General features: G+C 36.3%; 1 protein-coding gene, 1 long non-coding RNA gene and 2 pseudogenes across 2 annotated transcripts; 1 reads left to right on the top strand and 3 right to left on the bottom strand.

The window, feature by feature from the left end:
• Window positions 1-615: 615 nt before the first annotated feature.
• LOC120780229 lies at window positions 616-1,367 on the bottom strand. Its single transcript, XM_040112480.1, has 2 exons — window positions 1,212-1,367; window positions 616-1,019 (listed from the first exon to the last, which is right to left on the bottom strand). Exons 1-2 carry the CDS (start codon window positions 1,230-1,232, stop codon window positions 687-689), a joined length of 354 nt encoding a protein of 117 aa, XP_039968414.1. The 5' UTR covers window positions 1,233-1,367; the 3' UTR covers window positions 616-686.
• Window positions 1,368-39,752: 38,385 nt separating this feature from the next.
• LOC120780226 lies at window positions 39,753-41,660 on the bottom strand (annotated as a pseudogene).
• Window positions 41,661-46,701: 5,041 nt separating this feature from the next.
• Window positions 46,702-47,872, top strand: LOC120780227. Its single transcript, XR_005705841.1, has 3 exons — window positions 46,702-47,126; window positions 47,186-47,594; window positions 47,655-47,872. It is a non-coding gene; the product is annotated as an uncharacterized LOC120780227 (long non-coding RNA).
• Window positions 47,873-70,622: 22,750 nt separating this feature from the next.
• LOC120780230 lies at window positions 70,623-70,825 on the bottom strand (annotated as a pseudogene).
• Between the last annotated feature and the right edge of the window lie 1,264 nt (window positions 70,826-72,089).

Here is a 72,089-nt window from a genome sequence, read left to right as displayed (position 1 = left end):
CCACAAAAAACAGTATCCATTTCGGGTCCCACTTTCATACACACTTAAGTTGTAGTAAGCGTATTTGCGTGAATAAAAAAGGGTAGCATTTTTGGAAAAAGGAGTATGCAAAACCTTTTGCATATCATCGAAACTAGCAAAGAAATTTTGTCCCATTTTACTTTCCGCTTGTTCTTTGAGAAAAGTAGCTGTACTTTGTTTTTAATATTTATTTGAATTTGAAATTCTTTTGAATTCTGAACTTTTCTATCATCTTTGTTAATATACTTTATATTTTCGCAAATCGTGCATTTGTCCTTTTTGGCAAATGGAAACCAATTGAAAACTCTGTATTAAAAACATTTCGAAATATTCGGCAAGATACTGTGAACTCATTTAAGCCTTGATCTTCCAAATAAATAAGATACAATTTATATAAATTGGATACATTTCTGAATTCCCTTGGTAAATAGACTTTTTGATTATTTTTACGGCAATAGTGTGATGGTACTGCTGGTAACTTTTTTATGTAAGCTTTGATAAAATCTATTGTACGATGGTCTGTTTTATTATGTGGTGCTTTTTTCGGCTTTCAAACTAATAGTTTTCTTTAATGCATGTCTCAAAACCATTTGAGAAATATTTAAAGTTTTCAAAAAAAATTCTGGCAAACTTTAAATATTTTTCCATCCCACAATAGGGAATATTCAAACGTCCAGTTTCGCCTTTGCACACGCTTTGCTTCCTGCCCAGCTCGCCTTTTTTTTAATTTGCTTTTGTTTGATATTTGCATGAAGCCATGTTAGCCGTCTTGTGTTTGACATACCCCAGTAATGTTCGTTAATATTTTGCCGGGAAATGTCTGGCACACTTCGACAATCCTTCTTACATTTGGTATTTATACACGGGTTAGGAAGTACTCTATTGTCATTTTTCTTCTTTTCCTTTCTCACTGGTTGGCGCTTAAGTCCACGTTTTCCAACGCAGCACTCTTCATCATCGTTATCGCTATCACTATATGGGACTGGTGATTTCACAAGCTATGGTGTTTAAAATTTTGTTAGTTTAACTAAATTTTATAGACTGCAATTGATACATTTATACTGTTACATTTACTTACACTTCACATCTATCTAAAAACACTTCATGAGCTAGCTAAACGAAACAATTATAGGCATCACTTTTGAATAACTCGACAATAATTAAGTGAAACATAGTAAGTAACTACTTACTTTTCCATGGGTAAATTCCATAACAAATAAATCATTTGTTGATCACAATTGTTTATATTTTGTTCACTATTGATGTGTTTGAAACTAAATGAAGACTAATTTGGGCTTTCACAGCTTCACTTATCACCAGATAGATCAATGAATATCGAAACGTACACCAAGAATTAACGGCGTAAAGAGGAATTAACGGCAAAATGGAAAAGAGCACATAATGAAGATATGAAAATGTTGTTATCTCTATATATTTTTGAAATGCGTTTGCAGTAATTCGTTCCACATGCAAAAAAATGTGTATGGACTTACGATAATTTTGCGCGAACAGAAAAATTCACAGTTACATACGATAAAATTGAAACTTAGTTTTTATTGGAACTATAGCGTTTTCAGTTATATTATTTTGCAGGATAGCGAGACATAAGTTTTCTAACAATTTGGCATTAAAATCTCAATTTCGATAAAAAGTAACATACGATACTTTCGCGGAAATGCGACGATATAACCGTATATATGTATATCTCGCTTAATAGTGATACGTACAACCGTTAGGTGAGCAAAAGTAAAATACTCTATAGCAACTGGTTGCAAGGGTATAAAAACTGAACTCATCATCACATTAACATCACGCCATGTTGTTGATAGACCTTTTATTTTCAGTAATAATTCATATCATCACTATCCGACTTAAATGGAAAATCACTGATAGGTCTACTTTTGTGGTAACTGTGTGATTTGTACGCTTGTGCATTATTAAATCGTAAATTTTCTGCTGTGTTCTTCGAAGTAATGTCTCTTTATCTAAAATAAATTAGTATAATTTCATCGTGATTATATCAATTTTATTCGATGCCGTAAATCAAAAATATATTTTAATTTCTCTGTTAAACTAAAAATTAATAATATTTTAGTAATACTTCTTTAAAGAAGATATACTACATTATGGACGCCATTTTGACTGTAAAATTTCAATAAATTTTAAATGAACTGTTTTTTGCATCTGACTTTTGGAATTGTGACTCTTTTGTAATTAGTGTGCGTATGTATGTATCTATGTTTGTATGTAAGAAAAAACAACGATTATATGCCCTTTAATAATGAGTGCAAATTTGATTTTTTGTATTGTTTACCTAACGGTTGTTTTGAACATTTAAAACTAACCGGGAAAGATATAGAGTTATATATATAATATATATAATAACCAGGATGATGAGTAGAGTTTAGTTTTGAATAATTGTATGTCCGTTTGCCCGTGCCAATAAGATACACATTTCCTACCCCTAAGGCGGTTTTGGCTAATAATAATCAGCCACACTTGCACAGAAAATATGATTTGTTATCGTCTCCGACAATATGGGTAAAATTGGTTTATAATCCCGCCCACTCCAAATATCACAATTACATAAAAAAACTACTAAAAGACCAATAAATCAATAAGTGAGTGACCCACTCGGCCAATTTCTACCAAATTCGGAACATAAAATAATAAATCCAACACCTAGTGAAAACATAGGCAAAGTCGAATTACAATTCGGCCTACTTCCTATATAATACAATTTTAATTACCATCTGTGGTTATTTCACTTTCCAGTTAAAAAATTGGACACCAATATAATATTCGGTATAAAAATTTGCACAAGTAGTGTCTTTAGTGAGTGTCTTTAATGAGATGGTCAAACGACCATGGAAAACGAATCGACTCTTTCGTACATGGTGAGTTCTGAGGGTGGTTCGTCAATCGACGACTCCGTCCTCAGCCTCCTGATTGAGGAGATGCGGGTAGAGCACGAGGTAGGCGCTGAGCTAGCGCTTCTGGAAGAGAATCTGAAGGATGCGACGAATATGCGGTCTCCGCCGATTTACTGCTTAATCTAAAGCAAGACGAAGCCGATATCGTTCTAATCCAGGAACTGTGTATGGCCAATAATGATATCTCTGGATTGAGGCTGTTTAATCGGGATAAAGAAAAAAATGTTTTTTTTTTTATTTTTTATGTAAAAGGCAAAGCTAAGTGTACTCGCTACGTGCGAATGTGCGAATTGAAATTCCACGGCGAGGAGACGAGATGCGAAAAAAGACGTGTAGGATCTCGGTTGAATCAAATGCTGAACGCAGCGCGCAAGATTCATCCGATCGAGGTAAAATATTCGGAAGGTGTTGACGCGGCGTAGTGTCGAAGCGAATGTGTCTTAAATAATAGTGATGATCCGATCCTTTTGACATTTGCTGTGGTGAAATCCAATATGACTCCAGGTGTGGTGTATTGGTGTTGCGTCTAGCTAGGGTGTGCCAGTTTTTCCCGGGTAGAGTGGGTAGAGGCTTAACTCATTTAAACATCCTGGGCCCCCTAGGCGAATATTTTGCCTAGTATTACGTATATGATGTTGCCTGTATTTCGGCGTACTGCTGGTAGAGTCGCCGAGGGCGCAGGACACATTTTATAAATGTTGAAAACGGCTTTGGTTTTAAACATACTTATGCTTTTACGTGCGTACAAATAAGAAACTACATTTTACGGATTTTCATAGTTATTATATTTGCGGTTGTTTCTTTGATCGGTTTTTTATTTGTGCTTTTATTTAAAATTTCTTTACCATCGGCTTGGTAAACTAGCTATTTATTAGTAGCCTTTTCTGTGTTATAATGTGCTTATAAAGGATAGTAACTCCACGCCTGGCTCAGATATGGCCAGAATGGGTACTCCTTACCCCGGGAGTTGGGACTATGAAATTAGAGGGATCTTGCGAGAGAGTGGCCGTGAATGGAGAACGGCTTCGATTTGTATTATAATTTTTTAAGTGGGATGTTCATGCTTTACATCAGATTCTCACCAACTACCCTTATGAGGAGCGCTTATGTAGGGACGATAAGAGCGATCTCGGCTTTTGTTAGTTTTTTTTTTATTTATCTATTTTAGAATTTAGGGAACTACTTATTAAGCAATATTTTATGAGAATGTCGATTCTCTATCCCTTTGGGATAATTTTGTTACATATTGTGTTTGAGTACGTATACATTAATTTGGCAAGTAGTAGCCCGCCAACGCTTTAGGATTTGTTCAGATTTTTTTTTTTTTTTTTTCATTTCTGGCGAAAGCCATCCTGCGGGGCCGAAAAGTTGTATGTTCTTTTGATATAGGGACTGTCAGAAGTAACTTTAACTTTGTTTTTAATACCAATTTGTGGATTAGAAAATTTTGGCTCTAGTGGTGGTCGTACAACGTACCGGCCATTTTTTGATCGAGTAGTTGTGGCTTTAGAGAAGTGCTCACAATACTGATCTTTTATAGTTTTGTTAGTTATTGGAAGTTTTCTTAACGTTTGCATTTCACTTAATTGTGAATTAAGGTATTTGTTTTTATTATACTCAACTTGAGTTGGTATGGTGGTGACCAGTTCTGTAACTAGTCCATTTTGTGTTTCGCTGTGCAGCGTTTGAGATTTTTGTGCCTTTGAACAGCATGGTGTCTCTTGGCAATTTTTAATATTTTGGCTTTCGGGATTTGCTTTTGTAATTAAACCCGTGGTTCTTTTTGTATATGCGCTCCTTTGAGGTGCGATGGGATATGTGCTGTAATGAAGCATGGTATGATGTCTTTTATGACAATATAAGCAGTTAAATTTGCTTTTGCAATTTTTAAGATTATGTGTATGGGACAAGCAGTTTGTATAGAGTCTTTTTGATCTGACAAAGTTGTTCCTTTCGTTAATGTTTAATTTTTTAAACTTCTTGCAAGTTTTTAGTTTATGCCCTCTTTTACATAGTTCGCATGAAGTATGTTTTCTTTGTTCTGATGTGAACGTTTGCGTGTTGTTAAAGCTTTTGTTTAAATTTTTATTGCTTCTAGCTTGGGGTCTATTTAAGCTTCTATTTTGGTCGTATTTAGTGTTCTTACTTTTGATTATTTTTTCTTCTAACCTTTCCGCAATTTCATATTGGGTGGTGAGAAAATCTTTCATTTGTTGCCACGTTGGGCACTTTTTTCGTGATGAGAGCGATTGCTCCCATAGAAGTAACAAGTTTTCTGGTAATGCTGCGGTGCATATGTTTACCAGAATAGGGTCCCAGCTGTCTGTGGGGATATTCAGTATCGATAGAACCGACAAACAATTAGAAACAGTGGATTCTAGTTTGATGAATTCTACACTTGTTTCTTTCTTAATTTTTGGCAAGTTCGTTAGTGTCGTTACTTGCTTATCGACCAGTATTCTGTCGTTTTCGTATCTAGCTTTTAGAGCTTCCCAAGCCAAATTGAAATTATCGTCATTAAGAGCCATTAAGAGCGAACTGTTTTACTATGACGCCTGCTTAACCTTTTGTTTTGTATCTGAGGTGATACAATTTTTGCGCTTGTGATAATTGAGGATGGTTTATGTACACGGCCGTGAACATGTCCCGGAAGGACGGCCATTCTTCATAACCTCCGTAAAATGTTTCTGTGTCACATGCGGGCACCTCGAGTTGGATGCCTGAACTTGCATCTTGATATTGTTGCATTTGTGGCAGCTCTACTCTACTGTGGGGAGTAGGTGCAATTGCTTTTATTAGCTTTAATTGATCGGAGATCATAGCTTTCGTTTCTTCATATTGGTCTAAGCAGTTTTCGTATATTGCGGTAGCAGATAATTTAAAATTTTGTGGTAGATCTGAATCGTGCGAATCTACAATGGCGTCATGAGCCGTTTGGAAGCGAGTCCAAAAATTTTTCAGATTTTGGCCTTTTACTTCTAATAACGATTCCGAGTTTTCGTGAATCGGTGAAGAGGCAAATCTTGTGCAGTATCTTGTTAAACTGTCACTTTCTGATATAAATCTAGCAACCTGTTTTGAACGTGTAGCTCCAGGTGTATTTTGATTTGTGTCATTAACCATTTTTGTATATTTTTTTTTAATTAATATATGTCAGTATATAGGCACACCCTAATACTTGGCTTGTATGTACTTGTTTTTGTGCAATTGAGAGCTCGTTAGAGAGATCAGATCGCATTTTGTGCACAATTCTGCTTGTTTTAAAGTGTAAACACAATGGCTACGACATACTGCAGCGGCACGACAGTGAACTGAAAACGTCGTTGTTCATCTTACTACATGTACATTTTGAGAAGCAACAACAACACAATGGCCGGCATGTACACAAAAGAACGCAGTTGTCCATTTTGTGTGTACACAATTTCGTTGTGGCCATACTAATACCTTTCACTTCAATGAAATTTTAATATTTTGTTCAAAGTGAAATTTTTTATGCAAAAAATAAGTAAATAGGTAAATATTTTTGCTTTAAATTATCACTTGTTATTACAAATGATATAATAGAGCTATAATATAGCTATTTTATGCTTTTATTTGTAAAATAGCATCAAGTTTGTTAGAGCTGTGAATAGTTTTACATTTTACAATTAGTGGCATCACCACTCTACCTCCTCTTTCTATCTTCCATTCTACTGTCAACTCTACTGTCGTCGTACTGTCGTTGGCAAAAATAGGAGGATATTGAAGTTAGCGAGAACGACAACTATCGGCCTGCAGTCGTGTAGTCGTGCAGCTGTCAAAATAACACTGCCCATAAGAACGTGTGTATTTTAATATTTGACAGATGTAGTTTGCAGTCTGTCGTAGCCATTGTGTTTACACTTTTATCTTCGCTCTGGGGAGAGAGCGCGAAAAAGGAATTGAAAAAAGGTGCACTCGTTTATATGTAAATATGCACTTTGTAAATATATTTCGCAATATGTAGGTATAATAATATATGGTATATGTATTAAATTTATGTGTGATTAATTTATTTGCTCTCTTTTCGTGTTATATTTTCTATTTGCCTTAGATTACTTTTTAAGACTCACTCCTGCCGCTTGCTTAATTAAGCATAAGGGGTATTGTCAAAAGGTATTACAAATAAATACTTGAATTTGTACTAATCTTTATGTATTTTAAATAAATGTGTTTTAAAACACATAGGTAAATATAGAAGGCAAAAATCGCAAAATAAAGCCGTAACTTAAAACAGTTTGGTATGTAAAATTTTTAAAGCCGTTTTGTTTTTTCTTTTTTAATTATTATTACAGTTTTTGTGCTAAAAAACTGCAATCTTTAACCTACATAAATGCATTATGAAATAAATGAAAAGCAAACGATACAACTCACTTTATCCTTCATCAAGAGTTTTTGAGGGGATAATATATCTACTTATGTGCGAGTGTGTCTGGGGGTATTTGGGCTTTTGACGCTAATCCCTTATCCTCCGCTGCCAGTTGACTGTCCCTGGTTTTAGTGTGTTTGTTTTTTGTTTATTTTAGCTTGTTTTAATTTCGCGCCCGTTTAATTTGTATTTATTTCTATTTTGTGTTTGGTTTTCGCGCCCGGTTGATGGTTTAGATTTTTAAACCGTTTGTATTTTCTGTTTTTGGCACGAAATTTAAATATCTTCCTTGGAAAATATGTTTTTATTTTTCTGCACTCTTTAGAATTATATGTGTTTTATATGTACATATGTACTATGTATGTTCTTTGTGTATGCACATATTTTGAGAGCCGCTACACTTTAGTTAATTTCAGCTCACTAGGCTCTTTTGGTTTGATTGTTTTTTTTTTTTGTTTGTGTCACTGCACTTTGTCTATTCCTTTTTTTTTTATATTGTCACTTGTTTTTTTTTTTTGTTTGTTTGGGTCGCTGCTTTTTTTGTTCGTTATATATGTATGTATGTAAGTACATATGTTTATATTTTTCTTTTTTTTCTTTTTCCACTGCACTTTGTTGTCTTTTAGTTTTTGTCACCACAATTGTTTTAACACACAATTCAATATTGTTATTCTTAATAATTTTAATTTGTTCTTATTTGTAATCCGAAGGTGCCTATCGGTAAGGCTCGAAGGACCATGTTTAATCGGGATAAAGAAAAAAATGCTTTTTTTTTATTTTTTTTAAATGCGTTTAATTTACAAAGGTGATTTTGTCACTTTACATTTAATCACAAAGTATGTAAAAGGCAAAGCTAAGTGTACTCGCTACGTGCGATTGATGCAGGTAGAACTAGCACCTGTATGATGTTCCGAAATGAATTAACGGCATTTATTTTACCCAATTTCAGCAACGCCGATGTAGTGACGGCAAAACTGTTGTTCCACGTAGGATATTTAATTTCTGCATACAAGATGCGTTCCAAAGGACAAAACAGGACTTTTTGAATCTGAATTTCATGACCTTTCACAGATTGGAAGTGAAGTTATTGCGTCTTGAGTGTCAGTTTATTTGTGATATCCTTGCGAAAATGAGCTTCAAACAAAGAGCCAACGTTAAATTTTGTGTTAAAATTGGTAAAACTTTTACCAAAACGTTTCAATTGATTAAAGAAGTTTATGGCGATGATTGCTTACCCCGTAGTAGAGTGCACGAGTGGTTTCAACCAGGATTCTCATTTACTACTCCGTAGCAGCAAAATTTATAAAATTATTGCTATGCTATCGCTACCGCTCTCACTTTGTCGGGAGCCGCAGCATAGCCTTAGCATAACAATGTAAAGTATGTGCTCTACTCTGCTCCGAGTTTTGTTAGGTAAAAAACTATAGCTGGAGCGGGAGCAAAAAATTAAATTCTGCGTTATGCTCTGGCGTAGCGGTAGCAAAAAATTCTACAGCTCCCGAATGTGTTTGTTGTTTTTTTTTTTCTTTTTTGCTATTTTCTGGCATAATATTTGAATTAATTGAATAATTCAAACAAAACAATGTTATGCAAATCATTTTGGCACTTGTTGCGTCAAGTGCCTTGTATAAATCTAAAATCAAATATTTTAAGAAATATATTAATAAAGTGAATTAGATAATAATTGAATAAATTATAATTTTTTTTTATTATGTAAAATATTTACCAATTTTATATTACCAAAAACATCATCTATTCCAAATGTATTACAATATTCAATTACTATGAATTTTCGAAATTAATTTTAACTATGTACATTAGGGTGATTCAAAAAAAAATTTTTTTTTTTTCAATTGGTACTCGCAAAAATAGGTTCCTAGACACCTCTAAGAAAGCCTCTCCAAATATGAGTTTTTAATTGTAACGGGAAGGTCCTCCGCCTAACGGTTTTCTATTTTTTCTTATTATCAGATAGAAAAATTTATATCTCGCTTCCAACTAATTGAAAAAATATCTTGTTAATTAGGTTTTGTATGAAATTGAATGCTCTAAAATATGGTCTCTTACGATTTTTTCGTAAACCCAACCATTTAAAAGATATTAACGGTTGAAATTTGACTATTTTTGGAAAAATTCTTTATTTCTTATTAATTTTATAACTCAATGAAAAAAAATTATTATGAATGATAAAACACATAGTTTTGTAGGAAATTTACTGCTCTATAAAAATGGTCCACTATGATTTTTCGATTAAGTTAAGCGTTTACGAGATATTCATCGTCAAACATCAATGCATATTAAGGTGGATCAAAAAAAAAAAAATTTTTTTTCGTTTGATACTCTGAAAAATAGGTTCCTAGACACCTCTAAGAATACCTCTCCAAAAATCTATTCATAATAATTTTTTTTTATTGAGTTTTAAAATTAATAAGAAATAAAAAATTTTCTCAAAAATAATCAAACTTTAACTGTTAATATCTTTTAAACGATTGGGTTTACGAAAAAATCATAAGAGACCATATTTTAGAGCATTCAATTTCCTACAAAACCTAATTAACAAGATATTTTTTCAAGTAGTTGGAAGCGAGATATAAATTTTTCTATCTGATAATAAGAAAAAATAGAAAACCGTTAGGCGGAGGACCTTCCCGTTACAATTAAAAACTCATATTTGGAGAGGCTTTCTTAGAGGTGTCTAGGAACCTATTTTTGCGAGTACCAATTGAAAAAAAAAAAAAATTTTTTTTTGAATCACCCTAATGTACATATACTTTCCCCCTTTTTATATACATTAGAGTGTTTTTTTTTTGAACTATTAATTTTTTCAGTCCCGTCACGAAATTTCCTTGGAAATACCCCAAAAAAAAATTCCCTGAAAATTTTAGCCCTAAATATTTACATTAAGAACTGGCCCGAGGCATGTAAAAATTTTCCATAGAAAATACACTACAATCCTGATTTTTATCTTTAAATTCCTACAGATCAGAGGTATTTTATGGCATTTTTATATGTGCGGAAGAAATTGCGGGAATATAGCGCGGGAATTCCCGCAATTGTTTTGTTGAAGGAAACATGAAACATGAATTCGCGCAATTTACCCGAATGTGTTAATCCATTGCACTGTGTATTTGCAGTTCTATTCTACCATTCCCAATATTTAGTAATTTTATAATTTTTTAGGAAGAATCAGTTTGAAATTGTACGCATATACATACTTCAATGTATATTGCAAAGAATCGAAAAGATTTCTGTATATCTAAAATTATAATAAACCTTTTTATCAACACTCCAATTATTCCGCTTTATCTTAACGTTAGATATCGCGTTTGGTTTGTTATGAATGCATTTGCGTCCTTGACCAATAGTCTAGCAAAGTATCCGCAGTACCTTGACGATGAAAATTCCAATGTCATTTTTTGTTGTGATATTAAATATATCGGACGGGCTCGTCTTAAAAAAAAAAACTACCTGGTTAAGAAGCAAAATCAGTATAACCCATATACTAAGCATGCTTGGAAATGAAAATTTTTACTTATTTCCTTCTACTTTTGAATTACTAAAATTTTCAAATGATTCTTACATAAATTTTGAACAAATGCTTATGATTTGAAATATAATTTTTGTATTTATGAGCTGTATTGAATTTTAACATAAAGAGATAAAATGTATCCTATGTCCTTACCCTGCTTCTAAACTACCTCCCCACCAATTTTAAGCCAAATCGGTTCAGCCGTTCTTGAGTTATAAACGACTTTCTTTTATATACCAACCTGTACCATACTTGTAAATGACAGAAAATAGCAAAAAAGAAAAAAAAAAACAACAAACACATTCGGGAGCTGTAGTACATGAAAATTTTCATTTGCTCTGCTGTGCTACCGCTCCCAATTTTTTGCTACCGCTACGCCAGAGCATAGCGCAGAATTTAATTTTTTGCTCCCGCTCCACCTATAGTTTTTTACCTAACAAAACTCGGAGCAGAGTAGAGCACAATCTTTACATTGTTATGCTAAGGCTATGCTGCGGCTTCCGACAAAGTGAGAGCGGTAGCAAGAGTAAAATGAAATGCTACGAGAGTAGCGTAGTTTTTCAAACGCTGGTTTCAACGTTTTCAAAGTGGTCGTGAGGACATAAATGAGGATCAACATGTGGACCAACCAAAATGCGTGAACACCGGAAATTCCATCGAAACTGTACGTGAATTCATCAAAGATCAGACGAAATCATCATTGAAATTCATGGAAATGGAATTGAACATCATCATCACCAAAACATCGATTTATCGCATTTTGACTTAACTGGGCTATCGAAAGGTGTGTGCATAGTTTGTTCCGCACAAACTGACTGACGGTCAAAAATTGCTCTGAATTCAACATTCGAAGGACATCATTAAAGAGGTCAAAAAGGTCAAAAAGGACAAAACCTTCTTTCACAATATTGTGACTGGTGACGAAACGTGGTGTTTCCAATATGATCTAGGAATGAAACGCCAGAGCGCTGAATGGAAGGCACCGGACGAGTCGAAACCAAAAAAATTGGGCATGGAGAAGTCAAAAGTGAAGACAATGCTGGTTTGTTTTTATGATTCCAAGGGTATTGTCCACAAAAAATTTGTTCCCCCGGCCAAAACGTTAATGCGGTATTATACCTTGGAGTTTTGAAGCGTTTGGTGCGCTGTATTCGACGAGTTTGGCCCGAATATCGCGAAGATGAAAGTTGGCGTTTGTTGCACGATAATGCGCCGTCTCATCTGTCTACGGCTGTGACCGATTATTTGACTAAAAATCACATTTTAATCATTAACCACTCCCCGTATTCACCTGATATGGCACCGTGCAGCTTCTTTCTTTTCAGAAAAATGCATATGCCCATGAAAGGAAAGCGTTATGCAGAAGTAAAGACTATTCAAAAGGCTTGCACTGGCATACTGGCGGCCATACCGGCCAACAAGCTAAAACATTCGTTCGACATGCTTTTGGAACGTGCAAGAAACTGTATTGAAGCAGAAGGAGACTACTTTGAATCAAATAAAGTGATTTTGCCGAAAAACCCAGTTGTTCTGTTTTTTTTCTTAAAGTCTGTTTACGCACCTTGTACATGGCGCAAGGCGATGAGGTGTAACCACCTCCCTTATTGTTTAGAAAGACCTTGGCTGAAATATCGCGTCATCATTGGTTCCAACGGAAATTCCTGGCATTTAATTTGGGGCAGCTCGGACACTAATAAGAGAGGTGAGTCACTCTTTTATTTCATTGTTAGCGAAAACATGTTTATTTGTAATACTGGAAAGTCTTGTAGATTGCTGACGGCAGGCAGCGTGGAGATTCGTGACCTCAACCTGACTCCTTCTCTGATCATTGGTATGTATATCGGGTTCAGTCTAGTTGGAGAATGTCCGCCAAGAAAATCTATTAGAAATCCTAGGAATATAAACTGGGAAGTGTAGCGGAAAAGGCTCTGACAAATTCTCCCATGCGGAGTTAAGAATAAAAGGAAGAGGGTTGTCATGATCTCTAGGTTCAGACGTATTCGCGCAAGGATCCCCGTTTCCCCGGGTTATCTTAAGGACGCAAATGGGATATGGGCTCTAAGTAGTGAAGATACACTGGGGATACTCCTTGATGGTCATTTCCCGAGCAATACGTTCTCTGGGGGATACCTCTCGGCCTGCAGGATGATTGCCTGCATTTGCTGGTTGAACGGCACTTGACCTAGGCGATCTATTGGTTTAAGCCTTTCAAGTCCCAGGGACCGGATGGCATCATACCAGCGGAGCTGCAGCAAGCTATTAAGGTGTCACGCAGCTGGTTGGCACCTGTCTGTGTGTTCCGGTAGCCTGGAAACGAGTCAGAGTTACGTTCATCCCGAAGGCTGGTAGGGGCTCCCCTTTCCTCGTTTTTACTAAGAACTATCGATCAGCAGCGTAACATACTTATTGTAAAAGCAAGTCAGTGCCAGAAGCAGTCGTTACTGCTCTGGAGGGTGTTGGGGTTGAATAAAACTTCAAACACTTCATTCTCAATATTCTGTGCGACAGAGTGATTAACACGGAAAAAGGCAACGCACACGCTCGACGAAATGTGAGTAGGGGAACCTAGCAAGGTGTAGTTCTCTGTCCTTCTCTATGGATTCAGGCTGCTTAATATCTTGAGAATCGTGGCTGCCGGGTGATTGCCAATGCAGACGATACAACACTTATGGTCTAAAGGAAAGGTTTCTGAGTACCGTGTACTCAAGTAAAACCGAGGTGTTAAAAGATCCCGGTGGCACCCCTGCCGAAAAGTGGAGACATCCGTGTGTAATCGGTGGATACAATTCAAAATCTACTGTTCATCCTGGGCAGGAGGCTTTCATGGAAACCGAATATCGAGTAGAAGAGTTATTGGCAAAAGTTGGGGTCTCTCACTGAAAGTGGTTCTCTGGCTCTACGATACCGTAATCAAGCCCATTATGTTCTATGGAGTCTTTATGTGGTAGAGAGCTCCAGGCCAAAGCCATACGTGCAAAGAAAAGAGCGTTCAAGTGGCGGCGCTCGTCAGCATGTGTGGTGCAGTAAGGTTCATTCCAAGAACAGCACTTAACGCCATCCTGCACCTAGTGCTTGTAGACATCGTCGGAAAGTATATGGCTGCGAAAGTTACTATCAGACGCAGAGAATCTGGGTTCTTTTAAGAACACACACTTTGATTTCTTACCGGATCATTTGGATCATGGAGTCTGGCGGCTACTTCTCTGCCCATATACTGACGAGGAGTTGTGTGTGTGTAAGCGAGCTTATTTACGGAGTGCAGCTTCCTTCGGAGAAGTGACCATTCACTCAGATAGCAGAGCGGCGATACTAACCTTCAACTCATTAACAGTGCATTCAGGGTTGGTGGAGGAGTGCATAACCTTGCTATCAATACCATCGGGTGTCTTTGTGATTAGACTGGTATGAGTGCCAGACCATAGGGGAATCGCAGGAAATGGGTAGAATAATGGAAGCTGCTCGGTGCTCCCGTATCTTCTTCTGTTATACTACTAAATAGCTGGGTTTCACGGAATCTTGGCCAGCGCTGGACCACTATCGGCACATACGCTGCCGCAAAAGCCCAAGATCGATCACATGAGGCATAGTGATGTCTTTGCCTTCAGTTAGGCTAGCCTCTTCCTAGTTGCCATTGCCTTATTGGCGTCTATGCTCTAAGGTTGAGAATCTTATCAGACGCCATCTGCGGAAGCTGCAAGGAAGAAGATGAGGTGGAAACCACTCAACACTGCCTTCTTGACTGTTTCGGGTTTGTGAGGTCAAGACTTAAACACATGGGAGCGCATACCTTCAAACATCCAACGGAATTAGCGCGAGTGGAGATTAAACGCCTGTGCAAATTTGTATTTTTACAAAGCGTATTGCTAATTTATAACTTCGAACACTGAAGTTTTTCTTTTCTATGGCTTCACGAAGGACTACATATAGGAATCTACGTGTTTTCTTTGAACAGCCATTTAACCTAACCTAACCTAGTGACCAAAAGTTGTAAAATTCCGAAAACAACTGCTCTATCCCCCACGTACCGAATACGTTGACCTCCGGGTCTATTGTTAACTTATAACCGAAATAGTGATCAAATATAAACTTATAACTTTAAAAAACAAATATTAATCATTAAAATGTGCTAAATTTTTTAAAGTATTCTTCATTAACACCTTTACACTTTACAAGACAACTGGGTGCAAAAATATATGTACCACTTCAAAAAACAAATATGTATTAATCACTAAAAATTGCTCTATTGTTTTTTTTAATTATTCTCCATTAAGAGCTCTACACTTTTCAAGACAACTGATGCAAAAAGATATGTAACACTCACAATTTCTTCTTCTTCTTAATTGGCGTAGAAACCGCTTACGCGATTATAGCCGAGTTAACAACAGCGCGCCAGTCGTTTCTCCTTTTTGCTACGTGGCGCCAATTGGATATTCCAAGCGAAGCCAGGTCCTTCTCCACTTGGTCCTTCCAACGGAGTGGAGGTCTTCCTCTTCCTCTGCTTCCCCCGGCTGGTACTGCGTCGAATACTTTCAGAGCTGGAGTGTTTTCATCCATCCGGACAACATGACCTAGCCAGCGTAGCCGCTGTCTTTTAATTCGAACTACATATGTCAATGTCGTCATATATCTCGTACAGCTCATCGTTCCATCGAATGCGATATTCGCCGTGGCCAATGCGCAAAGGACCATAAATCTTTCGCAGAACTTTTCTCTCGAAAACTCGTTACGTCGACTCATCGGTTGCTGTCATCGCCCAAGCCTCTGCACGATATAGCAGGACGGGAATTATGAGCGACTTATAGAGTTTAGCTTTTGTTCGTCGAGAGAGGACTTTACTTTTCAATTGCCTACTCAGTCCGAAGTAGCACCTGTTGGCAAGAGCAATCATGCGTTGGATTTCCAAGCTGACATTATTGGTGGTGTTAATGCTGGTTCCTAAATAGACGAAATTATCTACAACTTCAAAGTTATGACTGTCAACAGTGACGTGAGAGCCAAGTCACGAGTGCGTCGACTGTTTGTTTGATGAGAGGAGATATTTCGTTTTGCCCTCGTTCACTAACAGACCCATTTTCTGTGCTTCCTTGTCCAGCCTGGAGAAAGCAAAACTAACGGCGCGGGTGTTGAGGCCGATGATATCAATATCGTCGGCATACGCCAGCAGCTGTACACTCTTATAGAAGATGGTACCTTCTCTGTTTAGTTCTGCAGCTCGAACTATTTTCTCCAGAAGCAGGTTGAAGAAGTCGCACGATAGGGAGTCGCCTTGTCTGAAACCTCGTTTGGTATCGAACGGCTCGGAGAGGTGTTGCTCAACGTCAGTTTACACAGCCGTATTAGTTTTGCGGGGATACCAAATTCAGACATCGCGGCATAAAGGCAGCTCCTTTTCGTGCTGTCGAAAGCAGCTTTGAAATCGACGAAGAGGTGGTGTGTGTCGATTCTCCTTTCACGGGTCTTTTCCAAGATTTGGCGCATGGTGAGTATCTGGTCGGTTGTTGATTTTCCAGGTCTGAAGCCACACTGATAAGGTCCAGTCAGTTTGTTGACGGTGGGCTTTAATCTTTCACACAATACGCTCGATAGAACCTTATATGCGATGTTGAGGAGGCTAATCTCACGGTAGTTGGCGCAGATTGTGGGGTCTCCTTTTTATGGATTGGGCATAGCACACTTAAATTCCAATCGTTGGGCATGCTTTCGTCCGACCATATTTTACAAAGAAGCTGATGCATGCTCCCTATTAGTTCTTCGCCGCCGTGTTTGAATAGCTCGGCCGGTAGTCCGTCGGCCTTTGCCGCTTTGTTGTTCTTCAGGCGGGCAATTGCTATTCGAACTTCTTCATGGTCGGGTAATGGAACGTCTGCTCCATCGTCATCGATTGGGGAATCGGGTTCTCCTTCTTCTGGTGTTGTGCGTTCACTGCCATTCAGCAGGCTGGAGAAGTGTTCCCTCCATAATTTAACTATGCTCTGGGCATCAGTGACTAGATCACCTTTGGGGGTTCTACAAGAGTATGCTCCGGTCTTGAAACCTTCTGTAAGCCGCCGCATTTTTTCGTAGAACTTTCGAGCATTACCCCTGTCGGCCAACTTATCAAGCTCTTCGTACTCACGCATTTCGGCCTCTTCCTTCTTCTGTTTGCAAATGCGTCTCGCTTCCCTCTTCAACTCTCGGTATCTATCCCATCCCGCACGTGTAGTGGTCGATCGTAACGTTGCGAGGTAGGCAGCCTGTTTTCTCTCCGCTGCGACACGGCACTCCTCGTCGTACCAGCTGTTCTTTTGCTCTTTCCGAAAACCAATGGTTTCGGTTGCAGCTGTACATAAGGAATTTGAAATGCCGTCCCACAGTTCCCTTATACCGAGTTGTTGACTAGTGCTCTCAGAGAACAGGAGTGCAAGCCGAGTAGAAAATCGTTCGGCTGTCTGTTGTGATTGCAGCTTCTCGACGTCGAACCATCCTTGTGTTTGTTGGCGTGCGTTTTTTGCTGCACAGAGGCGAGTGCGAATCTTAGCTGCAACAAGATAGTGATCCGAGTCGATGTTAGGACCTCGGAGCGCACGCACATCTAAAACACTGGAGACGTGTCTTCCATCTATCACAACATGATCGATCTGGTTGGTGGCTTTTCGATCCGGAGATCGCTTGCCAGGTAGCTTCATGAATCTTCTTATGCTGGAATCTAGTACTACAGATAACCATATTTCGGGCCCCGGCGAAGTCAATCAGCCTCAATCCATTTGGGGATGTTTCGTCGTGGAGGCTGTATTTACCGACCGTAGTGCCAAATATACCTTCTTTGCCCACCCTGGCGTTAAAGTCGCCAAGCACGAGTTTGACATCGTGGCGGGGCAGCTCTTATAAGCGCGTTCCAAGCACTCATAGAAGGCATCTTTGGTCATATCGTCCTTCTTTTCCGTCGGGGCGTGTGCGCAAATCAGCGATATGTTGAAGAACCTCGCTTTGATGCGGATTGTGGCTAGACGCTCATTCACCGCAGTGAATGATAGTACTCGGCGACGGAGTCTCTCTCCCACCACGAATCCAATACCAAACTTGCGCTCCTTTATATAGCCACTGTAGTAAATGTCACAAGGACCTACTCGTCTCTGTCCTTGTCCCGTCCATCGCATTTCTTGGACGGCGGTGATGTCAGCCTTTATTTTTGCGAGGACATCAACCAGCTGTGCAGCGGCACCTTCCCAATTAAGGGTCCGGACATTCCAGGTGCATGCCCTCAAATCGTAGTCCTTATTCCGTTTGCCATGGTCGTCATCCAAAGGGGGGTCTCTCATCCGAGGCTGTTTAAACTTTGTCATTGGTATTGTTTTTTACGTGGCGTAGGGAATGTTTCGCCTTCTCACATTAGCTCGCCTTCGAACGGATGTTCTTAGGCTACCCAGAGGATACTTGGTCAAAGATCGGAAGTAGTGAGCTGCTTGAGCCATGTGTAATAGAATCGTTTCTGGCCACTCCCAAGTGAATGGCGATCAGAGAACTTTCCTCACTTGCGTGAACTTCTACACATGACTCCATCCTCCAGTGAATGGCGATCAGAGAACTTTCCTCATCAGAGAACTTTCCTCCCAGAACTTACTATTCTATTTTGTTCTACTGGTGTGGCTGCGAACGTTCAGTTTTTCCAAAAAACAAAACCGGCAACCATTTACTTGGAAGTGCTTCGTTGTTGAACGGCTTTTGTTTGATGCGACTCATATTAAAACACACAACCAGTCGACTGTTATCTACTTTCGGGCTCATTCGAATAAATCCATGATTCAGCATCTGTCACATCGGCTATGTTTGATGAAAATCAAAAATTTTTGATATTTCTATTTGACGGACGATAATTTGATCGTCTCCACTCATGTTTGACAAGCGTGAGCTCATTTGCAATGAAGATTTCAAGCTGAGAGGACACAGAAAAATGAAGCGAATTGAAATTGAATTGACACAGAAAAATTAAGTGAATTGAAATAAGTCTGAAATTTAAAAAAAAATAAAATAAAATAAATAAAGTAAAATAAATAAATAGAATAAAATCAAATAAATAAAATATAATAAAATCAAATAAATAAAATAACAAAAACACATGCCAATAACAGATAATCATCCAACGCTGACATGATGACCGTTCGTTACGACCTCAAAACTAAATTGATGTTTGACGTGTTAATTTGAACGTTTGCGGGCAAAACACGATTGAACATCACTAACACATATGCACTGTTTGACGCAATTATTTGATCGTCTCCAGGGCACTATAGAGAACTGATTTTGGGCGACCTTCACGAAATTCGTAACGTCGCACATAGGAGCATTTGGTCTCAACAACCGGACAAAAATATTTAAAGTGATTTTATGAATGAAAATGTATAAAAATGCATGATTGGATATAGTAATGCAATATATTAAAATAAAACAAGTTCGGGTGCAACCGAACATTTTACATTGAATATATTTGAGTAGGGGGTAGTATCGACCACATTTTATCTACATATTTCTGCTCATCCCACATACTATAATATGCCACATACTCAAAAATATGTTCCCTCTATTTCATTAAGGTACCTTACATACATCTCCAATCAAATAGAGCAAGGTCAAGTGGATGTTCGAAAAGCTTGGTCATAGTTATATGGGGAGGGTCAAGTTTTCACGCAGTTGTATCTGTTTTAGAGGCAAAGATACACTGTTATGAATAAAACCTGTTCTACAATTTTCATTAAGATCAAATATTGGCGAATATATATACAGCATAAAGTGATCTAGAAGTTCGAAAATTTTTATATTAGGTATATGGGGGCTCACCATAGATAACGGGGTCCACATATTCGGTACCTATGGGCTTGAACAGTTTTGGTTGGATTGGGACAACTGTGACTCTGTGACATAGAAATATTAAAAGAATATCACATACTAAATTTAGGCGAAATCGATCAATTTTCACACCGGCTCCGATAGAGCTCCCTTATACCATCTGTATACCACCCGTCTAGAATAATTTATCTGGATTTCAGTAATTAATTAAAAAAAATAAATAAAACATGTGCCAAAAAGAAGAAAACTTTAGTTTACCGTCCTAGGGTTTCCGGAATAAAATGGATATGGTCGGATATAAGAAGTTCTCCAGATCAAGAATATAGATAGTTATAGCCACGGGAAATTTACGGTTTTCGAGAAATTCGAGTTTAAAATTTAAAATTACCACAAGTTTAAGTACGTAATTTTTGGATTTAAAATTAGGTTGACATTTATATTTTGCATTTTTATATCCTTTTATATGCTACAAAAACTAACTCTGGTCGATTCAACAGAACAATGTTTTTCGCGTAGGAATCCTTAGAATTTTTACGTTGGCGACCTTTAGCGCACTGCAAAAAAATAATCCGTTTTGTGTGTGTCTTGTATTTGGGTTATAATATTTCTTCTATTTTATTTTTGTTATTTTGTAAAATATATTAGTATCATAACATTGATTATTTGACTAACTTTTGTTATTGTTAAATAAAAGGCATTGAACAATAAGTTAAATATTGAATTGAAACTATTTTTTTGAGCATCTTCTCTTCTACTTTCGCAGTAACCGCTTACGCGATTATAGCCGAGTTAACAACAGCGCGCCAGCCGTTTCTTTTTCTCGCAAGGTAGCGCCAATTGGAGATTCCAAGCGAAACCAGGTCCTTTTTTTCTTGGCCTTTCCAACGGAGTGAAGGTCTTCCTCTTCCTCTACTTCCCCCGCGGGTACGACATGATAGTTCATTTTTTTTTTTGGTTTCGTTGTTTTTTATTCGAGGCAAAGGTCACAAATTTGCGTTTTTTGCGTATATCTCTGAAACAACGAGAGCCACCGAAAAATGGTTCAAGCAAAATTGGTAGATCGTAAAATTGTCTACAAAAACTACAGTTGATAGTGTTTGACACTGATAATTATCCTCCACCTACTCAGATGTTCGAAGATATCAAAAGGGATATTCCGGAATATCTAACTTATTTGTTAGATAATTTATATCTACAAGATATGCTACAATCGGAAAACTCGATTGATGCGTTTGAGGTTTTCGAGAGATATACACGGGAATTCATTGAGCAATCGATGATGAAGTCAATGAAAACAGATGGAGGTGTTGCTCGGGGAAGAAGTACGCAAGAGAGCGTCATAATCGTACTTGTAAGTAAATGGATTTATGGCATGCATGCAATGAATATTGTGTGTGAAAGATTGGAAGATTTAGAGGATGTAAGAATGGACACAACACATCAGCATATCGATGAAAGGGATTCCCGCCTAAAGAGAGATACTGGAGACATCAAGAATGGTTTTCATCACATAATCCTTTTCCTGAATTGAACAAAATCATGTACATTGCCAATGGAGTCGATGATAGGGGATGATAAAATAAATTGTAATAAAGCTCGTGAAGTGGGTATTGCATCTAAGAGTAAAATGATGGGCCAAAGAATTAATAATATCAAATTGAAACGTGCTGATAAAGTACTACCTCTATTATCTGTGAACAGTACTATGAAGATTCATGATGAGAAGGTCCCAATAGATCTTGTATTATTATTTCAAAGCATGAGTATTACGAAGACATTTGAAGATGAGCTTGAAAAATTCTTCGAGTATGAGTTAGTCCCTTACCCTTTATCGCTCTTTGATGCAATTGGAATGCTAAGACACAGAAGTCAGTCATTTATGATTGGCTTGAATGTGTGAACATTGATATCGAAAGTGCAAATGCTACCTACATCATCGATTGAGGATACCTGTTACAACTGTCGTCTTGGAGAAGATGTAGATTTGTTAATAATATTAACTGCACGAACACCTAGTGATAAGATCATTTACTTTTTAAAACCTAGGAGACCTCATGTTCAAACAAAAATATATTCTTCACAAACTTTAACTGCATATCCAAAATGTCAGCCTCATATATTATTCCTTCATGCGATAACTGGCTGCGATACGACATCAGCGATTTTCAAAAGAAGCAAAAATACAGTATTCAAACTGTTTGAAAAACATGAAGACTTGATTGATAACGCAAAAGTATTTACAAATATTAACTCGTCAGCAGATGTTATCCTTACCAATGGAATTCGTGTTCTCCTTGCTATGTATGGAGCTCAAAAAAAAAAAATGGAATCGATAGACAAGAAGAGATATTTGAGTTTCGTGAAAAATACAAGAATCCATCCTTCAATATCTGCTTCTGCTTATCAACAATTGTTTCATGTGTGCAAGTGTGGCTTGGCAATGATCTAAATCCTAAAGAGCCAATCCAGACTTTACTACCATCTGATCTAGAAAAATTACTCAAAACAATTTTTTGTAATTGCAAAAAAGTCTGCACAAACAATTGCGGGTGCAGAAAATTTGGATTGTATTGTTCATCGGTATGTAGCCATTGGCAGTCGACACAAATCGAGCAAGAAGAAGAAGACAGTGAAGAGGAAGAAACGAGAATTTGATGATAAATGATGATGTAACTTTTTTGCTGTTAAAATTAAATTTAAATAAAAAATAAAATTTCATCAATAAAATAGTGTCCAATTACATTCTTTAGATAAAAATATATTGTGGAGTATTCCTACTAGGGAAACCACGTAAAAAAAAGCGCCGAGGTGGTGCGGAAATGTGCGCATATAGTCATACGACTTTCCTGCGGTCTAAAGTCGCGATATATCGAAAGCGATGCTTTGTAGAGGAACAAGTTTTAAGACCTTTTTTGTAGACAATTTTACGATCTACAAATTTTGTTAGAACCATTTTTTGGTAGCTCTCATTCTTTCAGAGATATGTATACCGAAAAAACGCAAATTTGTGACCTTTGACCTGGAATTAAAAACATCGCACAAGTGGGATCGATGGGGACTTTTGACATGTCATGCGTAATGTCGGATCCAAGGCCTGCTCAAAAATCAAGCTTGTTGGGAATAAATACCAACCGGAATGTCTATTTTGACTGAACTATGGCCTAGCCAGCTCAGGTGCTGCCACTAAATTCGCTAAGCTATGTCAATGGCATCGTATAACTCATACATCTCATCGTTCCATAGAATGCGATATTCGCCGTGGCCAGCGACCATAAATTTTTCGCAGAACCTTTCTCTCGAAAACTCCAAAGGCCGACTCATCAGATGTTGCCGTCGTTTCTGCCTCTGCAACATATAAAAGGACGGAAAAATGTATTGACTTAAAGAGTTTAGCTTTTGTTCGTTGAGGAGGACTTTACTTCTCAATTGCCTACTCAGTCCGAATAGGTGCTACATTGGCAAGAGAGACACGAAAGGGAGTCGCCTTGTCTGACACCTCGTTTGGTATCGAATGGCTCGGAGAAGTTCTTTCCGATCCTGACGGAGCTTTTCGTGTTGCTCAACGTCAGTTTGCACGGCCGTATTAGTTTTGCAGGGATACCGCCATAAAGGTAGCTCCTTTTCGTGGTGTCAAAAGAAGCTTTGAAACCGACAAACAAGTGGTGCGTGTCGACTATTAGATTGGTGAATATCTGGTCGGTTGTCGATTTTTCGGGTCACACTGATAAGGTCCAATTAGTTTATTGACGGTGCGCTTTAATCTTTCGCACAATACGCTCAATAGAACCTTTAATGCGATATCGAGAAGACTTATCACACGCTAGTTGGCGCATATTGTGAAGTCTCCCTTTTTGTAAATTGGCACACTTAAATTCCAATCGTTGGGCATGCGTTCGTCCGACTATATTCTACAAAGAAACTGACGCATGCTCCTTGTCAGTTCTTCGCCGCCGTATTTGAATTCCCCGGCCGGCAATCCATTGACCCTTGCCGCTTTGTTGGTAATTGCTATTCGAAATTCTTCATAGTCGGGCAATAGAACGTCTGCTCCATCGTCATCGATTGGGTAATCGGGTTCAGGTTCTAATACTTTCACTGCCATTCAGATGCCTGGAGATGTGTTCCCTCCATTATTTTAGTGTGGTCTGATCATCAGTTACTAAATCACCTCTGTTGGTTCTACAAGAGTATGCTCCGGTCTTTAAACCGTCTTTTTGTCGCCGCATTGTTTTGTAGAATTTTCGAGCATTACCCGTTTCGGCCAGCTTGTCAAGCTCTTCATAATCACGCATTTCGACCTCTCTCTTTTTCTGTCTGCAAATGTATCAGTATCTATTCAATTCCGAACGTGATGTGGTTGAGCGTAACGTTGCGAGGGAGGTAGTCTGTTTTCTCTCCTCTGCGACACGGCACTCCTCGTCGTACCAGTTGTTCTTTTGCACTTTCCGAATACCATTAGTTTCGGTTGCAGCTGTACGTAAGGAATTTGAAATGCCGTCCCACAGTTCCCTTATACCGAGTTGTTGACGAGTGCTCTCAGAGAGCAGGAGTGCAAGCCGAGTAGTAAATCGTTCGGCTGTCTGTTGTGATTGCAGCTTCTCGACGTCGAACCTTCCTTATGTTTGTTGACGTGCGCTTTTTGCTGCACAGAGGCGGATGCGAATCTTGGCTGCAACAAGATAGTGGTCCAAGTCGATGTTGGGACCTCGGAACGTACGCACGTCTAGAACACTGGAGACGTGTCTTTCGTCTATCACAACATGATCGATCTGGTTGGTGGCTTTTCGATCCGGAGATCGCTTGCCAGGTAGCTTGATGAATCTTCTTGTGCTGGAATCTAGTACCACAGATAACCATAGTTCGGGCCCCGGCGAAGTCAATCAGCCTCAACCCATTTGGGGATGTTTCATCATGGAGGCTGAATTTACCGACCGTACGGCCAAATATACCTTCTTTGCCCACCCTGGCGTTAGAGGCGCCAAGCACGATTTTGACATCGTGGCGGGGGCAGCTCTCATAAGCGCGTTTCAAGCGCTCATAGAAAACATCTTTGGTCACATCACGGAGTCTCTCTCCTACCACGAATCCAACACCAAACTTGTGCTCCTTTATATGGCCACTGTAGTAAATGTCACAAGGACCTTCTTGTCTCTGTCCTTGTCCCGTCCATCGCATTTCTTGGACGGCGGTGATGTCAGCCTTTATTTTCGCGAGGACATCAACCAGCTGGGCAGCGGCACCTTCCCAATTAAGGGTCGGGACATTCCAGGTGCATATCGTAGTCCTTATTTCGTTTGCGATGGTCGTCATCAAAAGGGGGGTCTCTCATCCGAGGCAGTTGGTAATCTTTCATTGGGGGACTTTTTACGTGGCGGGTCCCAAACCCATCGCACAACCCTATGTAGGGGATGTTTCGCCTTCTCACTTTAGCTCGCCTTCGAACGGATATTCTTAGGCTACCCAGAGAATACTTGGTCAAAGACCGGAAGTTGTGAGCTGCTTGAGCCATGTGTAAAAGAATCGTTTCTGGGCACTCCCAAGTGAATGGCGATCAGAGAACTTTCCTCACTTGCGTGAACTTCTACACCTGACTCCACCCTCCTTAAAAAGTTGCTTTTTGGAATTATCCAATTTTCCGACTTTTCCTCATGAAAAATATAAGGTATTGGTATTTCTAAACCTTCCCGATCCACAGCGAACAACCTCTGAAAATTTCATCAATATTTTTGCAGCCGTTCTCTTAGCGTTACTGACAAACAAACATTCATTCGTTTCTATGGGAAAAAGAAAAGGGCTGTTTTTAGGGGTTTTCCGGCAATTATTCGAATTTTCGATGTCGTAAAAACCATCTTTGAACCTCAACGAACCTTTTGAAAAAAGAATTGGCAAGATTGCTCCAGGCGTTGTTGAGTTATGCGGTTAGCAACAAATTTTCCGATTTATTTTTTCATATAAGAAGATAGCTGTATTTTTATTCGGTTTTTCGCGCAACCGTAACTCCGTCACTTGGTGATTTAATAAAAAGAAAGGGCGGAGGTAGGTGCGGGCAATCGTTCTGGTTCATGGATGAAACGAAAAGAAGGAAGATTCCGTTCGTTTTTGTTTCTTTTGATGGTTTGGTATAATGACGCATTCTCCTGTACAGGGTTCTTTCTAGATTATTTTCCTCCAATGTCTTTTATGAAGACCTTTGAGATAGTCTTTCTTCCATCCATTTCTGAATTCATGATGGAGAATCTCGATTCTTTTCCATCGGTTTATTAAATTGAGTGAGTCTCCTTCTGTCTCAGCTATGACGAGAAGTGGAACTCCTTTGAGAAAATGACCAAGTGTAAGAGCTGTGAAATCGGATCCGACAAAGTGTGCTATTGCTGCGAGAAAAGCCGCAGTTGTCAGATCTGAACAAAGCTCGACGTGTACTGCTTTTGTCGTAAAATATACAAAGACAGCCGCATATTCTTTCGTAAGGCTGAGCCCACATCGGATTAGTCAAAAAGGTCTTTGACTAATAAAACACAAAAACATCTTGTGCTCTAACCCACACCAAGCGAAGCACAATGCGACATTTTGTCTTTTTGTCTCGCTTGGTGTGCATTGAAATAAAACGAAAAAAGAAGAAAGCGAGTCAGTTTTTGCAAAGATGTCGTCGGTTTTGTAATTATATATTCGGCTCCTGGCCTCTATCAAAAACACTAATTTCTCCGCGTCAATGTTCATTTTAACAACTTGTATGCCGAATAAAAGCACAAAGAAAATGCGTAATTTTGACTATGCAAACCAATGGTTCAGCTATAAGCAACGAAACGTGTTTTTCTGTCCCATTTGGTGTGGGTTGCGCCGTAGCTCAGCATGTATGTATCAACAACAAAGACGATTTTGTCGCATTTGGTGTGCGTTGGCTGTATGAAAATACATAAGAAGTTCGACAACAGCTCTTCAAACAAGTCAAAGCACGAACATGCGTTTTCGTTTCGTCTAGTTCGGTGTGTGATGTCACATATGAAGCTATGGGCAGTTGCGTATAAGACAAGAAAAACTGTTTTGAATAACCCGGTGTGGGTTCAGCCTAAATGAGGAACACATCGAGGCTTTTGTCTGGAAAAGTCCAGTAAAATCTACCACAGTAATGGTAAAAGGTAGAGCAGAATTGCATCGTTCAGGTGGTAAAGCTGCCATTATCTGCGTAGACATTTTGTGTTTGTAGATACATAGTACACCCAACTCTTTTTTTACACGGTTTATTTGTACACGGATTTGAAGTTACACGGTTGATTTTTTTTTTTTTTGTAAAAAAGTCGACTGCGCAACACCTTTCGGAAAGTACTCTATTACCGGCTGAAAGTCACCATTGGATAATTTGATGAATATCTCCAGGGATGTTACCGGCTTTAGTCCAGTTCATCGCAAACAATTGCGCTTGTTATCAAGTTACGACGAATAATTATTTAGCTATGTAAATATTTTTTCTTTATTTCTATTCAAATTTTCTGTTCTTAACTCTGGATTAACAGATTTCTTTTGTTTTTTGGTAGCTCTACCAATTTTTCACCTGTTTGAATTATGTATTTTAAGTTTTAATGCTCAATAAAGTACAATTTGTATGCATATATGAAATATTATAGTTTTCAACATTTTTTACACGGTTTTTCGAAGTAAATATAGTTCGTTATTTCATCTTACACGGTTTTCAGATGACATGGAACGTATCCCCCATTTTACTATAGGAAACGCCTCTTTTTTTACACGGATTTCTAAGAAACGTATCTACCGTGTAAAAAAAGAGTTGGGTGTAGATTGTTTACACATGAAAACCACCTTTTTGATTTGTGGCTTTAGTCGCGTTTTATATTACTCTTGTCGGACCATTTGTTGCATCAAGCGACGCTCACCATGCAGTGTAAGCTGATGGAGGTATATTTGAAATAAATAAGTGAAACGGGGTTTCTCCGGAATAATGATTGGATGTCGTTCAATGTAACTAAGGCACTAGGTTGTCAATCTACCATTTGCCCGTATTAATCCCTTAGCGTCAAAAAATGGGTTTAGGACGAGACGAGAGCTTTCCCTTTCGTCTTTCGAGCAACTTTTATTTTTCTCGACTGAAATGGCGAGTTTGGGTATATGTGATACGACTGACCTTGGTATGTTGCAAGTCGGAATGCGTTAGTTGTGTATACGGATCAATTGGTATTCCTTAAATTTTTTGTTTAAGCCTTTGTATAAATTTAAACATGTAAGCGATTACTCTTAATGTTCTCGGGAGTGTTGCAAATCGGTATAGCATTAGGTAAATTTTGCATTTTCCGACTTTCAGGAGATATTACATTCCGGGCGGGAGACTTTGGTCAAATTTGTTGTGTTTCTGTTAGTTTTGATGAGGTGAAATTGTTTGCAATCTCTTGACCCAAGATTCGCTGGCAGGCTTAGTGTCTTCAAGGGTGCAACTTTGCCTTATGCTACCAAACGATGTGAATATAAGTATTTTGTTATCATACTGAGTGCGTAATGAAAATAGAATAGGAAGCAGATGACTGGAGATTATTTATTGACAGTTCAAAACTCAGCTTGAAGGCGGTTTTACTGTTTTTACAATGCTTTGCGGTGTTCAAAGCGGCTATATAAAATATATGTGCTTTTTGTGCGATTGGGACATACGATTTTCCGGTGACCAATATGCATGCCACGGATGGAAACTCAGAGAGCACAGCAGGTTACAAACGGCCAATATTATTCGTGAGCCTCTAGTGCCGAAGGAAAAGATATTGCTGCCTCCACTGCTTATTAAACTTGGAATTGTTAAGAATTTTATCAAAACTGTCGACAAAAGAGATGAAGTTTTCTTGTTTTTGAAACTAATTTACCCGAGACTCAGCGAAAGTAAAATTAAAGAAAGTAAGTTGTAATATCACATTCATTTCCCATGGTTTTCCATTTTAACAAATTAATTTTTTCCAATCAGGCGTACTAAATGGTCCAGATATACGAAAGCTGATTAAAAGTGACGCATTCAACAATATTTTGATTGGCGCTGAATTGAATGCATGGCAGGCAATCAAAGAAGTAATAGAAGGCTTGTTGGGAAAGCATCGTTCTAACAACTACGATGTTTCTGTCGCAAGGATGTTAGGAGCATTCTCGGAAATTGGTGTCCACATATCCTTGAAAATCCATTATTTACATCATTATCTGGACTACTTCAGCTAACAATTGGCTACAGAATCTGATGAACAAGGTGAACGCTATCATCAAGTTGCTATGCCATTTGAAATGAGGTAATACTGATTTTTTATTTTTTCAAACTCATTTTAATAAAACAAAAACTTACAGATATAGAGGCAAAAAGCCGCCGAGTGCAATAATTGTGGAAATTTACTAGTAGAGTAAGCTTGTGTGGCTAGACAGGGATGATCTTGATGATAAAGAATTTTCAGGAGATGCAGAAGGGCCAACAGTGGAGTCACACATTGACATTATGTGTGGTTCAGAAACTGATGAAAGCGATGAATGCGATGCCACTAGACCCGAACAACCAGCCATCGAAAAAGTCTATGCAATATTTATTAAAATAAAATTTATTAATATAAATAAAATAAATAAATAAAATAAAAATAAAACTATAAAAATTATGTAAACATTTTTACTTTATTTTTTTAGTAGTTTATGGCCAGAAGTCTGGAGTTATTGGGGAAAATTTATAGAAAAAAGGCTATAAATGACACGTTTTTGAATAAAAACAAATAGAAATTGTAATTCTTAATTTTTCTAAATTTGTTTCATCAAAATCGGACAAGTGGTTCACGAGTTATGTTAAACTACGTTTTTGCCAAAATGTTACAACTAAGCGAAAAAACATCAAGATAAGGAAAAAATTTAAAAGGTCATAAAAAAAAACTGACACATACGAACGCCAAACGCTTTGAGGGTTTTACTATACTGACCTAGTATCATCACCCTGACTTGGAATTTCTCACCCCCCCCGACAAAAATCCTATAAATGTTCCACAGTGTTTTGTGCCTTAGATCAGCATCTATTAATGCTCTTCTTCTTTTTCTTTATTGGCGTAGACACCGCTTACGTGATTATAGCCGAGTTATCAACAGCGCGCTAGTCGTTTCTTCTTTTCGCTACGCGTCGCCGAATGGAAGGTCCTTCTCCACTTGGTCCTTCCAACGGAGTGGAATACTTTCAGAGCTGAAGTGTTTTCGTCCATCCGAACAACATGACCTAGCCAGCGTAGCCGCTGTCTTTTAATTCGAACTACATATGTCAATGTCGTCATATATCTCATACAGCTCATCTTTCCATCGAATGCGATATTCGCCGTGGCCAACGCGCAAAGGACCATAAATCTTTCGCAGAACTTTTCTCTCGAAAACTCGCAACGTCGACTCATCACTAGTTGTCATCGTCCAAGCCTCTGGACCATATAACAGGACTAGAATTATGAGTGACATATAGAGTTTGGCTTTTGTTCGTCGAGAGAGGACTTTACTTCCCAATTGCCTACTCAGTCCGAAGTAGCACCTGTTGGCAAGAGCAATCTTGCGTTGGATTTCCAGGCTGACGTTGTTGGTGGTGTTAATGCTGGTTCCTAAATAGACGAAATTTTCTACAACTTCAAAGTTGTGACTGTCAACAGTGACGTGAGAGCCAAGTCGCGAGGGCGACGACTCTTTGTTTAATGACAGGAGATATTTCGTCTTTCCTTCGTTCACCACCAGACCCACTTGCTTTGCTTTCTTATCCAGTCTGGAAAAAGCAGAACTAACGGCGCGGGTGTTGAGGCAGACGATAACAATATCATCGGCATACGCCAGCAGCTGTACACTCTTATAAAAGATGGTACCTGCTCGATTAAGTTCTGCAGCTCGAATTATTTTCTCCAGCAGCAGAATGAAAAAGTCGCATGATAGGGAGTCGCCTTGTCTGAAACCTCGTTTGGTATCGAACGGCTCGGAGAGGTCCTTCCTGATCCTGACGGAGCTTTTGGTGTTGCCCAACGTCAGTTTACACATCCGTATTAGTTTGGCGGGGATACCAAATTCAGACATCGCGGCATAAAGGCAGCTCCTTTTCGTGCTGTCGAAAGCAGCTTTGAATCACGGGTCTTTTCCAAGATTTGGCGCATGATGAATATCTGGTCGGTTGTTGATTTGCCAGGTCTAAAGCCACACTGATAAGGTATAATCAATTTTTTGACGGTGGGCTTCAATCATTCACACAATACGCTGGATAGAACCTTATATGCGATGTTGATGTTTTTCTTGACATTCGAAAAATCGATTAATTTACGAGAAAACTAGATTTTCCAGTAGAATCGGAATCGAGTTTCCCATCCCTACTGGCAGCCATCGCGCGCAATAGCCACCACAAAAAAAATGTTTTTTTTTCCATGTAATTTATATGGAAAACAGAAAATTTGAAATAGGCACCTCTTAATATTAATATTAAGAGCTCATCTTTTGAGTGACTTTCTTTTTCACATTTTCGGAATTTTTAAGCCTGTTTTCCAGTTGAAAAAAAGGATGACACACCCTAATGTATATGCTATAATTATGTAACATATAATGATTTGCTAATAGTTTATAAATATATGAAAGCGCCGAAAAATAGTAATAAGGAATATATGTATATGTTTATATATTTATGTATACGTGTAAATATTAAACTACAAGTATACAGTACATAAAAATGTATGCGATAAAATAATTACTGTAAGTGTGAGGAGAGAATAGAGGAAATGAAACGAGCAAAAAAGGTATTTACATAAGTATGTATTGGATGTTTACCGCCACTTTGGTACCTACATACATAAATGTAATGCTTTTTATCTTTTGCAACCACTTGCTACAGAGTATTATAGTTTCGTTCAACTAACGGTTGTACGTACCACGTAAAACTAAACGAGATAGATATAGGGTTATATGTTTGTACGAGTGTATTTATAAATGACTAGCTGTGCCGCGACTTCGTCCGCGTGGAATAGTGATTTTGGGCTTCGTCTTTATCTTCGTCCGCGTCAATTTCTGTTATCAAAGAACTTCTGCGTAAATTATATTGTTTGTTTTATTTTCTGGTGGCAGAAGAACATATTGATTTTCTCCGCAACCTGATCTTGACAACGCGACATATAATTGGCCATGTGAAAAGCAGTCTTAGCGTAAATCGATCCCCACGTGTTTAAATGTTTGCCCCTGCGATTTATTAATTGTAACGGCGAAGGATAGCTTAAGGGGAAATTTAATTCTTTTCAAATTAAAAGGTATATCATTTGGGATCATCGGGATGCAAGGTATAAGTACTGTTTGACCAACTGCTGGACCAGTCAAAACGATTGCAACGATCAAGTTATTGCGAAGAAATTTGACTTGAAGTTGGGTCCCGTTGCATAAATTAGGTGGTTTCAGATTTCTAAGTAAAATTATTGGGGCGCCTATTTTTAGCTTAAGGGAATGTGGAGGAAGGCCACTTGGGTTCAAAGAATTTAGAGACTCCTAGAATGAGCTGTGCGTCCACTTGCTAATAAAGTTGCAGCGATACCTGACGACGCTGCTGCTAAGGCTAGCTGTCCCTGAGGCCTTACTTTTGCTAATATAAAATTAGTAATGAAGGTCTTGCCGGTCCCACCGGAAGAATCCAAAAAAAAATTATTTCTTCATTGAAACGAACACTTTGCAGAACACCATTATACGCTGTCACCTGGTCATTAAATAATCTTGATTCATTTTGAATAATATACTCATTTAATTCATTTAACGAGTCCAAAAGCGAATAATTTCTTTTTGATGCAGGAAGCCCAAAATCAGTTAGGGATTTGTCGCAAATCTCATGAATTTTATCTTCAATCATGATTAGTCCATCATTGTATACATCATCATTATATGCTAATGTCATATCCTGATTCTCATTACGCAGTCTGTTTAATATATCTTCACATAAAGCATTACGAAATTTATTCCATAAATTGGTTGGCAAAATATAAGGATGATGGTAAATAATTTTGTAGCTGACTCGGATATGACAGCATCGGAAATGGTTTTTGTCAATGTTCATCTCCCTCCAGTAAACCTAATTCCTTGCAAGCGCCTTGATAAGTTTGGAAAATAACACCATTCACGGTCCTTAGATGTTCAAATGACACTGGACCGCGAACATATTGCAGTAACATCCTTAAATAAAACCATTCAGTTTGAGTTGGATGAATGTTGTAAACACGGCCTAAAGTTGTGTCTTTTTTACACCGGGATATCCTTCAACATCTTGCCCACGTTTTCTTCTAGAAAATGAATTCCTTTGCCACACGTAATACTGAGGAACTTCGTGATATAAAAGGGTTTTTGCAAAATCGTCGCTTCTGCAAAGATCAAAGAACTCTGTAAGTGTCGTTGATGAAGGATTGTTAACACGATCTTGGAGATTTTCATTATTATAAAAATAAACTCTTTGTCCATTTTCCAAATGAACTGCTAAATGAACTACTGCCGGAAAACGTTCATGAATAGAAAATTGGAAAATTCTCCAGAACGCTTTCGAGGAACTTATATAGCGACCATTTAGGTATCTTTCTACTTCATCGTTATTCATTTGTAACGAAAATTTGGCTTGATCAGAACCTTTATGAATATACTTACAGATGTACTTAATAGCTTTGACCGATTGACAAAATTCTACGTTAATGTGTGCATTGAAAATTCGTGATAGCACTGGATTATAGGGAACCACCCAACGATTATCCACGCTCATTTCTGTACCTTTAACACGAATTACTGCTGTGTTTCCACCATTATCTGGAGACCTGCGTCTGTAGGTTGGGTAACCGTCATCTCCGGTTTGTGTTTCCGAAATAAAATGTTTAGGGTACTTTTTAGAACAAACGTTTTCTTTCATACATGGTGACACAGGATTATGAAATCCGCAAGGACCATGTATCATATTTTTTATGACAATATTATGAAGAATTGGATCTTGTTGTTTGTCAGGTATTTCAGCCGATATTATTGCATCTATAGAAACTGGTTGTACTTTGTTAGCCAGCCACAATAAAATGTGGGCGTGAGGTAAACCTCTTTTTTGCCATTCCACGCTGTAAGCAAAGGCTTTCAATGGTCCAAAAATATTCTTCTTCGTTAGTAGGTCTATCATTTTCTTGAGTTTTAAATGAAATACTCTAGAAACCAAATCATGTCTGTCGTAAGAATGTTGATTAGGTAATAACTCAATTTTTATTTCCGGCCATTTTGAGTTACATGTAAATGTAATGAAGAGATCAAGCATCTTGACTTTTTTCATTCATGATTCTGAGGGATCCTGTAAATAACGACGGCAATATAACGTGCTGGCCAATATTATATGCGTTTATATTCCCATCATTCACGACGGCATCTCTTAAATGAATGTATCTTTCTGCTCTCATTTTTTTGACTTCTTTTGATGAAGTCAAGCCTCTCTGAAATCATTTTTGCCGCCATATCAACACAATATTGGTAGAATAATCCTTTGAAATAATGTATGCTGTTAAAGTCATTTATTCTCACCATGAGTCTAAATGCATAAAACTGCATACATGATACTGTTTTAGATCTAGCTGTAGTATCCAGCTGTGGAATATTAATACAGTATCCGTCGATTCCAAAGGGAAATAGTAAGGGATATTGAAGCGGGTCATAAGATCAATGAGTTTCAGAAACTAGTTGAAGTCGACCATCTCTCTCAGTCAACACAATATCTCGGGGACCTTTGTCTTCGTTGATTAAAAGAGCAGCTACCTCATCTACTACCGGCGCATTATACCGACCTCGATGCTCGTTGGGCGATTTTAGATCAGCATGAATAATAAGTTTTAAATCATTGGGCGTTCTATTTTCAAGATTGTACTTAAAACTTTTAATATACGTATTATGATCGTGAAGATATGTTTGGAGAACGTCGATAAGATCGATTTGCAAGCTAGGGTTTAAATTTGAGCGCAAAGATATCTGATCTGCATGGGAAACAAAATATATTTGCAAAACTTCGCGTTGTGCCCTTTCAGCTGGAAGTAAGTCACCGATCAAATGATAAACTTGCCCTTGGACTTTAAAAGTGGGCATAAAGTTTCCCTCACGAATTTCTTTGGCACCAAATGAAGTCATCTGAAATAGTGTATTATATTGTCTTAAGTGATTTAAGGAATGCTTTGATGATGGATGTGAGCCTGATATCAGTTCTTGTAAAACTGATGGAGGTTGCGGAATTATAGGTATATTTACTTTGCCCCCACTACAACACAGTCCAGGAGCTTCCGAGGCCCATTTTTTTGCTTGGCATAAGTTGCAAATCTTATCCATTCTACCAATATCAATATCATTTAACTCAGTATAGTCAATGGTGCAATCATAAATAAACGCAGCATTCAATAAATTACTGCACTCAACTCGTTGCCTGCGAGTTCTATTCCTTGCTGATCGGGCATTTTGCTGTGCTAATGGATGGGATCGTTCAGCGCTTGATTCTCGATTGCGGCCAGCCAACGTTCGGGAATTCTTTGAGGCCAAACGTTGATAACGTTCAGCGCTTGATTCCCGATCACGGCTAACCAAAGTTCGGGAATTCTGTGAGGCCAAACGTTGAGATCGTTAAGCGCTTGATTCCCGTTGTCGGTTCGCCAAAGTTCGGAAATTTTGTGAGGCTGGACGCTGCGAACGTTCAACGCTCGATTCCCTAGCACGGTTTTGTTCACTGATTGCTCATTGAGTACCCAACCTATGCATATTCTCATCCTCAGTTTCATTGCTGCGCAAAACTCGCAGTCGCTTTGCAGTAGCAGTCTGCCGAGAAAGCTGAGTTCTTTTTCTAGGCATTATAGTGACAAAGAAAGAACGTACAAAATGAATAATAAGAATGTAGAAAAAAGAAATGTAAGATTAATAATTATTTTTACCTGCACTTTGTATTTACGTAAATTGAATATTATGTCAAAAGAATTACCATAAAACGGAAATAAGGTAAACTAACCTATTTATTTAATTAAAAATCTACATGAAAACAAAAAAAGTATTAATTACTATGAAACTATTAGAAACAAAATAATGTACTAAAACAAAAAAATATCTACTATATAGAAAACAACTACAAAATGAAAATGTGTTTAAAAAGTATGATAATATATCGCAAAAACAAATAAACGCTGCGTTCGACCGTTCAGTACGGAGCCGACCGCGCGAGTGATAGCGGAAACAGTGGAGAACGTAGAACGTAGGCCCGACTGAAGCAGAGAACTTAAAAGTATAGAGAAGGTGCAGGTTCGACTGCGAACATTTGATAGATTCAGATCAAGGAATTCGCCGCATTTTTTAACATTGTAGGTCGGAATTCGCTTCGCAATTTTAACATTTTTTACAATTCTCTCACATATTCTAACCGAGAATATGAAGAGACAGAAATATTTGTATTTACGGCATATGATGACATGGCATATATGCCGAAGCAGAGAATAGGAAGAGACAGAAATACACTCTCAACGAAGAATTTCGTTTTGCTTTTCGTTTATATTTTATTTCATCTTGAAAGTGTAAACACAATGGCTACGACAGACTGCAGCAGCACGACAGTGAACTGAAAACGTCGTTATTCATCTTACTATATGTACATTTTGAGAAGCAACAACAACACAATGGCCGGCATGTACACAAAACAACGCAGTTGTCCATTTTGCATGTACACAATTTCGTTGTGGCCATACTAATACCTTTTCACTTCAATGAAATTTTAATATTTTGTTCAAAGTGAAATTTTTTATGCAAAAAATAAGTAAATAGGTAAATATTTTTGCTTTAAATTATCACTTGTTATTACAAATGATATAATAGAAAGCTATAATATAGCTATTTTATGCTTTTTATTTGTAAAATAGCATCAAGTTTGTTAGAGCTGTGAATAGTTTTACATTTTACATATTAGTGGCATCACCACTCTACCTCCTCTTTCTATCTTCCATTCTACTGTCAACTCTACTGTCGTCCTACTGTCGTTGGCAAAAATAGGAGCAAATTGAAGTTAGCAAGAACGACAACTGTCGGCCTGCAGTCGTGTAGTCGTGCAGCTGTCAAAATAACACTGCCCATAAGAACGTGTGTATTTTAATATTTGACAGATGTAGTTTGCAGTCTGTCGTAGCCATTGTGTTTACACTTTGAACAGCGAAAAATGTGTACAAAACACACCTCTCACACAGAGAACATAAACAAATTTTTTATGTTTTTGTCTCACATGCACAAGAATATGAAGAGACATAAATATACTATGTATGCATGCTCCTTATGATGCTCCCAACAACAGCATTGTGATATTTTCATGCTTCAATTTTTCTTTCAACTAGTGAATCGCAATGTATGTAAATATGTATGCTTTTGCGTTTTGCTGTCGTCAATTCAATATTGACATGTAAACATAATTATGATATGAGTATATTTTGTATGAATGCATGCATAGTAATATTTATAGTCAATTTGGACTTGCATATTTAATAATTTTCTTTGATTTTTACATAATATATTATTTTAATAAATATTTTTGTATTATATTAATTAATAGAAATTAAATTTATCACAACAATATATACATATGTATGTATATATGCATGTATGTACATCTTCTATCATATTAATCTTATGTCTCTGCACATGCTCATATCATAATCTTATTATGTATGTATACGCATGTGCGCATTCAGAAATTCAAATCATGATTTTATCACTTATCAATATAATGTATTACATGCGCGCGCATTGATCTGCATGTTCATACATTCATATATACTTATATGTACATATATTTGTATACATTGCCGAACAAATAATGCACAAGCATACAAACATACATATGCGTACACATGTGAATATGTCGCCAAAAAAAAAATTGAAGCATTGTTCTACAAAAACAACAATTGCTCCAATAGCAGAAGCATCACAAGTCAATATGGTCAATTCGGCTGGAATTGGCGAAGCCCAAATGTAGTAAATTTTACAACAAAAATGATTTCATTCATAAACGCAGGCGCATATGCCACAAGCGACCTCCCTTCATTCATAAAAACAGACGCCGTAACATCTCCCCGAGCATGCCTTTGCCAACAAGCGCCTTTTCGCGAGGATGGCAAAAGCTAAAAATCATAAATTGAACAACTTTCTGATGCTTCTTCACAGAAAGAAGTGACAAAAGTGGCAACATAGCCGTTATCGATTTACAATATTTGTCTAAAATATTTTTCCGTGACTCGCAAAAATCTGCGTCGATATGTATGCACGCACATACATCTTCATACATATTTACGCTGGTTTGTAGGCGGAACCGTACAGCGGCAAGGGAAGCGGTGACAATTGGCGGCCATTCGTTTATTTTTTTCGGCACAGCTTGGATTTTCTATCATCACACAAGTGCTGAACACAATGAGCGCGACAGACTGCAAGCGACATTTGTCAAATATTAGAATACACACGTTCTCAGGGACACATTTATTGAGGCAGCTTCACAACTATATAACTGTGTCCATAAGAACGTGTGTATTCGCGCTCAATGTGGTCAGCACTTGACTCTTTGACAAAACGCCAGTTTCGGCCATTGGTTGACCGTGACAACAGAGATGCGAAAGATGCCTGCGACACTTGCTATTATGATGTATGTACATATGTATGTGGCTCGCATTTGCTTTCGTAAACATACAGACAAATGTGCCAAAGAAATGATATACATATGTATGTATGTATATGCCATAGAAATTCTATTGGTACAAATATGGAAATGATAACGAAATAATGCGAATATGCATATTTCATGAAGGTCATTAATTTTTTTTGAAGAAATGAAAGGAATGAATGGAAGTGTTCATATGAGCACATTTAAGTTCATTTTATAATAGACGAAATTAATATAATTTTTGAAATAATAATTTATTTAAAATTATTTTTTATTTAATTTTATCACATAAAATTTTTACAATTTTTCGGAAAACAATGGTTCCTATAATACAAAGTAATCACCCATATGTGACAGTGGTTCATATAATACAATATAAGCATGCATATGTCACTCAGAGAATGTTTTTTTACAATCTCTGTGTGACTGTATATTTTGTATATTTTTCTACAAAGCAATTCTCTTTATTTATTCTCAGTCATTTTACATATATATCTGCCACTGCACGTGCTCAATTCTGCTAAATAGCCAGAGCACGGCGAATTCCTTCATCTGATTCTATCAGCTCTGTTAGCCGCGCAATCGAACCATCATACAGATTTCGATTTGCACCTTCTCTATACTTTTAAGTTCTCTGGCACGACAGTGAACTGAAAACGTCGTTGTTCATCTTACTACATGTACATTTTAAGAAGCAACAATAACACAATGGCCGGCATGTACACAAAACAACGCAGTTGTCCATTTTGTATGTACACAATTTCGTTGTGGTCATGCTAATTCCTTTCACTTCAATGAAATTTTAATATTTTGTTCAAAGTGAAATTTTTTATACAAAAAATAAGTAAATAGGTTAATATTTTTGCTTTAAATTATCAATTGTTATTACAAATGATATAATAGAGCTATTTTATGCTTTTATATGTAAAATAACTTCAAATTTGTTAGAGCTGTGAATAATTTTACATTTTACATATTAGTGGCATCACCACTCTACCTCATCTCTCTATCTTCCATTCTACTGTCAACTCTACTGTCGTCGTACTGTATTTGGCAAATATAGGAGGATATTGAAGTTAGCGAGAACGACAACTGTCGGCCTGCAGTCGTGTAGTCGTGCAGCTGTCAAATTAACACTGCCCATAAACACGTGTGTATTTTAATATTTGACAGATGTAGTTTGCAGTCTGTCGCTCTCTATGTGTTCAGCGCTTCAGCTGATACGACCTATCTTACGGGGCAAACTACTCTTACTTATAGCCCTGACAGACGGCAGCGTTAAACCGGATTAACTGCATTTTTCGGGATTAATTCAGGAGTTACCACAGCTAACTCCGTTGCTGAATCCAAACAAAACTCTCAAAATTTTAGGGTATTTGTGGGATTTTCGTTGGCAACATTGTTAATAATTGACAGCTGTATTCTATTGTGAATGAAAAATAAGAACAGTGATAGCTGTTTTACGTTTAAATGTAAACAAGGTTATTTTGAAAGGCGACGATTAAAGATAAAAAGTAAGTAATTTTAGTATTTTGCATTGCCTTCTAAACGAAAATTATTATCTTTGTTTTAATTTCAGATGGCTGGCCGAAAAAAGCGTTCAGGGTGGACTTTAAAGGATGAGTTGGATCTGCTGGAAAAGTGGGAGGCACGTTCCCACGACCTCCGGCGTGCAAAGCGAAATGCTCATATGTATATACAATTTCGCAGGAAATGGCACAAAAATACACCGCCGAGGAAATTCACTGCAAAGTGAAAAACATGACAAAGAAATACAAGTGAGGTTTTTCAATAATTACATTTCTTCTTTTAACACATTAATAACTCTACTTTCACAAAGGAGAAAACCAAAATTGGCCCTTCTGGTGGTAGTCTCTCGCCTGGGAGACATTATAATGCTGTGCATCGCATAGTAGAGTGTACTGCCGTTAATTCGACTTTGTACATAGAGACATATTCCGAGGTGAGCTAATTTATTTTATTTCATTTTCATTTTAGTTCATTTTTTTTTAGAATTCAACATTAACCCAATTGTTGCCGCCGTCCGACCCATCATTATCACCTCGGTTGCCATCGCCATCATGTCCGTTGCCATCACAATCATGTCCGATGCCATCACCATCATGTCCGATGCCATCATCATCACCTTCATCTGCAACAAGAAAACGTAATTTTAGCGCCGAGTTGTTAAAGGTTTTAAATAAACAAACTGACGTATTGGAAAGGGTAGCGGATGAAACAAAGCACGTTTCAGAGGAAGTAATTCGGACAGTTCGACAGCACAATAATTTGTCTGAAAGATTTTTAACCCTTATGGAGAAAATCGCAGAGAAACTTTAAGTTTAAAATAATTTTATCGTTTTTTTCTAGTTTGAAATATTTTGTTATCCCAAAAAAAAAAAAAATAAAATAATTTTATCGTTTTTTCTAGTCCTAAACCATTATTTAATGAAATTTTTTGATATTTTCTAGTCTTAAAACATTATATAATGTAGCAAAAAAATGAATTTAAATAAAAAATGATCTCTTTAAAAAACGGATGTTTGTAATTATGTGTACAAATATTTGTTTTCTGCTACTCAATACATCTATACTCACGAAAACTCAGAGCTATTGCATTTCTAATATCCGATGCTGTTACATCATTTTCCCCAGCTCTTGTAGTGTGATGTGGTTGAATTTCTGTAATTATTTCTGCAGCATCTTAGATCCACGAAGAAGGAATTTCATCATTTTCAATTTTTAGGAAATTGTGGAAAATACAGCATGCATGTATAATAACGTTAACGTCTTTTGGAGCTACCGGTAAACCTCTGCCAATTTTTCTAAATCGGGCTTTTAGTTGACCGAAAGCATTCTCTATAACTCTGCGACATTTGGATAAACGATAGTTAAATGTTTTTTCTAACACTGGTTGATTTGGTGAATATGGAAAAGGCTTCATCATGTAACGCGACAATCGAAAGGCTGAATCGCCAATAAGTAATACGGGGATGTTAACATCTCCAATCAATTTGATGCCCTGAGCAAAAATGTCAGCGGTTTCATGAAATTTCTTTAAGGAACTACCTTCAAAAATGTAAGAGTCGTTATTTCTTCCAGTTGACCCAACATGTATATATGTAAATTTTGATCTATAAAATAGTGAAAGGATTTATATAAATATTTCCAATAAGTATATGAAATTTACCTATAGTCGCAACTTGCCAGCAGAACAACCGAATACTACCCCTTATAATTGTAATAATCGATCGCATCGTCCTTTTTCGGTTGAACCTCAATGTGGCAAAACATTGCGGAAAACCAAGGTGTGCAAAGCCTTGTACATTTCGTTCTACTTCTTCTGTGCTTGGGGGATAGGAATTGATGCAGTCCGATAAATTTGTGCACACAGCTTTGCAAAAATCCACAACTATTTCCCCAACTGTGGTGCGTCCTACGCCAAATAAACTTGCTACAGTTCTGTATTCCGCTGAAGAACCTAACGCATACAACGCAATAGCCACTCTTTTCTGAAGTGGAATACAAAGTCGCATGTTGTTGTTGAACTTTCCGATTGCCTTAATCTTTTCACATACTTTGTGAAAAGCTTCTTTATTTATTTACACGAATGTTTTCTTTACATCGGATGTCATCCATCTTTTTGACATCGTACTCCCAAAAAGTGCCATTGCGGTCCTTTTATTAATAACATATATAAATGAGGGGTATAAAATATTAATATTCAATATACAATATATTAAACTTACAAATTTCCAGGCGCTTCTTTCCCTTATTTCTGAAGACGCCACTTTGGTACTAGTTTCCAGTATAGCTTTTGTCAATTCATTCATCAATTTAATCTTTTGAAGCGGTTTTAATAGTAATGTATTTATACTTTTGTTTAACAAATTGTGGTTTTGCACCATCTGTGCGGCTAACAATCGCAATGCTTGTCTTCTATCCATTTTTGTTTTAGCAAATTAAAAATGTTATTAATATGCCAATCAGATGTTCGCTAACTCGCATCGCTGGTGTCTGTCACCTATAAATTTGGATCTGAATAAGTGCGCAGTTAATCAGGGTTAACGCTGTCGTCTGTCAAGGCTATAAGTGTCAAATCTATTGCTATTGCCATTGCCAAATCTGTATGTGGGCATTTGCTATCATAATATAATCATTTGCGCAAAGGCGTAGGGTAGGTAGGTTCGAGCGGATGTAGCGCATGCTTTGAGCTCTTGAAAAATTTATTTTATCACATTACGAAATGCCGTCGGGTAGGTAGCTGATGTAGCGCACGTTTTGAGCTCTTGAACTCCTTAAATCTTTTATGTGGAAAACAAAAAAAGGATAAAGATCCTTTTTTTACAAATGTATTTCTGGGAAAAATAAGAATTCATATTTTTGGACTACTATATAATAATTGTGGCATAAATTTTATATACCAATTAAAATAATAAATTTAAAATGAGAAATGATATTTTGATTTATGCTTGTATAAGTTTATTAAATTTAAGACTTCGCTCATTCCCAACCCGATTTGCATAACTATTCTGTAAATTAACAATATTAAACTAAATATAAATTTTTTGGAAAAATGTTATTTTGAAAATGTACTTTATTTTCATAATATAACACAACACAACCGTCTTAATACTCGCTCTTCTAAATTTCATATTACCGAAATGAAAATGCCGTCGGCATATGCGTAAATGGGATATGTTGCTTTTCGAAATTTTCATAAACCGCTTCGCAGCGCAAGAAACGGAAGCCCTCAAAGATAAATAATTTCCCCCGTTTTTTACACATTTACCACTGTTTCTTTGCTCCTATTGGTCGCAGCGTGATGCTAAATAGCCTATAGCCTTCATCGATAAATGGACTATCCCACACAAAAAGCATTATTCAATTCGAACCAGTAGTTTCGGAGATTAGCGCGTTCAAACAAACAAACAAACAAACTCTTCAGCTTCACAATATTAGTGTAGATGTATGTACATACATTAGGGTGATTCAAAAAAAATTTTTTTTTTTCAATTGGTACCCGCAAAAATAGGTTCCTAGACACCTCTAAGAAAGCCTCTCCAAATATGAGTTTTTAATTCTAACGGGAAGGTCCTCCGCCTAACGGTTTTCTATTTTTTCTTATTATCAGATAGAAAAATTTATATCTCGCTTCCAACTACTTGAAAAAATTTCTTGTTAATTAGGTTTTGTAGGAAATTGAATGCTCTAAAATATGGTCTCTTATGATTTTTTCGTACACCCAACCGTTTAAAAGATATTAACGGTTGAAATTTGACTATTTTTGGAAAAATTCTTTATTTATTATTAATTTTATAACGCAATGAAAAAAAATTATTATGAATAATGAAACACATAGTTTTGTAGGAAATTTACTGCTCTATAAAAATCGTCTATTAAGATATTTCGATTAAGTTAAGCGTTTACGGGATATTCATCGTCAAACATCAATGCATATTAAAGTGGATCAAAAAAAAAAATTTTTTTTTTCGTTTGATACTCTGAAAAATAGGTTCCTAGACACCTCTAAGAAAGCCTCTCCAAAAACCTTATTCATAATGATTTTTTTCATTGAGTTATAAAATTCATAAGAAATAAAAAATTTTCCCAAAAATAATCAAACTTCAACCGTTAATATCTTTTAAACGGTTGGGTTTACGAAAAATCATAATTGACCTTTTTTGTAGAGCATTCAATTTCCTACAAAATCCAAGGAGCAAGATATTTTTTCAGGTAGTTGGAAGCGAGATATAAATTTTTCAATCTGATAATAAGAAAAAATAGAAAACCGTTAGGCGGAGGACCTTCCCGTTACAATTAAAAACTCATATTTGGAGAGGCTTTCTTAGAGGTGTCTAGGAACCTATTTTTGCGAGTACCAATTGAAAAAAAAAAAATTTTGAATCACCCTAATGTACATACATTTATTTGTATAAACTTCCGAACAAATAATGCACAAGCATGCATACATACATATGCGTACACATGTGAATATGTCACCAACAAAAAATTGAAGCATTGTTCTACAAAAACAACAATTGCTCAAATAGCAGAAGCATTAAAAGTGGCAGCCGAATTGGCGAAGCCCAAATGTAGTAAATGTTACAACAAAAACGATTTCATTCATAAACGCAGGCGCAAATTCTAAAAGCGAAGTCGCTTCATTCATAAAAACAGACGCCGTAACATCTCCCCGAGCATGCCTTCGCCTACAAGCGTCTTTTCGCGACGATGGCAACTTTCTGATGCTTCTTCACAGAAAGAAGTCAGAAAAGTGGCAACAACGGAGTTGTGGATTTATAATATTTGTCCATTCTAAAATATTTTTCCGTGACTCGCAAAAATCTGCGTCGATATGTATGCAAGCTCATACATATGCATACATATTTACGCTAGTTTGTGGGTGAAGCTGTTACAGCGGCAAGGGAAGCGGTCAATAGGCGGCCATTCGTTTATTTTTTTCGGCACAGTTTGGATTTCTATCATCACACAAGTGCTGAACCAATGAGCGCGATAGATATTAGAATTCACACGTTCTTAGGGACACAGGTATTGAGGCAGCTGCACAACTACATAACTGTGTCCCTAAGAACGTGTGTATTTTTATATTTGACATATGTCGCTAGCAGTCTGTCGTGCTACATGTGTTCAGCACTTGACTCTTTGATAAAACGCGAGTTTCGGCCATTGGTTGACCGTGACAACGTAAATGCGAAAGAAGCAAGAATGATAGAGAAAGAGATTACGCAATGCGCATGTTTGCTTTCAATCAGCTGTTCTTGCTGACGTCACGGTTGACTTATTATTCGCCCGCGCTATTGAAAGTGAATTCGAATTCTGTTTTCAAGTGTTATATTAATTGTTAAATTCTATATTTTTAAAATGCGCTGTGCAGTGTTCGGTTGTAATAATAAAAATGGTAATAATAGTGCTACGAGGTGGAGATTTTTTCATTTCCCTAAGGATAATTAAAACAATGGATTCATTTTTGTCGTCGGACGAACAAAATTAACGTTAAAAATGCGTGCGTTTGTGAAGTGCACTTTGCGCCGGAAGCTTTCGAAAGAAATTTGCAGTTTGAAATGGGTAATTATAGCATTTTGATAACAATAATTTTACTTATATAACCCAACACTCTTGCAGGTTTGAGTTCGCGGAATCCAACGAAGTTTCTACCCAGCGCTTTTCCCACGTTAACCACTGCTCCTGCAGAGGCTAATGAACGGCAGAAGAGGATGAAGTCTCGTTCCAAAAAAGAGATGTTGACAACAATCTTGAAGAATACCGACAAACTAAGTTTTTGCATACTAACCACTGTTTTTTATCCTAATTATACTACTAATAATAACTAACAATTTATTCCATTTATTGATACGCATGTACATATGTATGTTTATTATATTTTTGCAGGTAATATTTTTCAACGTGTGTCAATTGATCTGAATTCCACTGACCCAATCGAAAAAAATGATGACTTGGAGATTCTCAACAACGACGGACTTGAGAATTTGGCAGAGTACATCTGCCACAAACTTGGTAAAGACAACCCTGAAATTTGTGCCAATTCCGAAAATTGTTCGTCCCATACTTGGGTAGATCACCTTTCTGAAGGAGGACTCTCAAAACCAACAGATATGTTGATGGAGCATATGAGAGCCTTGCAAGCAATATTTGACGACGTCTATGGTAATGAATTGCATATATGTACAAATTAAGTCCAGAAACACATAGATTTAAGTGATTTTGTAAATTGTAGCTCGAAAATAAAAAAATTATATTTCAGAGCTAGAATGTATTTTAGGATTCGTTCCTTAAATAAAAACATAGTTGAACATATGTTTAGTAAAAAAAAATTAAATAAAACAATAAATTGGTACTTGGTTACAAAATATTCAATCTTTTTATGTACATAAATGTATATGGTTGAAACAAACACAGCAAAGAGACAAAATTAAATAATACAATGAAAATTCAATTAAATGAATATGTAGGTAAATGTTCACTATAAAATATTCACTTATATTGATATCTTTTATTAATATTCACTTATATTGATGTTAAATTTGATGATATTCATGATTTTGTATGCCTGCAATACAAAATTGCTTCTTATTGCAAAGAAAAACAACCAACTGAAAATCAGCTGATTGTACGTTGGTCAACCGTGACGTAGATGCGCAGAACGAACAAAATTTGAACTCGTCATTGCGCAATCTTTGTCTCTATCATTCTTGCGAAAATAGCGTGCGACATTTGTTATTATAAATGTATGTACATATGTATATTGCTCGCATTTGCTTTCGTAAACATACAGACAAATGTGCCAAAGAAAGAATATATGAACATATGCATGTGTCGTGGAGCGTGAGGTTTTTTTCGTTACGGAATTTCTGGATTCGGTCTCCGCGCTCAAGGCCCGCGATAGAAGCTATGCAATAGCTTAAAAATTAAAAATATCAGTTTTTCATCACATGTCAGTCTTTTACATTTAGCGCTCCTTTTGCATAGCTCACTAACTTCCACATGATTATTGATAAATGACATGTCATTTACTTATGTGTTTCCAAATAAAAAATTTCAATACCGCAAAAGGTACCATTATAAAGTGTTGTTAAATATGCACAACACTTTAAAATTTTAAGTGGTAATGTTTTCGAGTGTATAATAGGTACCAAAAAAGCCATTGCAGCAGACGAAATATCCGTTTTGTTTGAGATGCTAAGTTTGTTAGAAATATTTCATGAAGCAACAGAAATGGTAAAAACTATAATAAATGTTTAAGATTTACAAACTAATTTATATAATTTAAAATACAGGTTTCTGGAAATAATTAAGTACGTGAAAATAATTTTAATGTTTCATTAACATCATCGGAAGCCACAATTTTGTGCCCAGATTTGCTTTGTGGAATAACAAAAGTATTATCTACATTTGAATCGAGAACACCATCGCGGATGGGTACATTACTCGACCCACGTTTCAAAAAATAAGGTTTCGAATCTGAGACTAATACACAAAAGTCTGTTAGTTGCTTAAAGCAGGAAGTGCCATCTTTACGTGAGAAAGCAATTCACGGCGCAGACTACACCAGTTCATCTTTGCTTGATGTCATAGACATGCGCGTGACGGAAAAAGTAAAAAACTCACGTTCAGATAAAGTAATAATGCTGAGGCAATATTATGAAAGACATTAAGACCAGTGAAGATCCACTTCTTTTTTTGAAGGTATTATATAATTATAATTAAAAGGTAAACATTCTAAGATCTGAGCAATTATACTTTCAGTTTGCAGGCGATGAATTAAATGCAATAAAAGATTGTATGCCTAAATACTTGTGTAATGCAAAAACATCTATGAAATCAGAGCGCATTTTTAGCAAGTGTGGAATGCTGATGACAGACCGGCAAACTCGCTTAAAATCAGAAAATGTTAATATGCTAATTTTCTGTTATGGAAACTTTGGATTATTCAAAAATAAATAATAATTATTATCATAACAATATTTTTTTGTCCTTAGTATGCGTATTAACTTAAATTTTAATTTCATTGATTTCCTTTGTACGAAGAAGAACTTTTACCATCGATGGTAAGTATACTATCGCTTACTATCGATGGTTGCAACTATCCATGGTTTGCGAACTCTACTCCCATATAATGGTTTTGTCAAAAACTATTAAAAGTGCGATAAATTTATAGCCATATGCAACGGAGGCATTCAGTTTTATATTCAGAATGGCACAACAGAACTTTTTGATGGCCGGGGGTGAAATCACCTCATAAATTTACAGATAAGATAACCTTAAACCAGTGGTCGGCATTTCTTAGCAAAATTGTGCAAACAAGCACAACCAGTGAAAAACGTTACTGCCTTCCTTCCTTTTCCTTCCTCATCGGCAAAATGTGTGAACAGTGACAAACGTGGTAAAAACGCCGAAATCAGTTGTTCTCTTTTGTTTACATTTCATTTGTTTGACATTTCATACAATTCTAAAAATTGTGTCAGCAGCAATATGGAAGTGGACAATAGTGGTGAAATGTTTTTAAATTTGTGCGAATTGTACTCTTTATATAGTTTATATAAACAGTATAAAAACAAAAAACGAAAGAGAAGGTATAAAATTCGCCAAATCAATAAAAACTGAGGCGTTTGCGGTTACCAGATAAAAACTTTTCTGGTAATGAAAAACAGCGAACCAGAACAACTTTTTTTGCATACAAGGATGCCGGCGGACGTCTATAATTTGCATCTGAATTTGGTATGGAAATCCTTGAAGAAGCCATGGCAGCGGATTGGACCCGAGGAAAGGCTCTCGTTGGTATTACTGTAAGTTGTGTTTTGCAAATTAATATACGTATACATGTATAAGCTATATAATGAGCTATAAGGTATGAGCTATAAGTTAGGAGAGTCAACAGTACGCGAAATCATATTAGAGACGTGTGAAGTAATCTGGCAGCTACTTTCCCCAATTTATGTAAGCGAGCCAACAGTCTCAATACAAGGACATTGCAAAAGATTTTTATAATAAGTGGAACATTCCAATTGTGTCGGTGCAATTGATGGTAAGCACGTTGCTATTAAGTGCCCGGCCAATTCCAATTCGATCTTTTACAATTATAAAAAATTCTTTAGCATCGTTTTGATGGCTGTATGTGATGCGAAATATACGTTCACAGCAGTTAGTATTGGCAGCTATGGAAGTCAAAGTAACGGAGGTACTGTATATTAAATTGTTTAACATTATAGTATAGGTATAATGCATTTCTGTTATTATTTATGCAGGAATCTTTCGACTTCCTCCATTTGTCCATGCATTAATACAAAACACTCTGCCTTTGGCACTACCTGTGCCACTGTCTGACGTGTCACCGGAACCTTTTCCTTACTTTTTCGTTGGAGATGCTGCATTCCCATTATGAAATAATTTAATGCGCCCATTTCCTGGAGCTAATTTAACACATACGTATTTTCAATTATCGATTGTCACGCGCTCGAAGAGTCATAGAAAATTCTTTTGGTATATTGCTCGGTGGAGAATTTTGAAAACAACGATTGAATGTAATCCAGAAAATTGTGAAAAAATTGTAGTGGCTTGCATAGCCTTACACAATTTTATAATGTTGAACGATCACAATCGCTGGAAGGACAAAACATTGTTCATGCCGGTGAGTGGCGCCGGGAAAATGAAAACAACTCATTGCGACCAATGCAATCGGTGCATAGAGGTCCTTCAAATACGTTTAACTTACGGGAGAGACTTGCTAACTATTTTATAAATGAAGGATCTGTACCATTCCAGAACAATTTAGACTCTATTACAGGAGGACCATATGCTCCTGGAGGACCTTATGAAAAATAAATACCATTTTTTTTAGTTCATGAGATCATTTTTTATTTAAAATTTATTCTTGCGCCACGGCGAAAGGAGGCGATGGCGACGGCAGCGATATCGTAATTGGACTTATAGGCGACAAGGGCCATAGCGGTGATGGCACTTCCACCTCCTGCGCATGTCCATGTGGCTGCAATCGAGTGTCTTCAGTTGATGATTGCAACTGACCCTGATCGGTGACAGCGGCTTCACAAATATTTTGTGAGAATCTAACCCTGCAAATTTAAGTTTTTATTTTAAATAACTTCATTGCGTCCAACAAATGCCACTGCTTTTGGTACTCCATCCCGCTGCCGCTGGGGGCGTTAGCCTTCCGAACTTCTCTCCCGTACCGATCCCGAAGTGTTACCCACCTACGGCGACACATTTCTCCTTTATAAATGTAATTAATTATTATTAATAACATAAACAGTTGTAAATAACAAAGCAACTTACCACTTGCGTTCAACTCCTTCCCGATTTCAGCCCACAAGGCATCTTTCCTCGTTTGCAGCTTATAATATGGACTTCTTCTTCTTAACTGGCGTAGACACCGCTTACGCGATTATAGCCGAGTTAAAACCAGCGCGCCAGTCGTTTCTTCTTTTCGCTACGTGGTGCCAATTGGATATTCCAAGCGAAGCCAGGTCCTTCTCCTCTTGGTCTGGAGAAGTCTAATATGGACTGCTCTTGTTAAATAACTCATTTTCATTCTCAACCAAAGTAATAAATTTTTCGTCATCCATAGTTTACAAGATATTATTAGCACACACGTAATTTCAATTTTTGAACCGATCCAATAAACTTTTCATTTGACGTTTATTTTAATGGCGCTTGTTTACATTTGAACAATGTTGCCATTGCACTATACGCATATATAGTTCTGAGCACATTTATGTTTTCAATTAGAATTTTTTACAATATAATATATCAAAACTGAAAACAAACTATTACAAATAGTTTATATATTTATAAATAATAGCATTCGACTCTGATTTTGAGTTATTTTAAGAAAATTTCAAACATATTGTAATATATTGAACAGATTGAATTATAAATTTTGATAATTACTACAGTATATCGATATTGGCAACCCTGCGTTGTGAGAGAGCAATCAGCTGCCACGTTTCTACGGCAAAAATCCAAATGTCGTAAATTCTCACGTCATCCCACGTCAAAGAGAGAAGGGAGTAGCGTTTTTCACTGTTCAGTTACATTGCGCGCCCATAAAATAGGCATGGATAATATGATACGAGACTTTCGCATTGGCTCTCATTTTTCTCTCAAACGCGTTCCCTGATTATTTGACAGCGAAGGAGATCAGGGAATTTCGATCAGCTGATTTCAGAAAAGGCGGGATGCCAGAAGTAAACCGCTATAATTACTTGACGAAATTAGTGTGAAATGAAATTTCATTGAACTGAGCGAACATATTTTGGCAAAATAAATGTTTATGTAAATTAATTAATGGTTTTGCTTTTTAGCATTTATATATGTATGCATTTTTAAAGTGTTTAATTTAGTGTTTTGTATAATTTATTAAATACCCAATCAATTTATGTGTACAGTGGATCCCGGTTAAGTAGTACTCCGCTTAAATGAAAATCATCCCTCTTAACTGCCTATATCTTGCTTGATCTTGCGGTTTGTTTTTTTGAAATACATAGAAATTATTGTTTAATACCACTCGCTTAAGTATCCGCACTCGCTTATGTGCCATATTATATTTTAATTTTTAACAAACTACAAAAATCTGTATCTCTGAATGTGGCACATCTAATTGTCAAGAAATGAAAAAATATTGTTACGCGGCTTGCAAAAATCTGCGTCGATATGTATGCAAGCTCATACAGAAACATACATACATATTTACGCTGGTTTGTTGTACAAGCTGTTACAGCGGCAAGGGAAGCAGTGGCAATTGGCGATCGTTCGTTTGTGTTTTCGGCACAGCTCGGATTTTCTACCAACAACACCTTTGTTGTGATGCTTTGTCGTCGCGCCAGCCTCTCGACACATTGATTCTTTGACATGAAAACAAAAAATATGAGCTTCGCCATTGTTTGTCCTCGTCAACGGAAATTTCGCATAAAGAATTGAATGTACATATTTACATACATACATTTGTTGCATGTAGACCAGTGGTCGGCATTTCTTAGCCCAATTGTGCAAATTAACTTCACCCGTACGCTTACGCTCTATCGTACAGTCGTTGTCGAGCCAGCAACGAATTAACATCATTGTAATATAACCCTACAAGTAACCAAAGAATCAGCTGTTTTCCAAGAATTTTTCACAGCTGAGATCACCTGATCGAAATCTGCCTTTTTTAACCACAGAGATGTAATTAAAAGAAATGTACTAGATCAACTTTTTTGTGAAAAAGTATTTGTAACGGAAAACATTAATGAAAACAAGAATATTTTTAAAACAAAAGTTTTTTGGATATTTATTGCTCTTCCTCACCACCTCTGAGTGTTCGGTTCCGCAGGAGGCCTATTTTCACCCTTTTTATATATACAGTTTTAAATCAATCTACTTATTATAAAAAATGTGACTAGACAAAAATAAATATTTAAAATCAGGTACAATTCATGAATATTAATTACATTAAAAATATAACATTAACAATATATGTCAAAACAATCAACTGGAAATTTAAACAAAAACCAAAATAAATATAAAAAATCAGGTACAATTCCATTGTATGTATACATTAACAATACAAGTCAAAACAATCAACTTGTAATTATTTAAACAAAAACTAAAATAAATATAAAAAATCAGGTACAATTCAGGAACAACAACAGTAATATTCAAAACAATCTACTAAGTAATAAATAATATTTACAAAATATTCTAAATCACCCACAGCGAAATACTTATTAAAAACCCTATCAAAGGAATAGTGGTGGAAAGAAGGGTCCTATACCTGGTCCACGAAAACACTTAAAAAACAAAAAAAAAAATACTGATAATAAGCGTACAAACCTAATCGCTAAAATTCTCATTTCCAAATCACAGATCAAGGTAACTTTGGAAATGCGGCCTTCGACAGACAAACCTTTTGACAAATATAAAATAATTCAGACTGACAGACATATATACATATAAATTCCGACTCATATAGACAGACAAACGAACGTGATTACTATTTATGTGTAACACACAAGAACTTTACGTTTTTAAAATCACTTTGTTTTACTTTTTTATTAAAAGCGTTTACTAGGAAATATGTTCTAATTCTAATGAATAGACATTTTATAATATCAGAATTACAATTTTCACAACAATAGTACGGTTCTACGTTAACCATTTTAATACTCTCGCAACAATGTTGCTAAGGAGAGTATTATAGTTTTGTTCACATAACGGTTGTTTGTAAGTTCTAAAACTAAAAGAGTCAGATATAGGGTTATATATACCAAAGTGATCAGGGTGACGAGTAGAGTTGAAATCCGGATGTCTGTCTGTCCGTCCGTCTGTCCGTCCGTCCGTGCAAGCTGTAACTTGAGTAAAAATTGAGATATCATGATGAAACTTGGTACACGTATTTCTTGGCTCCATAAGAAGGTTAAGTTCGAAGATGGGCAAAATCGGCCCACTGCCACGCCTACAAAATGGCGGAAACCGAAAACCTATAAAGTGTCATAACTAAGCCATAAATAAAGATATTAAAGTGAAATTTGGCACAAAGGATCGCATTAGGGAGGGGCATATTTGGACGCAATTGTTTTGGAAAAGTGGGCGTGGCCCCGCCCCCTACTAAGTTTTTTGTACGTATCTCGGAAACTACTATAGCTATGCCAACCAAACTCTACAGAGTCGTTTTCTTCAGGCATTTCCATATACAGTTCAAAAATAGAAGAAATCAGATATTAACCACGCCCACCTCCCATACAAAGGTTATGTTGAAAATCACTAAAAGTGCGTTAACCGACTAACAAAAAACGTCAGAAACACTAAATTTTACGGAAGAAATTGGAGAAGGAAGCTGCACCCAGGCTTTTTTGAAAAAGTGAAAATGGGCGTGGCCTCGCCCACTTATGGACCAAAAACCATATCTCAGGAACTACTAGACCGATTTCAATGATATTCGGTATATAATATTTTCTTAACACCCTGATGACATGTACGAAATATAGGTGAAATCGGTTCACAACCACGCCTTCTTCCAATATAACGATATTTTGAATTCCATCTGATGCCTTCTCTGTATAATATATAGTACATTAGGAACCAATGATGATAGCGGAATAAAACTTTACAAAAATACGGTATTTGAAAAATATGTAAATGACGTATAATGAAATCTCGATTATCACTTTATCATGCGAGAGTAAAAATGTTCGGTGACACCCGAACTTAGCCCTTCCTTACTTGTTTCAAATAATATTTGGGAAAACCCGATCCCATGGCAAGTAGAATCAAAATGTTGTGTATAAATATCTTCGATTTTTGATAGAAAATCTATAAATTCAAGGGGTGGTTTTACTATTTGGCATTTACTATATTGCTTTTCTGAAGTGAAGAAAAAATCTTCTTCATTAATACCACCATCAAATCTTGGCAAGGGCATTAAACAATTATGTTGTTTAAAATATTTATAGTACAAATAACCGCAAAAATACACAAACGCATTTTTATGTAGAAAGCTGCTTTCATCTACGTCCACATTTACCTCGATTTGTATATTTTGAAATGAAGTAGAATTGGTAGGTATTTTGAACCAAAGCGTCGCTGCAGGCGCTTTTGAGGGAGCTATTAGAAAATGACTCACACTGGTCAACTGGCAAGAGTTCGCAGTTCCCTTTATCTACACAACGAATATACCCTATGCCCCAGGCTTGTCTGAAAAGATATGAGAAACGCTGCGGAGTTATTCTCACATCAAATCCCCCCCCTCTGCGTAGAAAGAAATTTTACTGCTCCAAAGGCATTACTATTAAAAATATTGAATAATTTATCAAAAAAAAGGACAAACTCGGCTGTGTTAATAAAAGATGGAGACTTAGAAGTATTCAGTTTCCCGGAGCTATAAATGGCGAACATAGCACTTTCAACAGAATGACTAAAAACTTGAGAAGCTAATTGCACGCTCATTTTTTGAAACGGTTTAGGGGCTATGTGTGCCGAGGTCAATTTATGGGTGCAACTAATGTCGTTTGGGGTACAATTTTCATATATATGAACGATATCCGACCATTCAACTGGGCGCCCATTTACAACGACTTTATTTTTTTTATTTTCTAAGCAGTTTCGTGTACTTTTTAAAAGGTGAGAAGAATCAAGAAAGTAAATGACTTCCGAGTCATTCACTTCGAAATAGGGCCTTTCTTTACATACTCCTAATAACCTAGCAAAATTAATAAAATTTGACCCTTGGTCGCTAACTATTTGGTAGGGACGCAATCCAATACCCTGGAGTTGACCTATGGCTTCGAATACATGTTTTTCATTATATCTCCTTTGCAAGCTTTGTGCACAAAAAAATATGCTAAAGGGTGGGTCCAAGTTTCTCCACCAATACCTTGGACGAAAAGTGTTAAAACACTAGAAGCTACTCGAGAGGTACGATTTCCATCACCGTAATCCTCCAACCCAATAATCCAGTCCCTATTTCTCTCATACTGAAGGTGAATTTTCAGAGACATTTCGTCACAGCATATCGAAACATATCTCTGTGCGTCAGTGAAACCACGGCTTCTCAACTCCAGGGCTTTAATGCTGCTAAAATTGCAGCCAGGGTTACGTGGCCAACCCTGAACAAATTGTTCGAGGGTCACTTGCGATGGCCAATTAAAAATGGGCTGTAAATACCTGAACGCAATAGGTGATAAAAATTTTACAGCCAGAGCTAATGTTTTTAATTCCCCATCATATCTATAACCCTTCGAAGTAGGGGGTGCATTTTTTAAACAATTTCTCACACATATCGCAATATGTGGAGGAAGTTTGCCGCATAGCTCTGAAATTTGTCTATTTTCTTCCTGCCCTACTATAGACACATTTTTATTATTTTCTAAAATTTCTATTTTATTCTCTAAAGCTCTCACCTTATTGCGTAAAAATTCTATTTCCTGCGATTTTTTGTCTAACTCCTCCCGATACATTCTTTTTCTAGGTGTCCCTTCTTTTAAATATTCATCTGTTTGCGTTTGCCTACTATTTGCCCAAGTGCTAACTATTTGAGAGTTACCTAAAGAGGAAGAATATGTATGATCTTCATTATATAGGGGTTGAAGGGATTTACCCAAAGTCTCAAGTTCAAACATATTAGTGTATGAAGTCGAGACAGTTCTAATTGGAGAAGAGCTAAGATGCATCGGGTTAAAGTTTGCACTACCTAATTCTATAATGTCTTGTTCGTGTTGGTCAAATACACTACCTACTTGTCCACTACAACCTATTGCCTTATCTATTCTAACTGCAGGTGATAATACTTTTAAATTTAAATCCGGTGTAGTTGATCTGGAAATAAGCCGTCCCTTCCTCATCTTTAACGAAAAATGTCTTTGGCACGCAAATAAATATTTAGCCGTTGGATTTTTTACGTCCAACAGCTTGATCCATTCGTGCCGCCTAATTGAAATTAAACAAAAAATACGTACATTAACTAAACTAGTAAACTAACAATTTAAAAATAAACAGTTGCATCAAAAATATCACAACGACAATACAATATTAGAAACAAAACTATTTATTTAATTTAACAAATACTTTTAAATTAATTTTTTAACATTTAACAACACGATTTTAAAACTTCACTTTTTTATAAAATTTCGATTTAGGACGACCCTATTCACTTCCTGTTCACTTATTTGCACTAACTTTACATATTTATTTACTTACGATAATATTATGTTCATATTTATATACATATGTACGATAATATTATGTACATAATTATATTATTTTTATACATAAAACTCACCTGGACATTTCCCCTTCTGATGGGAAGGGATACAGCGGCACCCCCAAACTGCAACCAGCAACACACTTTCTGCAAGGCATCCTATACAAAATCAAACAACAAATATTAACAAATTGAATTAATTAATGTTACTATACTTACATACGCTGAATATCTCTTTGATCGATGATTTAATTTTCACTAAACACAAACTTAAAATAACTATAATAATAATATATATAATAATAACCTGGAGCTTCTTAAGCTTAAAAAAATGTCCGTTGAAATGATTTGACACATTACACGGTTGCACGAAATACAAAGTTTTTACACAAATTTTTGGAAACAAATTGGAAACATTTAATAATGTATCGATACAATATTAATATTTTGGACAAAACTGATTAAATTTAATATTTAGGAATTTAAATAATCGCAAAATATTTGAATATTTTATAAAAATATTGTTAAAGTTATAAATTTTAAAACCTAACACAGCAACACACTATAGCAGTTTTGAGGCATTTGAACGTTTTAGTAGTAGAATATTTCGGGGCAACCCGTACCAAGTGACTAATTATTAGCAGAATATTTGGGGACAACCCGAACCAAGTGCCTAATTTGTAGTAAATGGAGGATTGGTTACTTGTAGGTTTATACAATGATTAACATCACGTAACACTATAGCTCAAAACCAAATATGCCCTGCGAGAAATATTTTATAATTCTAAATGCCTTTGGTGCCATGCAATGCCTTTTATGTTACAAGTCTTTTAAAATAATAGGAAATACTTAGGTTACGTTACGTAAAACGAATACTTAGATTATAGTGAACGTATTAATGAAAACCTAAAAACACAGCTATCAAGTTCGATTAGTTTGGGGATTGTTAGGCAGGGTAGGCCGTTTTCCGATGGAGTCTTTATTAAAAAAATGTGTAGTGAAGTTTTGCAAATACTTAGTTATAATCAAACATTTATAGATAAACTTCCCTTAGAAGTGTAGCGCGGCACACCGATCAAATATCAGCTCGTATTGAATGTGAAATAAAGGAAAACAATTTAAAATACTTTTCTATTTGTTTAGAGGAAAGCACAGACCTTAATGACCTATCTCAATTAGCTTTATGCGTGCGATGCGTAAATACTAATTATGATATATTTGAAACCGTATATTTTCTAGAAAGCTTTGTTTCGAATATATGTGAACAAATTGTTCCAAAACTAAAATTTATTTGTTCCAAACAACGCAGAGAACTCCACGAGTAATAAATTTTTGTTTATACTTAAGTACTGATCCGTTACTCTGTCTGATTCTGTCAGTTCAGTTCATGTACACGAAGCGAACTGTTTGTCTTCAAATCAGCGATAGAGAACAACTTTGTACCTCTAGCGATCAGCTTATACCTGATTAGTTTATGAACATTCGTATCAGCAGAAAATACCCGAAGTGATGCAAACTTATGCTTCAATGATTGAAATGATCGACAGAGTTTGGTTTGTATGAGTTATTTATTTGTTCACATTTAAAACACAATTATTATTTGTCCGCTGTCCAAGTCGCATGCTTACGTAAGCTTTTAGTGGTTGGTTATTTGTAAAAGCTATATAAGCCAATTTCGGCGTGTGTTGCGTTAACTCCTCCCCCTCTAGAACATGCAGCGTCATCGTTGGATGTCCTTGAAATATCGTCAAGTGTAGGGGTTGATCCTTTCGTTGGTGTAAGATTATTATTGACCTGAATACGAAATTTTGTTTTTCGTTTGAGGAGGATCTTCCTTTCTATCATTACAAACAGGGCAAAAAGTAATAGTATTATTGCTGTAGATCCAGTGAATAGGCTGATTTTGTATTTAGTGTTGATGGCATTGATTTGTTGGATATTTGCTACGTTAAGGTCCTTCAAATATTGCAGAGAGAGGACTTCTTCGAGATGTGCTGTAACGTCTGCTGATTTGATGATAGCTGGTAGGGGTTGTGCAAGAACTTGATTTCTATTTGTATAATTATTGTTTTCAATAGTTAAACTTGCGTTATCGTATTTTATCAGGAAGGTTCCTTGTAGACTGATAACCTCGTTGTCTATCTTCAGAGACCCATTATAGCAGTTGATAAGCAATAAACCAGGTGTTACCTCTTCTATTGTTGGTATGTGGTGGTTATTGACTAAAGTACAGTTGGATGCGTAGCCCTTTAGTAGATTTGGTACGCAGCTGCTTTTCGTGACTTTTTCTAAATTATCTTGCTTACAAATTATTAAATCGTTAACATTATTACAGCTATTTCTGACACCAAATATGTCTTTATTACAAACAATTAAATTTTCGTATTCAAGTTTAATAGCTTTATTTCCTAGATTTACAGGTTTTGTTATTATTGATTTACAAACCTCTTGACTTGTCAAGGGAAATTTTATAATATAAATGATAGATGATAAATTTGATGCAATTTTGACATCGCTAAATTCAATAGCTTCGATTACATTTATGTAAGGCGTATTTTGTTTTTCTAATGTTTCCTTGATTACAACTAATTCTTCATTTGATAACATAAACGAGTTTACAATTCCAGCTTTTGCCCACTGGATAGAGTAATCTATATTTGTTAGCTCTTCTTTAATTAAGTTTAATTTTCTCTCAATACCTTTTTCTACTTCTAATTTGACAATGTCATTTGACTTAATTTCATTTAATATTACATTAGAAATATACGTCAGATTGTTTAATCTTTCTAGAATAGACTTATTAGTTATTACTTGTTGGTTATTATTAACTAACAGGTTATTTATTTTACTGTTCAATATTCTCAAATCTTCATGGTCTGGGGATCCGGCCAACCATTTCCAGGCTGTGCCAAGAGAATCTATTGCTCGCTTGGTTCTTTTGAGTTTGAGCTGGGATAATAGGGATCGGATGGATTTCTCTTCTTGGGATAAGAATGAATAGCTACGGCCTTTCCTTGTTACGTAATGTAATATTGAGGACTGTATTTCGTTGAGCACGGAGTCATATAGGTCGAGGTTAATGGTGTGTATCAATCTGAATGTTCCGGTCTGGACCCTTGCGGTTCCTATTTCTATCGTTACTAAGTGGCTGTTCGTATAGTCCAAAATTTTAACTTCTGCATTGCACAAAGCAAGCAAGATCCTGAAAAATTGAGTGTATTATTACTATTTTTTTATGAAACTTTTGTGAACGGTGCGACCTGATTTTGTTACAATCGTGTTGCCTTTGTCTTCTTGAACTATTTCTTTTTTATAACGGGGCGTTAATTTATTGCCTAGTCTTTTATTTATTTGAACGTAAATAGCGTCTTCGTTATTGTATATCTTAAAATCAGTTCTATTCGTATTATGAAGTTCTAGGTCTTTTTCTTGTTTGTTTTTGAGATTTTTAATATTTTCTTGTCTGTCTAATTCGAAAGGATTAGGTCCGACTGTTCTTCCAAAAAATACTTCTACAGGCTTCCTTTTTGTGGTGGAGTGAATGGAATAATTATATTTATACAAAGACCTGTTAAGAAGATCTTCAAAGTCGGTATGGATTTTCTCTGCCTTAGTACATCTCAGTACTTCGGAGAGTGTTGAATGGAATCGCTCTATCTGTCCGTTTATTGAACTTTTGTACGGTGGGGTTTTGAAGATTTCTATTCCATATTGGTTTTCCAACATGAAGGATATAGAAGCTGAGCTTAATGATTTTTCGTTGTCAATCACGATTTTCTCTGGAATTCCAAATGATGTCAAGATTTCTCTTAAGGGTGTTTTTATATCTTCGGATGCTCTAGAAGGTACGACTTTTGCTTGAGCATATTTTGAGAACTTATCTATTGCTGTGAGCACTATCTTACTATTAGTGTAGTAAAGGTCTATGTGGACAAGTTGGCCTGGGTAATTGGGAATCGGAGTAGCTTTCAGGATGGGTTTTACGCGGTTTCTTTCGTATTTATTTTCTAAGCAGATTTTACACTGTTTTGTAATTCGTTTTATTTTGGCGTTCATTTGTGGGAAATAGCATCTTCCTAAAAGTTGTGCTTTATTTTCTGTGGGGTTGCGATGAGCTCTATTGTTTTCGTTGATTATTTCCGTTTCTTGTGCGGATTCATCTATAATGTCTTTTGTAAATTTTCGAGTGTAACGTACCCTGTATCTACTAAAATGAATTTGATAAATTGTTTGGATTTTGCCTAAGATGCTGTCTTCAGTTTTTATGCAATTTGTTACTGAAGGATTGAGATATCTTTTTAATATGGTAGCTAGACTTTCTTCCGTAAAATCTCTTTCAGTTATGATATGCCTGTGATAGGTAGGAAAGGGTATTTTAAATTGGTATTAAGATGGTTCACCTGTTGAAATAAAGATTTGATTTTTAAAGGCATTGATTGGGGTGTCAGTATATGGAATTAAGGTTTGAGCTGAACTTTCGTCACTGTGTTGTGTTGCTGACATAGAATTTATTTGCTGTGGTGGTCTAGAAAGTGCGTCTGCCACAATATTGTTACTGCCAGGTTTGTATTTAGTCTCATAATTATACTCTTCTAATATCGATTTCCATCTTTTCAGCTTATTGTTGGTATTTTTGTTACTGAGTGAATGTGTTAACGGTTGATGATCTGTGAAAATTTTTACTGTAGTTGATCCATAAAGGTAATTCCTAGAAGTTTTTAAAGCCCATATTATGGCTAAAAGTTCTTTATCGTTAGTCGCGTAGTTTTCTTCAGTCTTTGTCAGTGTTCTGGAGGTGAACGTTATGGGTTTGCCGTCCTGCTCTAGGACTGCTCCTATTGCGTGGTTTGATGCGTCGGTTGTCAAGTGAAATTCTTTTTCGAAGTCTGGGTATTGTAACATGACGTCAGAAGATACCAGTGATTTTTTAAATTTATTAAATGCTTCTATTGTTTTATTATCGGGAGTAATTTTAATTTTGGATGAAATATTTTTGGACATACGTCCCTCTTCCCCTCTCAAAAGTACGGTTAGAGGTTTGGCAAGTTTTGCATAATCTTTAATAAAACGGCGGTAATAACCAGATAGTCCTAGAAAAGATCGGAGTTCTTTTAAAGTTTGTGGGGGTGGGAAGTCTAAAATTGCTTTTACTTTTGTTGGATTTGTTTTTATTCCGTTTTGAGAAATGACAAATCCTAAAAACTCAACTTCCGTCTTTAAGAATTCGCATTTGTCAATCTGGATTTTCATGTTAGCTTTTTGTAGAGTTCGGAAAATTGTTTCAACATTTTTTAGATGGGAGTCTTCGTCTTTGCCAAAAATGATTATGTCGTCTATGTAAACGAAGCATATTTTGCCGATATATTCTCTGAGTATATCGTCTAATGCTCTTTGAAAAATTTAGGGTGCGTTTCTTAGGCCGTAGGGAAGTCTGGTAAATTCATATTTACCATTGTTGACTGAGAAAGCTGTCTTAGAAATATCCGATTCAACTAATGGAATCTGATGGAAGCCACTTTTCAGGTCAAGAACTGTAAAGAATTTGTTTTGTCCGAGTTGAGAGAGTACCTCATTTATATCTGGGATGGGATAGCGATCGGCTATCGTAACTGTATTAAGTTTGCGGTAGTCAATTACCATTCTGTACTTCTTTGTGCCAGATGCATTAACTTTTTTCGGTACTATCCAGATTGGGGAGTTATAGGGGGATCGAGAAGGCCTTATTATACCATCCTCGAGTAATTTTGTCAATTGTTTTTCGACTTCATCCTTAAGGGACATGGGATAAGGGTAATATCTGGAATATACTGGATCTTGAGTGGTCGTCTTAATTTCGGCCCTTACAACGGTAGTGTACGTTAATTTTTCGTCTGGGTCGGAAAAAAGTTGCGGGTATCTATTACATAAATTTCGAAGTTTTTCTGTCTGTCCAAGTGTGAGATGTTCCGTTCTAATTTCGATATTATTTATTGATTTTGCTGTGTGCTGTTTGATGACGACTTTTATGTTATTTTTTAATAGCATATAATTTTTTGAAGTGAAAATTATTGCTTCTAACTGCTTAAGGCTGTCATTACCTAGAATTCCATGAAAGGATTTTAGGGTAGGTAGAATGAAAAATTTTAGATTTTCGTCGTTAAGTCCAAAAAGGTTGAGAAAAGTGTAATGCCTGATTTCGATGTTCCCTCCTGCTGAGCTGGCATAGAAATTTTCGTTGTTTGAAATGGGGTTTTTGGCAAGTTGGTGTTGAATATAGTTCTTGTTAGAACCTGTGTCTATTAAGAATTTCAGGATTTCTCCGTTACCATCTTTACATTGAAAGTAGGGTAACGTTGAATTTGTTAACCTAAAAAATGAATGTCGGAGAATTCGCTAGAATCTTCTGCCGGGGTATTGTCGTGTGAAGTGTACTGATTATAGTAATCTTCCCATGGTTGTCCGTCTTGCTCTTCGTTCTGCTGTTCTGGATCATTAATAGTATTGTCAACGGGTTCAATATGGTTAATTCTGTGCTGTTTGTATGGTAGGTGTACTTGGTTTGAAATCGTGTTCGGTCGTATTCCGGCGAAGCCGTTATTGTTCGGTTCATGTAATTTACTTGTTTTGTCCTTTGCGAATCATCTATTTCCATTGGAATTGGGGGTTTAGGTTGAATTGGTCTTGGTGGTAGGTTCTGTTGGTAATTGGGTCTAGGTGGCGGATTTTGGTATTGATTGGGTTTTGGTGGTTGATTTTGCGGGTAGGTTAGGTATCGTTGGTATTGAGGATACTGTTGATATTGGGGCTGTAAAGTTTTATATGCTGTTTGTTGCATGAGAGGCATTGGATGTGGTATGTGGGCAAGGCTTGGGTAAAAGGCTTGCGTTAAGTGCTGTTGCTTCCTTGGTGGAAGTGGTGGTGGGTGTGATTTCCGGAATGTGGGTTGGTTTCCGAAAGCGTGCTGAGTTCTGAAGTTTTGGTTCTCAATTCAATCTCATACACAACTGGAGTGCTTGGGGTAGATCGGTCGGCTCTTTAATTCCAAGTAATTTTGGAAGTTCGCCGTTTAATCCCCTAACAAATGTATCCAATGCTTTATCGCGGTAGGTTTTCGTCAGTATGTTTACGGACTCTGGTCCTATTTCGAGGCAACAATTTTGTTTAAAATTAAAAAAAGATGTGAGAACACATCTTGGTAAAATTCGTTTATTGTTTTATTGCCTTGATATAAAGATGACATTTGGTATTCTAAAGAGCTGATGTCGCGTTTGTCGGCGTAGTGTGTGTTGAGGTATTTCGAAATGGCCTCCCAGTCTACAGGAGTGTTGTAGGATTCCAAAGCGACGTTTCCTGCGTGTCTGGGGTCTATTGTTTGATCCGTTACTATTGTGCTTGTTGGGTGGATAATATTCTGAATCAATGACGGTGCTTCTGCCAAAATCACCTGGTATACTATATTGCGAATTATATTGGCTAATTCTGGGGTTGCCTGGGGGTTAGTGGATGGTGGTGGTACATTGGTATTAAGAAAGGGGGGTCTGATAATGGATTCGGGATTGCTCATTTTGAAGTTTTTTTAACTCGAAAAATTTGGGAATGATCAAAAAATGTACATAAAAATTAAATTGAAATTTTGTTTTATTCTTATGTTACCAATTTGTAACTACGTTTTGTTTCAATCTCTGGAGGGTCCCTTTGGTGGTGAATCGCAGAGTTGTTTTTAGTGTTATAAGAACTGGAACTGATCCAAGTTCTTTATTTTATTTTATTATAAGCTGTACAAGCTTTTCGTTATAGTTTAAATTGAAAAAAATCTGTTTTGTATTTTTTTCCTAGATCTACGCTAACAATGCACTTCTGTGTAATAAGTTGCTTAATTTATTATAAGTTTCTCTCAACTAAATTTCACTAAAAAATTTACTGTTTCACTTATTTTTATTGAATTAAACTCTTATTTCTATTCACTTAAATTCTTAATTTACGTTCTTACATTAAAGTCCAACGGCGCATTGGATTTTTCCTTTTTGCCGGGGCTACTTGGGGTCCAACGTTGCGCACTCTTCGTTGGGTCCGGGCTTTCTTCCACCGAAGTTATCCCTTTTTGATTCTGCTGTCACGTCCTGTTTAGTAGTTTGAGCCAAAGCGCGAGGCACTTATTAAGGGCCTTTACTCGATTAACTTATTCAGTCGCGACTAGCACGTTGGGCGCCAGTTATTTATTTATTTGTTCACATTTAAAACACAATTATTATTTGGCAGCGAGCCGTGTGTTTATTGTTGAAAACCCAACCTAGAATTAATTACAAAAATCTTCTTACGCCTAATTTATGCTAGCAAATCACGTTGCACGTACAGGTGCGTTGAAGCCGTTGTTGTTGTTGAAAAGCAGCACTGACGTTCTCAAGTAGCGGCGGCGCTGTATCGTCATTTACTCTGGATGCGCGTGTGGTGTCGTTTAACCGTGGGATAGCGACCGCTGTCCAAGTCGCATGCTTACGTAAGCTTTTAGTGGTTGGTTATTTGTAAAAGCTATGTAAGCCAATTTCGGCGTATGTTGCGTTAACTTATATCCCCTAAACACTGATTTACTAGTGCACTTTTGTTCTATTTCAAATACATATGTTTGTATATACAAGTATGTATGTATATATGTATGTACACATGTTATACGTAAATGGAAAACCCATAGATTTACTCGAAGATTTACTTATCGTTTACCCAAAGTTTCATTTCAATTCAAACAAACGTCGCAACGCTATGAACTGACATGATACGATTGCAACCGAAGCCAGCCATACGTTTACACGATCGTGATTGCCGAAGAACGGATTGTTCGTGTTGCATCAGATCAGTTGACGCTGGCGGCTACTCGAATTGATTAACAATGTTGTCTATGCTGAACTGAATTGATTTGATTGTGTTTTTGGCACGACTGTTTGTTCTGATTTTATCATACTCGTTGCAGCTCTCTGAAACAACGCAATAAAATTTCTTCAACCCATTTAAAAAACATTATTTTAATAAGAAATTGTCATAAAAAGATTGACATAGATAAATGTATTAAAGATATAACATTAAACAATTAGTTTAAGCTATACTTATATTATATATATAAATTATTCCCTTCATTTCGAGAAACTGCAGAACTTCTTATTTATCTGTTTATTATTTGCTCTGAGGTTTGAATAATCGTCTATTTATATATAGCTTTTAGTTTTATTGAATGTTTTCATATATTTTTGCTCCAACGTAGTGAAAACATATTTAATTTTCAAATTTTATTGAATTTATTTTATTTTATGATTTTGCTTATAAAATTTGCTTAATTTTAATTCCAATTTCTCACTGGCTACTTTTTTTTCGTGCTCACCAACACAGTGACAGATCCTCTCATGCCGACCACTGCACAGTGGTCTGTCTTGTATGGAATCAGCGGCCAAAAATACTTCTACTGCATATATAAAAGTGCCAAAGCTTTTTAAAATCTACCTCTCTCGTTTCCCACTCTGCCACCCACCGATGGTAACAAATTTTAATTAATTATATTAAACTAAAAAATTTGATAAACGAAAAAAGGAATTCTTTTAATATTATTCAACTAATCAAAAACTGATTTTAATAAAATTGATTTATTTTTGCATGATAGTTTCTTTGACCGGTGATGAAAGGATCTAAGCTCAAAAGCAATCGGTTTAGCAAGTCCTGATTTGTAGCGATCCGTTAGTTCTTTCATGTATGATGTGGTTCAATAATTTTTTTATCTCAACTTCAACATCAGATTCTGAGACCTTTGTTGGCTCAGGATAACTGTTTTTCCTTTGAAACTTTTTAAAAGTTAATATCAAGTTTTTTGTTAACGAAGCTTCTAATAAGTAAATAATGAAGCTTTATTAAATTTGCTTCGGTGATAGGTGATATTTCTTCACATATTTTCTAAACACCAAAATTCAAAAATTATATATTTGAAAGTGAAAGTTTACACCGATATGATGTGCCTATGATATATATACATATATACGTATAATATATACATATGTATACATATATACGTATAATATATACATATATATACGTATAAAACAAACATTTGATAAAAGTGAGTAAATTATAAAATGAAAATCAAAGCTCAAATATGTGTATGTACATATGTATGATGAAACAAGTAAGGAAGGGCTAAGTTCGGGTGTCACCGAACATTTTATACTCTCGCATGGTAAAGTGATAATCGAGATTTCATAATACGTCATTTACATATTTTTCAAATACCGTATTTTTGTAAAGTTTTATTCCGCTATCATCGTTGGTTCCTAATGTTTATACTCGTATTATACAGAGAAGGCATCAGATGGAATTCAAAATTGGAAGAAGGCGTGGTTGCGAACCGATTTCACCCATATTTCGTACATGTCATCAGGGTGTTAAGAAAATATTATATATCGAATTTCATTGAAATCGGTCTAGTAGCTCCTGAGATATGGTTCTTGGTCCATAAGTGGGCGGCGCCACGCCCATTTTCAATTTTTAAAAAAAGCCTGGGTGCAGCTTCCTTCTGCCACTTCTTCCGTATAATTTAGTGTTTCTGACGTTTTTTGTTAGTCGGTTAACGCACTTTTAGTGATTTTGAACATAACCTTTGTATGGGAGGTGGGCGTGGTTATTAACCGATTTCTTCCATTTTTGAACTGTATATAGAAATACCTGAAGAAAACGACTCTGTAGACTTTGGTTGACATAGCTATAGTAGTTTCCGAGATATGTACAAGAAACTTAGTAGGGGGCGGGGCCACGCCCACTTTTCCAAAACAATTACGTCCAAATATGCCCCTCCCTAATGCGATCCTTTGTGCCAAATTTCACTTTAATATCTTTATTTATGGCTTAGTTATCCGCCATTTTCTGGGCGTGGCAGTGGGCCGATTTTGCCCATCTTCGAACTTAACCTTCTTATGGAGCCAAGGAATACGTGTACCAAGTTTCATCATGATATCTCAATTTTTACTCAAGTTACAGCTTGCACGGACGGACGGACAGACGGACGGACAGACAGACAGACATCCGGATTTCGACTCTACTCGTCACCCTGATCACTTTGGTATATATAACCCTATATCTGACTCTTTTAGTTTTAGGACTTACAAACAACCGTTATGTGAACAAAACTATAATACTCTCCTTAGCAACATTGTTGCGAGAGTATAAAAAGGTGCGTGGAGTCCCTACGCGCGGACGAAGTTATACTTCTTAGTGATATTCCAAGAAATGCATATCATTTTGTATGAAAGAAAACTAGAAAACTTAAATTCACATTTTATAAATTTATTATGCACATAAAATGAAGAATAAAGCAAAGTCTAAATGAAGGAACTTTGACTAGAAAAGTAGTTCTGTCTCTTCGTTGCGGAAGAGAATATGCAGCGTAATCATCTCTCTTTTGTAATCCATCAACACGCGTTGAAGGCCCAGCAGTTATCGGCGAATTGACGACCGTTGATTCATCAGTAGTTATAGATGCTCCCACAGAGATTGATGGAACAGCAAACGTTGAATCTTTTTTACGCGCTCTCTGATATTCCGCAGCTGTTTTCCTCTTTTTCGTTTGACTGCCAGCTATCATTTCCAATTTCTCCTTCTCCCGCTCTGCTTTCTTTCGTGCTCGGTATTCACGATAATATTGTGCTGTTTTCCCTCCTCTTGAAACACGGGCTACACTGTCTTTTTCCGCTGTAAAATCAATTTAAAATAAAACATTAAAATTTTTGCCAATCCAATTGATATTAGTTTCAAGGCACAAGTTTAATGCAAGAAGGTGCATCTATTACGGACAATTGAAATATTCAAGAGAAACTTTCCATCACATAAACTGGAATCCGCTGTGTTATGTGTATTATCACTGTCATTTATTTTATCAACATTGATCGGAGGTCCAGCTAATTTGACTGCCATATTGTCTTGTGAAGATCAGGTAGGTCGGAATTCGCCTCGTAATTTTAACATTTTTTAAAATTCTCTCACATATTCTAACCGAGAATATGAAGAGACAGAAATATACATATGTATTTATAAAATGATTTCTTTGATATTCCATAGGATGGAAATATGTATGTAGAACTCTTTTATTTTTGATTTATTATTTTTCAAATTATTTAATGCTAATTTGATCTTATTTTATAATAACTCATTTTAAATATATAAAAGATTTACCTGAACATTATGATGATATTTTCATGATTCATACGCAATGTACGAATGTAAGCAATTTCGTTTTGCCGTCGGCATTTCAATTTTTCATGCTTCAATTTTTGCTTTCAACCAAGAAATCGCTTGTATGTATGTAAATATGTGCAATATATGCCTTTGCGTTTTGCCGTCGGCATTTCCATATTGACATCAAAAGTAATTATGTATTTCATTGTTTCGTTTTGGCCCAATTTTGTATATTAAGACAAGTGTCAATAATTGCGCCAAAATCAAATTTATAATTTATAATTATATATTCATATGTAAACATGTTTTAAACTTTACATAAAATTGAAGTGTCAATAATTGCGCCAATTTTCATAAAGTTGGAAATTTTGCGCGAATAAGACGTGTGCGGGTTAAGTCGTGAATTTTACTTATATTAATTAATTTGAAAGTGCCGAAAAATGCGAAACGAAATTTCAATAAATTTAAATAAATTTAAGTAAATTTACATGTATTTTCATTTATATTTAATTGTCAATAAATTTTTTAAAAATTATTTGCCCTAGTTGTCCATTTTTATTTTCTCACACATTTCAGCCGATTTTTGTATAGAAATTTGACCGGCGTAGAAGCAAAATGCGAAACAATCATACATACATATATTATGCCTTTGCACATTTGTCTGTATGTTTGCGAAAGCAAATGTTCTACAAAAGCATATTTCTATACTTAAACAAAATTATTAGAACCATCGTATGTTTCTTATGTACATGCATAACCAAACCATACTTAAGTCAGCGCAACCTAAGTGTCAATGGTGGTGTTGGTGGTAAGCGCTTGGAAAGTCAAGATGCTACCACAGGTTCGAATCTCAACAGAATAAGTTTTTAATTTTTGCTTTTAACATCGTATACTATACAAATAAATATTTTTCTTACTAATAGAAATTCAATTTATCACAGCAATATTATGTATATGTATATTATATGTATATTGCTGTGATAAATTTAATTTCTATTAGTAAGAAAAATATTTATTTGTATAGTATAAGATGTTAAAAGGCATACATCTTCTATCCTAGCTTGTGTATCTGCACATGCTCATATGAGTGTATGTATACGCATGTGCGCGTTCAGAAATTGAAATCATATTTTCATCACTTATCAATATACTTATTACATGTGCGCGCATTGACTTGCATGTTCACACATTCATACATACTTATATCTACATATATTTGCATACATTGCCAAACAAATAATGCACAAGCATACAAACATACATATGCGTACACATATGAATATGTCACCAACAAAAATTGATCTTCACAAGACAATATGGCAGCCAAATTGGCGAAGAACAAGTGTAGTACATTTTACAACAAAAACGAATTCATTCATGAACGCAGGCGCAAATTCCACAAGCGATCTCGCTTCATTCATAAAAACAGAGGCCGTAACTTTTCCTCGAGCATGCCTTTGCCAACAAGTCGTTTTTTCGCGACAATGGCAAAAGCCAAAAATCATAAATTGCACAACTTTCTGGTGCTTCTCGCAAAAATCTGCGTCGATATGTATTCACGATCATACGTATACATACATACACGTTTAAGCATGTTTGTAGGCGAAGCTGCTACAGCGGCAAGGGGTGACAATCGGCGGCCATTGCTTTACATATGCCATAGAAATTCTATTGCTACGAATATGGAAATGACAACGAAATAATGCAAATATGCATATTTCTAAATGTCATTAATTTCTTTGAAGAAATGAAAGGAATGAATGATCCTGAGAAGTATAGTCTTAACTTTTCAACGGCCAACGCAGGGCATTACAACCAAAAGGAATTTATTCATTAAAATCACCACTCAGAAGTCGTTTTATCCGTTGTAAGCGAACGATTTTCGAAGAAACATCATTTCTAATATGCCACAAGACAAAATTAGAAATGAACTTCTTAAACCTCACACTGTCAGATAAAACGATATACCTCGTCATAGCGGGTCGATTTCCAAAAAATGTATATGAAGACTAACTACAGAAATGATCCCGTAAAGTATAGCCTTAATTTTTCAACGGCCAACGCAGAGTATTTCAACCAAAAGATACGCAAAATAGCACAAGCATACAAACATACAAACATACATATGCGCACACATGTGAATATGTCACCAACCAAAAATTGAAACATTGTTCTACAAAAACAACAACAGCATAAGCATGGCAACATTGTGTTGTTGGTAGAAAAGCCGAGCAAAAAGCTGCAGCTGAAATCAAAAGCATAGACTTAGAAAACATTAACTAATATAAACAGACTTGGTTCATTTAAGGGCGAGACAGGGATCACAACTTTTTGTATACCTTAAATCGTTGTATAAGGAAAAACATACCATAAAAAAGGGCACTTATAAAGCAATTGTTTTAAAATAATAAAACAACATATTATAACATAAAAACTACTTTGTTATATAACATATGCCTTTATTATCAATACTCATTTCGATTTATGGGGATTAAACACGATTTTATATCGCAATTTAATTTATTACGTATATAAGAGATAATTTTTTAGCTATTTTCGCTGCACAGTCCGTGTTTTTCTATTGTCTCAATTCTCTTGCTTTTCGTAGCCCCTATGAATAGGATAGGCCAAAAATGTATTTACCGTTAGTTTTATTGGTGTTTTAAGAAATAGCCTTGGTATAAACAGTGGTAAATTTCAAACTTTTATTTATTTATTTTTGGCCTATGAAATCGACCAGTGTGCACTGCCTTAAGGGGGGGTAAGGTTTGTTTCGTCGAAAACAGACCTTTTCGTGAATTTTTTTTTTTTTAATTATTGCTGTAGGTTTATTTTACTTATTGTTATATGAAAGTACAATATTTGAAGGATATGTAAAAAAAGTTGTATCGAAAAATAGCGAGGAATAACGGATTTATCGTCGATCTCTGCAGGCCCCTCGAAAAAAAGTTTTTGTGCGGTGACCAGCCTACAGCATCACTGGATCATCTGAAACCAAAAAATCAAAATGCTTTCTTTACTTTATTAGTTTATCTTTCAATTGACGTCGAGTTTTTTTTAATTTTTCAATTTTTAAATTTTTGGTACCATTTTCAAGCCAAAATGACGATTTTAGACGAAAAAATCGTCCTATTTGTTATTGTAAAATTCTTAAGAATTGAAATTTTTGGAAAAACTTGACGTTATTCTAGAGCTATATATATGTAGAATATTTGTACAAAATTTCAAAACGATCGATGCAGTAATTTTTTCTGTAGGCTGGTCACCGGCTTTAAAAATGACATATTTGGGAAAATCGATTCAAAGTT

The sequence above is a fragment of the Bactrocera tryoni genome, unplaced genomic scaffold (genome assembly GCF_016617805.1).
Source record: "Bactrocera tryoni isolate S06 unplaced genomic scaffold, CSIRO_BtryS06_freeze2 scaffold_242, whole genome shotgun sequence".
Lineage (NCBI taxonomy): Eukaryota > Metazoa > Arthropoda > Insecta > Diptera > Tephritidae > Bactrocera > Bactrocera tryoni.
Note: the sequence above shows the minus strand (reverse complement) of the source record. Positions and strands in the feature narration are given on the sequence as shown.

What these genes read in the sequence shown, in the direction of transcription:
- LOC120780229 (XM_040112480.1), bottom strand. Translation starts at nt 1,232, where the DNA reads ATGGAATTTACCCATGGAAAA. An exon ending in TGGAATTTACCCATGGAAAA is followed by an intron (nt 1,020 to 1,211) that starts GTAAGTAGTTAC and finishes TAAACACCATAG; the next exon opens with CTTGTGAAATCACCAGTCCC.